Raw genomic sequence first — 53118 nt, forward strand, 5'->3', positions numbered from 1 at the left:
GGAACAGATTAGTTTACTTGGGCCTCTAGTTTTGAGCTCTGGTTTTACCTGTAGAATTTGCATGTGACGATAGCTAAAGTGTGTTTAGTGGTAGAAACAGTTTTTTTTTTGTTTTTTTTTTTTTCAGTTTTCATTTCTTTTTTTCAGTTTTTCGTTTCCGATGAAAAGTTATTTTTTTTATTAGTTGAGAACAAAAATAATTTTTTTCACAGAAATTTTTTTAAGAAATATATTAAAATTACAACTATTTTTCATAAAAATCAAAACATCATAATATTTTATATTTGTGATAATTTAATTATAAAATATTATCACTACAAGAAAATTAAAAAATGCTGATGGAATATTCCATTGGTGTTTAGGCAAACATTTTGTTAGTATTTTAATTGTCTACAAAAATCCATCGCTGAAAAGTATATCACTGGAGATTTGATCTCTGTTTGTATTCTCATCAGCAATGTCAAATACCGACAGAATATCCACGCCAAAAAATTAGATTTTGCTGTTAATTTTCTATTGGCAACTAGTTGCTGATATAATTGTCCATCGTCTATTCCATCGATAAATCCTAAACATTTTATAAATGTTGTCAAAAATTCCAAAATGAGTGCGAAGATTTTCATGAAATTGTTAGCGAAAATGCTGATGGAATTATCTTTTTGTTGGTGAATCTATAGATGCTTTCACAATATTTTTGGGTTAGTTATTATAATCCCTTAACCTGCAATTTTCACGTAAAGAAACAATAATAACAATAATAATTAATTAACAACAACCACATTTTAAAATAAACCACAACAAAAATGTATGTCCAAAACAAAATATACTTGTACAAAGCTCACATCACATTAAAATTCTTAAGATCTTGAACTAGAAGAAGCAAAAAAAGAAGGAAAAATTCCTGAACCAGAAGTCTCAAAAGGAAGAGGAAAAGGTATTCCCATGTATACACTCACCCGTGCCAAATACATGTGTAATAAAAGAAAAGAAAAGAGAGTTTTAATTATGAAACCAAAATATGGTGAACTTTGATAACATCACTATTTAATAAAAAAATAATCAAGGTATTATTTTTCATAATTCTACTATTGTCATCCTAACTGCTCCTACTCTTATTACCGCTTAAAGCATGTAATGCTCCAACTCGGTTAAAATCACAAAATCTCTAACCTAAACTACCTAGTTAAAATCACATTGGAATTTTCATTACCAATATAAACAATTCTAGAAGACTTAATTAAACACCAATGACAAAACCTTAATCTAACCTATTCCTCTCGTCCTCACATAGTCAATTTCAAAAGTCTTGCATTTTCAATATTTAGATGGATTCTTTTATGCATAAAAGAATTTGAATGCTTGTTGTTTTAAAATACTTTCCTTTTAAAATCCAAGTTTTATTCAACTAAAGCTTGTCAATTTATTAATGAAATAACTGCAAGATTATGTAGAAATAACAGCATCTATGTCCAGCCAATATCTACCATAAGAATCATTGGTACACAATATTCGTGAATGTAGCTGGTGGATTTATTATGTGGGTGTTGTCATGAGAAGTTCTTTAGGACAGCAAGGAAGCCCAGCAGCCCGCCACCAGTATAAAGCAATGATCAGGCCACCTTAATTTCTTACCTGTATAATCCGCGAGGCTTTGCACCGGCACAAAGAAGAACGAGATCGAGGCACGAAGGGAGAGCCTAAAGATTGTGTTAAAGAGAGAATTCTTAGTTGTAACACTGTGATGAACTTTGATTGTTCTTCAATGAATTCCCTTCTCTGTTAACAGAAAACAGGAAATGTCTACCACCAGATTGCAGCTGACGTAACTGTCTACAACTCAATTACGTGCAAATCATTGATCAAAAGTCAAAACACTGGACCAATTATTCAAAACTAGAGCTACTGATTCTAATGGCGACACTGACAGATTGGTTTCAGACTTCCAGCTCGTTTACGCATTATTTTGTGGTGGTGACCTAGTGGTGAGACAGAATGCAGGGGAAGTTTTGACATGGTTTTTAGATTAGTGCCGAGAGAGTAGTTAAAGAAACTAATCTCGATAGACTGGATTTCCCATCTCTCACTCTTCCCTCTCTTCCTTTTCTTCCTTACAAAGCCAGGTTATCCTGCAACTACAACTCTATTCTCCATCAAACATGCGACTCCATTCTTCATATAAGGACCTGCAACTACAACTCTATTCTCCATCAAACATGCGACTCCATTCTTCATATAAGGACCTGCAACTACAACTCTATTCTCCATCAAACATGCGACTCCATTCTTCATATAAGGACCTGCAACTACAACTCTATTCTCCATGCTCCACGAGGTAAATAAACGTGATTACGATACGATCTATAAATATTCTATCTTAGTCACCAGCAAGGACGGAGTCAAGAATTTTTTCTATCCTGAATTATGAAGCAAATACACATAAATTATTTTCCAAGATAAATCATACTCTGGTTTCAGGCCTTTTGTTTTCCAACACTTCACTAATGATACAAGGAAATTTTCGCATTATGAATCGAAGGATGAGCTAAGAAACCATATTCCATACCGATGGGAGTAAAGCAGGTGGCAAAAGATGTGGTAAATACGTGAAATATCATGAAATTCTTGTCTAGTAATGTGTTGATGTCCTTTATCCATGTTGTCAGCAATCGTCAATAAATTGTTACTTTATCAAACTATATTTATTTTGGAAAGCACCCAAGTCGGCATTCTAAATAATGGATGGGCATATTTTTTCACAGAATATCAATCTGTTTGCTGAGATTCGCTATACTATTTACACCTTTAGGTATTCGAAATCTTGGATTGGATTGAGTATTTACTTGCTGTACGAGATGGGGCCAAAGAGTAAGCAATGTTTAGTCCCCGTAGATTCAGCTGTGCTCCATTTCAACCCCTGTAGTTTAAACTTCATAGTGTTGCTAACTTTTAACTTAAACATCAAAATGTCCCCTGTTCCTACAATATTCCTACAAGAGACTTGTTTTGCAGGAAACAGTGTGCCTGAGGAGCAAGCCTCACATTCAAACCAGCCCAAAAGGCAGCCTAAAAAGTCCATTCATGTATGAGGTATTTCTCTACACCATCAACAAGCTATACAAAAAATGGAATTTTTTCTTGACCTTTTCTTTTAACACATTTTCTGAATAATTAGGCTATGTTGCAGAAGTATCCCTGCTCCATCGAATCTGTTGTATCTCGGACGTGATCAGGATTGAACGTGAAGACTGACTATAGTTTTTACCCACAGTTTCAAAACTGGTTCAGATTACATCTTTCTCTTCTGGGCGGAACGCAGTTTACGCTGCAATCTGCAGAAGAACTTTGTAGTCTTGGCATTTGGGACACAAGAAAATCGAACACCGGAGAATATTATTGGACCAGGCTGATCTGGACAGGATAGCAACTCCGAGCAACAGCAAAGACTCCGCCATTACCATCCTCAGCCTTGGGTAAGCACAGTGTCCGCTGTAAAAAAGATTTATCTGTGCTAAAAAATGAAGCAATTACAAGGAGAAATACGAAAGATTTGCAATGATTGTTCATAAGCAATAGCAAGGATGGAATCTTTTGGTTTGCTTCTACAAGGATAGGAACTGAAGGCAACGTGTAGAATGCAGAGTCTATCAATCAACTAAGTTAGAATCATCAATTGTAAATTTGAACCCAGAATGGCTTCATTTACGGATTAGCATCTTCAGTCACTTGTCAAGATTGTTAAATTGGATTGAGATGAAACACATGCTTTGCATATAAATGGAAGTCGCAATCCACAGCTTTTATTCCATTCAGTTAGTGTGCTGTTTAAGGGTCTATATGATTCAATTAGCGAGTGTGCTGCTTCAATATTTCAAGCAAGGAATCAGACCTTCATTTTCCATTACTACATTCATTTGCAGCACTCAAGGTTTCGATAAACTGACACCCAGTTTCCCGACACTGATTTCGAACGAGGAAATAGACTCCAATATATGAAAAATATAAATCCGAAACCATTCAGAAAACATTGCTTTCCACCAGTATGCTGGAAAGGAAGAATCGAATGTATGAAAAAGTCCTTGGTTATTTAGCAACAACGATTCAAAAAGTATTGTAACCAACAAGACTGAAGAAAAAAGAGGAAGAAGATACATCAATTCTCCAATTCAATTGCAGTTTACATAATAGTAAACTAAGCAATCTCTGTATACCATGAGTGCTAAGATCCTTGATACCAAGTAAAATTATAGTCATGGTGTGAGTAAGGAAAAGAAAAGTTTAAACATCGAATCCAAATCCATCCTGTTAACTCTCTAAAAGACCGAATGATCTTCGAAGATTACCTTGAAGGGTTTCTTCTTATCTGTGCACTTGATTTCTTGATAGACTCTATCCTTTGGAGCCTGATCTGCTCTCTGAATTTGGCTATGAACTCATCAGCCTTCTTGTCAACATCACGTCCTCCATCACTTGCACTGCTAGCAGCCGCTGCTTCTTTTTTTGGCCTTGCCGCTATGCCTGAAGCAAAAGAATTTCCTGCTATGTCCTCATCCTCATCCTCATCCCCCGCCTCCTCCTCAGTCCCTGATTCCTCGTCTGATTCCACGGCCAATTTCTCCACATATTCTTCTTCCTCTTCCTCTGGGAACTCCATGAAAGTTGACTGAGGCGTAAAAGTCACTCTTTCACGGTTCTGACTATCAGTCTTAAATGAGGATTGATCAAATCCCACTGTCTTTCTTCCTATTCTCTCCATTGCACTTGCTTCAACTTGCTTCAATCTTTTTTCTGCTTTGCTGTTGATTCTGTCATCAAATTCTTTCTCCTTCCTCGCCTCACCAAGCAAATCGTTGCTTCTAAATGTCTTAACTGAGTTTGGCATTGTTAAGTTGCCACCCCTGTTCAAATCTTTAGGTTCAGTTGTGAAACTTCGCTTCAGTTCTCTTTCAAGAAAAGCCTCATCATGAATAGCACTAAAACTTGGTTTCATTGATGATGATTTTCGATTCATTGACCGTGGCGGGGGTGGTGGTGGTGGTGGAGGAGGAGGAGGAGGAGACCTATAAATGCTCTTCTTCCTCACAAAATCCTCAACACTTTTGCCTTGCTCCTCTGATGAGAAAGACGGTGAAGTAGAAAACTTTTTTGGTGAAGAAAATGAAGATGAAGGAAACAGTTTCGGTGAAGAAGTTGCAGAACCGGTTCGTGCTGATCGAGGAACTTGGGAATTAAAAGACCTGTTGTATTCAAATTCCTCCGAGGAAGGAGGCAGATTATAAGAAGGAATATCTGCTTCTTCTTTCATTTCCATTCTTCCTGATCTTGATCTCCATGGAATTGGCGAAGGAAGCACAACATTCCCCTTCAGCTTCTCTTCCAATTCCAGACAATCCCACCCTCCAAACTCTCCACCCTTATGTTTACTCGAATTGCTTGAAAATGTTTTAGAACCTGTAGAATTAGACCTACTAATAGAAGCAGATCTACCATTAGATTCTTTACCAGTCTCATCAACATCTGCGGCTATGACTCGTGATTTTAAGCTCCTAACAGGCAACAAGAGTGGTTTTTCACCCATTCTTGAGCTGGTAGCTCTCTGTTCTTTATCAAGAACTGAGTTCTGCTCCGCTACAACTACCACAGGATCATTCCTATAGTATTGGCTACTCCACGTTTGGACCTTGGTCTCTCCGGACTTAGGTGAGCTATCAACATCATCATCGAAAAGGGATGAAACCTGAAGGAATCTAGACACGTATGATTGAGCATTGTCAAATTTTGACTGGTTGCTGCTGCTGTTATTTTCCTTTTCTGATTCATCGTTTCGCCTGCTAAACAGGCCATAAGAGACAGCTATACCAACAAAGACAAAGTGGAGAAACTCCCAACCTCTAGTGTTTAGAGTTTGGTTGATGAATTCAGGGGCTTGTGAAGGAAAAAGTGGGAGTATAACTAAAAAGACTGTGACTATGAGAGCTTTGTAGAGGAAATGAGTGTAGTACTTGGCTGGATTTGCTTGTTTTTGCTGTTGGTATTTGGTGCTGTATGTTGCATCTGCCATTGGAGAAGAGAAAGGAAGGAGCAAGAGAAGATCTTCTGGTGATTGTTTGCTGGTGTTAATTCAAAGAGAAGAAGAAGAATAAGAAGTAGAAGGGAAGACTTCGCGGTGAAGAAAAAGTGAAGAACAAAGGGAAGATCGAAAAAGAAGCAAGAGGTAGAGAGGGACAGTGGAGGAATGTTTTGGGGAGGAGTAAGCAAATTTCAAGCTTTTAGACTGGATTGCTTTTAATGCTTCTTTGCAAATGATATAGCAATTAGGCGATGACTGTTGCTTTATTCTCGATCTGAAACCTTATTTTTATTTTCAGGCTTTAGCATTTTGTTGACTCATCAGTGTGCCTCTCATGCTTTCTTTTTCCCATATTTATCCTCTGCTTTTCCGGGGAAAGTAGCTGATCCCGCCGGGATTGAGTTGAAATGGAGAATAACCTTAAGACTAATGTGGGCTGAACACCGAAGACTTGGAGGTCTCGAGTAGGGACTAGAAACAATCTCATTTTGGAAAGACGAAGGGAATATTTCGTGTGTGCGGACAGGTGTTCTACAGAGTTAGGCACATTAACGAAGTCAAAGTGGATCGATCATTGAAGAATGCCATCAGTTATAGTTTCTTTTGAAGTCATTGAATCTAAGTAATTCTATACAAGAAATCTCATCAATGATAACTTTTCCTTTTCTTTTTTGCACAGTGATGTTATATATATATATATATTTTCCTAGAATCACTCTAATTTGTTCCTAGAATCATTCTAAATTTACAACTTACACCAACACTCTCCTCTCAAGTAGAAGCATCCAAATCTTCAATGTGTAACTTATGTAGTGAGTTGTAGAAATTGTTACTTAATATGGTTTTTATAAGAATATTAGCCGGTTGGTTTTTGGACCTCACTAATGAAACCGAATAATTTTAGCTTCAAAATTTTCTTTAATGAAGTGTTTATCAATCTTTATGTGTTTAGCGTGATTATGCCAGATAGGATTGTGAGCAATAGCAATGGCTGCCTTGTTATCACAAAACATGTCCATCTTAGAGGTAGATGCAAAACCAATTTATGTTAGTAGTCTTATTAGCCATAAAAGTTCATGAAATCCTTTATCTATTCCTTGGAACTATGCTTCAGCACTCGATAATGCCACTAAGACCTTTTGCTTATTACTTTTCCACGTAACAAGATCCCCCTGATAAACATGAAGTAGCCTGAGGTGGATCTTTTATCTGTGGTATTCCCTGTTCAATTTATGTCTGGTTAACTCGAAGATGATAATTCCTTACAAACATAAATCTTTTTCTAAAAAGGATTTTAAGTATTGCAAAATCCAAATCATTGCCTTCATGTGGTTTACTAGGTTGGTGCATAAATTGACTTTCTACACTCATTGTATATGCAATCTCATGACGAGTATGTGAAAGGTAAATAAGTTTCCCAACTAATCTCTAGTATCTTTCTTTGTCTGTTGGTATTTGGCTTGGATACTCGTTGAGCTAGTGATTTTGAATGATTGAAGTGTGTGTTAGCTTGCAATCTAGCATTCCAACATCACATAGCAAGTTTAATATATATTTTTACTGAGATAGAAATATACTTTACGTTGATCTAGCAACCTCCGTTCCCAAGAAATATTTAAGTTTTCATAGATTTTTCACCTCAAATTTGGTTGCCAATTGTTTTTGGAACTTAGCAATTTCCCATGTAATGATTATGTTATCTACATATACAATTAAAGTTGTAACTTTATCCTTTTAATACTTAAAAAAATAGTGTATAATCTGAATTACTTTGGCAAAAGCCATACATTTTTTCATTGTTTGATTGAATCACCTAAACCATACTCGAGGTGATTATTACAAACCATATAGTACGAGCTACAACTTGCACACAACTTTAGTTTTTGAAGATGTTGTGTAGCCTAAAGAAGTGTTCATGTAGACTTTCTATTCAAGGTTATCAAGAAAAAAAACATTATTTACATTTAGTTGATGTAATGGCTAATCAGGGTTGGTAACAAGAGATAAAAGAAGTAACATGACTATATTTAATTTAGCCATTAGTAAAAAAGTTTTTCGGTAATCTTTATTATAGGTCTGGGTGTATCTTTTTGCAACTACCCTTACTTTGTATTGTTTATAGAACCATCGTTATATCTGATCCTTCAACTTTTGATTTTAAAAAAATTAATTTTTTTTAATTTTAATTTTAATTTTTAGTATTTGATTGATTGAAAATTGATTATTATGCTTTAATTTAAAAAAAAAACAACAAAAAAAACTCAAGACAAATTAAGTTCACATGATCATGGGTATAAGAAAAGGTAGATCTATCAACTAATTTGAAATTCTTGAAAGATTATTTCGTTTGATTTAAAAAAGTTTTTGGCAATAAAATGGGTTTTTTTTATGTTTTGACAAAAAAAAAAAACAATAACAAACAGATTTTGTATTTTTGTTTTTAAAAGTTCAAAAATAAAACAAAAATCGGAAATGATAAATATCAAATGATTCTAGATTATTGCATACATATAAAGATCTTCAAAATATTTTGGCAACCCCTACTTTTTAATTGAAGAGGTAAGGCATCTGTAAGATAGGTTTTTCTTTTTGGGTTCTTGGACATTATTTTAAGGGGCAGGAAGGAGCAGCTAATTATAGCAGAGAAAAGACCCAGAATATATTATTAGGGATTTGCAGAAACCTCATATGCCATCAATGGTATAGAATCTTCAGTAGGGATATCAAACGGAATGGGAATACGGGTAATGTAGGGGCAAATAGGTTGCGTGGATGTCGTTTCGATTCTTCTTTTGGGCTGCGTACGCTAGCTTTTTTTGTGGGGGGGCATAAAATTAATGCTTGGTAAAAAATGAAAAGAAAAGAAAAGCTGTCTGCAACTTTGGATGGAATACTTTTCTTATCACCCTCACCCTCGCCATCTTCAACCTGAAGATGATGTTAGATGCTCTTAAGACCCACGCAGTCATTCGAACATGCTCAATTTAATAACAACGCTCTTTCCATCGATGAAAAATGAAAAAGAACAGAAGAAACTAGTCATCTCTGCATCATCATCTGCCTTTAGCACATAGTTGAAATATTGCAACAGACGTCCAATATTCCATCATTTTATGCATTGACTTGAAATCTCGCTGTTTATATATATATATATATATAAACAAGGTATTTGCTATTTGACGATCGATGCAGCAGTTTTGACTCACCATGCATAATAATTTACTGCGTAATCTGTCTCAACTAGCACTGTACAGAGAAATAATCTTGATTATTTATCTTAGAAACGGGTAAATCTTTAATTTCCCAACCAAAACTAACTGGGAATCTCTCCAAATGAGAGAACAAACTCTAAAAGGCACATATCCATCTTAAGCTAACAGCAAGATCCTGTGTTTCTCCTCAAAACAAGAATAAACTGATCACCAGTAGCCCATTTTACCTCTGGCAAACGATCAAAAGCTGGTGCACGTTTGCTTTAATGGCCGAGTTCTGATCTGTAAGAGAATTATGCAAATGTTTGGAATGACGTGGGAATATATCAATGGCTGTGATCATAGCACAGGGTTCCCAGGATATTCTTATTTCTTCACCGAGGGTTTTTATAAAGCTAGCGAAATATTGCTGTCTTATCCATGCCATTGCCACGCAATTGTTCATGAGTCAGACCTCGAAATCTTTCTGGAAAAAACATGCTTTTGCTCATCACCCGACAGACATACATATGCATGTGAAGGTCTTTTTGATCATCTAATTAGTTTTATACGTTAATTAACGGGTGGCTTAAGGAGCATGGGACCAAAAGGGAGAGGAAGGACATGGATGGAGGGCCCCGCCTAGCTTCTTTTCTCAATTTTGTGGCCGAAAGTTATGTTCCTTGGAAAGATTTACAGATAACGGATCAGATTCCATGCTGTTGCTTATTTCACATTGGCGAATAATTAAGTATTTAATTATTTGCATGCACAAAAGAAGATTTCGAAGGAGTGGTTTGGCTCTTAATTTAGTTAAGAAACACATATATTCTTAGCTTTTTTATATAGGAGAATTAGGAATATGCGTCTTGTGATTAAATCTCTTCAACACTCTCGAACTAATTTACCAGAAAATGAGTTCGGTGTTGATTGTAACAGTGGATTTACGGTTTTGCACCTTTATCAAATCATCCAAGAAAATTAAGCTTAGGGGTAAAATGGTACTTTACATGTGATTCATTTATCATTTTTACTTTGCATAGGGGTTCGAAGGTCTTTTTCTTTTTCTTTTTCTTTTTCTAGAACAGTAATTCACCACTCTTAAAAGTAAAACATTAGAGAATTAGTATCTAGGGTTTTTTTTTTTTTTTTTTTAGATTTCAATGTTTTATCACAATAAATTTACTAAAATAACCATTGTTTCAAAACTAATTTAAGCTTTTTTAGGGGTATTTTTGTATTTTTCAAGTGGTTTTTTTTTTGTTATAATAAGATTGGTTGAGAGGTAAATTAGTCTTTTACAATAACTAAAACGAATTTTAAAAAAACTACCAGGTGCATTGGAGAGGTTTTCGCGACGCTTCAATGGTGCATACTCTGTCCTCTAGTAGATAAAGTTTTTCATTTGTCATGTTATTGGATTTCCACGACATCCTCTTTTCACAGGCAACATGTGTTAGGTTTTGAAGAAAGGATTGTCGCCGAAGCTGTTTTTTTTTTTTTTTTTTCCTCTTCTCGCTCCGATCACTTAAAATTCATATATGTCATTTAAAATTTTAGGGCAGTCCCTTTGGAAAGGTATATTAATTTGAGTATTGGTCCTTATTATTTTTTGATTTTGATTTTTTTATCCTTGATCTTTTTGTAAGTTTTTTATTTATTTTCAATTGCATCCTTCAATTTAATTTTTTAAATTTTCAAATTTGGTCATGATTTTTTTTTTGCCTATTTTATAAACCTTCAATTGTTTTCAATTTTATCATTTAATCAAGATTTTTAATTTGTTGATTTTTTTTTTAAAATTAATCCTCATTCTTTTGGTGGTTTCTTCTTTAATTATATATTTTATGAAATTATTTTTATTTTCAATTTATCCCTTCAATCCAAATTCATCCTTGAACAATTTCAATATAAACTAGCTGGTAAGTCTATGTGATTGTTACAGATCATACAAAACTGTATTATGTGAATATAGCTTGGTTATAAATATTATTTGAATATTATTTATCTACTTTTGCATATATAATAATATATGCTTATATACTATTTGTTTAGAATTATTAAATTAAAATACGACAATAACTAGATATTGGATAAATATTGCCATAACTAGACTTGAAAAACTAATTATGAGAAACCAAACTATGATCCTTTCTCTCTTTTTTCATCAATGATAAATGATATTTTTGAATTAGGATGTATTAATTGAGAGTAATTTTTTTTTTGAATGATCTTGAGAATGTATCTTTTTATATTGACAAACGTATTTAATTAAATTGATAAATCCATCTCAATATTAATTTTAAAATTTGAACTTAAGAAGTTAAACAAAGAAGCAAACTTTCTTGATTATCCTTTTGAGTTAAGAAATTAAAATATCAACTAATAAATTTTTAGATTAAAGGATTAAATTCAACTATAATTCAACCATAATTCAACTATTTTTAGAATTTGCACGTAATGCTTCAATAGAACCGAGGATCAAAGAATCATCATACTTCTTATAGATCGGAGGATCATACAAGTATCATGCTTGTTGCTATGAGTTGATTTGGACGATTACTTGAATTATTCAATTTTTTTCCCATTAACCTGATTTGTTTTTATCTGAATGTGCTTTACTAGTAATTCGTGTAACTTGAGTTTTTCACTCATTACCCCATTAATGTTTTTATACTAAAAAAATAATTAACTAAATAAACTTAGGTCAAAGAAAAATTATAAGTCCATTAATTTTAAAAATGAACAAGTAAGAATAGAAAAAAAAAAAATCAATTTACGTTAATTAGGATAGTTTGAATTATCTTTTAGAACCACCAGAATCGGGTGATTACTTGAATTACTATTTCTCGAAATGAGAGCTTATAATTGAAAGGAAACATTCATCACACCTTATCTTGTCTTGGTAAATTTTGTAATCTTAGAGATTAACGCTAGCGAAACCAGGTTCTGAAAATGGAGTTCTGCGAGACAGCCACTGGCTTTTGTTTGCAGAGTTCTTCCAGCAGGAATGCCTCCGTCTCCAAGATTGAAAACTTATATGGTCACCCTCCTAGGTTTCCTTTTTCTTTTATCCAATTCAATTGTCATGTCCACTTATTTGCATTTTGTTGGGAAAACTAGGAACAAATAACCAGGTCAATTCAGCGGAATACAATTCACAATTCACAAGTCCCCATCATTTTTTCTTTTTGTGCAATCAAAATCAGGATCAAACAATGAATAAATATAATGCAATAATCATACAAATCAATACCAAGATTTTTATGTGGAAAACCCGATATGCGGGAAAAAAACCACGGGACCGTAGTCTACCTAAAAACTTTCACTATCAACAAATAATGGGTTTATAATTGTTTTTCCTCAAATTTAACTAAAGACTACAATATACATATTATCAAGAACAATCTATTCTTGGAATACAACAAGAATACAGAGAGAAGTGTTTGAGAAAAACTCACAACACTCACAACCCTGTTTCCTGTCCAAACGACCAGTTTTCACATAACCAATCTTCGCTCCAACCGTCCAAAATGAAGAGTAACGTGTCTAGAAAACTGCTATCCAAATCTTCAATTCGATCCAACGGTTAACAGCTGAAAAACAAAGAATGAAGACAGACAATGCAGCTGCCTCAACTTCCTGTTGTTCTCTCGATTTTCTCTCCTCTTTTTTGTTCAAAAATACAACAAGTGCCATCTACAATATCATACACATTTTAAATCAAAGAGGCAGTCAACTGCCTATCTTTTTAATTAATATGGTGGTCCCACCATCACATTGTGCGGGACCACACACAACACATTTGAGGCTACAATGCACTAGTTCTTCCCTGGAAGGCGTTTGCTTTTTAACTCAATTAGTTAGGTTTTGAGTTTACTCTTTATAAGTTATTAGTTCGAGTCTCATAAACCTCAAGACCATTAGAGGCTTACATGATCGTTAACTTCAGTACACGTAAGCTGACCTGAACATCCATATTAATAATAATAATAATAAAAAAAAAAAGAGTATTAAGAAAACATCAGTGCTTCCAAATCCTTCTCGATTAATTCAATCACAAATTGAGATTTTTTTTTATCAAATTATCATTGTTTGGTATAGATTTCAGGATAAACAACCGCTAATAATAATTGCAGTTTTTTACTTTATAATGTTTAATTTGTCACCATATATTAAACGATACGACTCCCTAAATTTAGGAGTGTTAATTGTGAAAGTTTATCTTTTGCTTGTTATTCTCTAGTTTCGAACATTAATTATGTTGACATTATTAATATTTTTGGCAATTTTCACGACACATACGTTTGGTCTGGGCACATTTACTGTGTAAGGTAGATCCTAATTTATTTTTTTTTTTTTTTTTAATCTTATTAAATCAGATATTTGAGTTTCAATTTTGATTATTCCACTCTTGAATTGCATGACACCCCTTTCAGGTTTTTTTGTTTTTTTTTTTTCCTGGCAACCTCAAAGTTCCTGGCCAAAGAATGTGGCTGCGGTGGCCATTTCTCTCCTAGTTGCTTGGATGAAGACATCGAGGCTGTTATTGTGTATCAGGTGCTCATGAATGTTTGCACTCAATTTACATTAATCAATGCGTTCAGATTTGTAATGTAATGTAAAAAATAATGATTGTATCGATTTAATTAATACAAACCATGGCACCACTTGCAAATCATTGTCAGCTTTTAGTTGATCATAAACTATGATGAAAGTGACAAGAGCATTCTGGTAAATTGAGTAGCTGTGCTGGAAGCTCAAAGTTCTTCATTCAAATAAGATTCAATATTCAATTTGAATTTCTTTAGCCCCTAAATCGAAAGCATCATTTTTCAACATGATGGATCTGTTAAATTTGTGCGATACATCAAACAAAGCTAGACCTTATTCATTCTGTGGGTTTTAAAAATTCAACAAGATGGATCTGTAAGCTTGATTTTTGTGGCTTGGTCTACGGTGCATGTGATTATCCATTTAAGAATCGAGAATATCTTCTCAGAGTTGAGCATCTTTTTGGGATATGCAATTCTACAGGCTCCACTTTGCTAGTTTTTCATTGATGGATCCTTCTGAAATTCATCATAATCATCTCAACACCCAGGGCCCCCAGTTTTTGTGGTTTTGCATTAATGGAACCCTAAGAATCCTCACAATATAAGATGTAGGGAACGCTGACTGCCACTTCCTGTTGTCTTTTTGAGTGCTCACGATCGAAGTGATGGTTTCTATCTGACAACATCATGCCAGATTTTACTCGAGCCTTTTTACTCCCATGAATACGCAATCGAGTTGATAATGTGAGAGTTGTGTGTGTTTCTGTAGCTTGTTCTTGGAGATTTTTTGAGGATGTTTGAGTTAAAAGGCATGCTTCAATCTCCAAAAAGCCTTTCATTCCCAGTTCATGTTTTAAATCAATCTGTTCATTCAATTCTTTTGTAAATTACGAAAATTTTCATGTTCAAGTTGACTACGAGAGCGAAGAACATCAGTGGAAGATAATACAGGACAGTGTCCTTTGTCATTTTGCTTTCAGTAGTCATCCTCCTCCATTTGCAATGACTTGAATGGATTTTCATCCTGCACGCTAGTGCTGATGTGATAAGCGCTTCAATTATGCTCATAAGCTTCTGTCAGCTTTTGTTTGGTGCTAGTGCACGTTGAAAATCGCTTTCTTTCACCTTTCAATTCATATCTTGATCACATTATTGAGTTTTATTGGTGATATGAAAAATCTGATCACGTTTTGGCACTATCCTATGAGAGGATCATCTGTAAAAGCAATTCTCCCAGCAAGAAAGTATATATTTTAACCTGCGTTTCACAAGGATGTAAGAGAGGAGTTGTGAGTTAAAACAACGTTGCCGAAGAGATATTACTTCGTCCTGCATGTGTTGCTAATCTGGAAAGAAACCATGTTTGCAGCATTCACTGTACCTTTTTAAGTCTGAAATTCGTAGCATTATGATATAAAGGAAAAGTTTGAGTTTTGTTTTTGCAAAGTAGCATCTGTAGGAGAAAAAAAAAAAGAAGGGAAAGATCGCCGTTGAAAACTTATTTAGAAATATAGCACAATTTACATGTTATCTTCTATTCTCTTCAGAAAAAAATAGGTAAAAATTATAAAAGAGTTAAATTGATCAGATCTTAAATTTATTTTTTAAAAATCATTAATTCGAGTTCCATAAATTTTAGAGTCACTAGAGACTTACATGGTCGTTAACTTCAGAGGGCATGTGAGATTAGTCAAGGTACGCCAAGCTGGCCCGAAACACTCACGTTAATAAAAAAAAAAAAAAATTTTAAAAATTTAAAATTTTGAATTTAAAAAATAAATCAAACTCTATTTTTATACAATAATAAGTTTTGTATTCTTATATAAAGTCTACAAAACAAGATTAAGCGCTCTATTTTTATACAAACTCTAGTTTTTGGTAAAAAATTAAAGGAGTTTGACATAATATAAAATTAAATATGGTTTGAAAGAAGAAAAAATTACAGAAAAAAAAATCAAAATCACTTGCATCTATCTTTCTAATGAAAAAATATTTATTAATAATAAAAAAACATTCTTTTTTATAATTAAAGCCTGTAATCTCTTCACCTTCCAAAATTTTTTTTAACCCTGTAATTTATTTCTTAAATTAAATATTCAATTTTTAAAATAGCTTTAAATTTACTGAAAAAAAAAAAAATTCAAGTTTCGGTTGATGTCACCTTGCATTGTCAGACATGTAAAGATAGGCAAACAAAGATTACTTGGGCCACTTCAAAAGTGCTGTATGTTAAATAGAGCTACGCAATACATACAAAAGTATGGAGTCTTTTGCCGCCCAAATTCCTTTAAAGTTCTTGGCCTGGAACGGAGGGGCGGTGGCGTTGCCGACTGCAGGGCAAATTATTCTTGTTATATTACGAGGCTGAGCGTGGTTGTAGAAAAACAAGAGGACGCCAACAACTGGAAGCCATCAACTAGGGCTGGCTTAGCAACTAGAGTTGACTAGTCTTGAAAAGGACGTGAAAATCCAATCTGCAAGTACACGGTATTTATATAATAATAGAATTTCAATATGTTTTAGAGTTTCCACCTTCACAGTGTAGAGAGTCTAGGTTTAAACTTTAAAGCATAGTTTTCTATTCTTATACAAAGTCAATTGGAATGTATGTATGTTGATGCATGAATGACCAAAAGTGATTGTATTAGTGATAAAGAAAATGAATAAATTATATGTATGTTGTATAGGGCAAGATGGGCTAAATTGGTTGTTAAACAAATAAATATATTTGGTTAGTTAAACAAGACATTATTTTATGCTGATCTTTTAATAACATGGTCAAGTAATCTCCAATGAAAATGGTACTTTTAGCGTTGTCATTTTATCTTGATCAATGTCATCAAATGACTTTGTCTTGTGGGACTAGTTGGTAAATGCATCTACGATTGTAGAGGCTGGCGTTGGTGTTGCTAATTGTACAAATATTGGATTGTGTTGAGGTTCCTGACCATGTTCGCCCATTTTTTCTTTAGACTGATTGTTGTCGCGATCTAAACAAAGATGACAGGTCGGTTGGATGGATCTTCACTAAAGACATTTCTAAGTGCTTACTTGAGTAAGCTAGTGAGACGAGTCACTAACTTTTAAAGAATTCAATTCTTCCTAATAACAACCTTACATGAAAATAGTACAGGGATTTCTAAGGAATGACTTGATGCTCAATTTTATATATAAAAAAGATTATTTTGTTATTGAAAAATTGAAGTGAAAGAGACTAAAGTTGAAAGTCAGGTAAAACTTGAGGGTTTCTCTTTATTGGCACTATTTTTTCAGTATTTTTTGCTCATTTTTCCCTTAATTTTTTTGGCCAGGTTCTATTTAAGTTCTTTGGTTTTCACAATTCTATAATTTGGTACAAAACTTTATCTTAATGTTTTATTTCTTCAGTTTGCATAGGAGAGAGAGTTGTTGGGAAAATGTTAAAGAAAGAGAGAGTTATTGAAAGTCCACATTCCAACAACTAATAAACTGATTCTTAGTGTTGGTGAGCTTCATTTTATGATGGGAGTTTCACTAAGGTATTTTTTTTTTATTTTTTTATCTTTTATTTTATTGAAAAAAATAGATCAAGTTTGAGGTTGAAATTTGTTTTTAAATTAATTTTGTGTATTTGAACCGAAATATGGTTTTTTCAAGTGAATAGATAGGTTTTTGAAGAGTCTAAGGATTTGTTTAGCATAAAATAAGTTAAAAATTGATCTTTAGGTTAATAAAATCACAAATCGATTTTCAAGCATTTCTCTAATGGTCAGAATCTAGAAAAGCAGAAAATACATTGTTTGCTCTTTTATATATATATATATATATATATATATATATATATATATATATATATATAGGGGTTGATAACATATCATTTGCCATTGGATTAGTGAGAGAAAATTAAACAAGGCTAGATGTGTGAGCATATCTTAGCATTTTTTAATATTAATTTTTTTCATCCAATTAGCGATGAGATGCGGGTCAACTAACTAATTATTTTTCTATAATCATAATTTATTATCTTTTACAATTAATAAACTCAAAATCACCATTATCAATACAACTAAAAGATATGAGATTATTCCTTAGGTACTTCATTAATAAACTTGCTTGCTTGACCTGTTTTTATTTTTTTTAATTTAAATTTAAGTGTTTTTTAAAAAATAATTAATTTAAAATATTATAAATATGTTAATTCATTAATTTTTAAATTAATTAAGAATACATTTGAAATTTATTAAATACCATTCAATTTTTACTTTTTTTTAAGACTTTTTATAATATTAGAAAGTTTTTTTTTACAAACCATCATTAGTTTTTCTTATTTTAAATATTTTGTTGTTTTCTTGTATATTTTTATTGTGATATAATTAAATAAAAATTAAATGATGTTATTAAAATTAGCATGGTTTATGACTTAAATCGTGAGTTAGCATGAACTGACAAAATTAATTGAAGATGTCATCATTTTGATATATTTTTAAAAAATTACACCTTATATACATTAAATTCTAAATTTATAATCAAAATTTTACTTGCAAATAAAAAATTCGATTATTTCTTTTCTATTTTAAAAAATTTCAGTCAATTCATCACAAAACACAAGATAAATACCTAATATTTTGCGATAAAAAAATATAGTAGTCTTGAAATTGGCCACTAGTGGACCAACCTTAACATGCAAGGAAGGTGGAGTAAGCTTTTCAAGGTATCTCACGGAGCTCCAACCTTAATCATGGTTTAAGTTTATATCCACATGTCAAAACAGATCACAAGAGAAATTAAGTGTTTGTTTAAACTTAGGATGGGTATTGTTTTTTTAAAATATTTTTTTATAAAAATATTTTAAAATAATATATATATATTTATTTTTAAAATTTTATTTATATTAATATATTAAAATAATTTAAAAATATAAAAATTAATTTAAAACTAAATTTTTTAGATTAGACCTCAATACCAAAGATAACCTAAAACTAATCTCAAAACATAAGAAAATAAAAAATATTATCCGTCAAAGGATACCTATATAATACAGATAAATACACGACCGTCTTAAAAAGTGATGGCAATCTCCACGCCAGGGGCCCAACATGACACGTACCCAATTGTTTTTTCAAAACCCATATCCACCCCACACCACGTGTCATCCATTTATCAGATTTCAGAAATCCATGCTTAACACCCGCTCGTCAATGTAACCTCTCTCCGTAACCCCAATCTCTAAAATTCCTATACTAGTACTTTCTCTCTCTGTAAGTGAAAGTTGGTTGAGAAAAAAGAGGAAGGAGTAGAATCCAGGCAATCTAGTTTCCAAAAATTCTTTCACAAAATCAAATTGGTCACCATCTCTCATCGATCATGATCTCACCATCTCGATTTCGCCGCCCGATCAAAACCCCTTTTTCTTTTTGCTGACGATGGTGATTTCATCTAGCAATCCCAACTCAATTATTTCGAAGCCAATCGATTCTCCTAAGATCAGTCTCCATCCCTGTAATCTCCGTAAAAGCTTAGGGTTTTTATTTTAACTGGTGTGAAGATTTCAGTTTGGTCACCTATTGTGTAATTACCCATAGATTCACTCAGGTATATAGTATATAGAGATATTGTTAATTAGGGTTTATTAGGGATTTGGACGTGATTGTGATTGATTTGGTGTCATAATTTGGGGATATTATGATAATTGAGGAATTGAGAGTAGGCGAGGTGGAGAGAGGGGAGGAGGAGAAGGAATTGCGTTCTGTAGGTGCTAATAAGAAGGAGAGTGAAGGCGTTATTGCGTGGAATGCAAAACGGGTTTTTATTGGAGCTGGAGCTCGGGCTTTGTTTTACCCAACTTTGCTTTATAATGTTGTTAGGAATAAGGTCCAGGCTGAGTTTCGCTGGTGGGATAGAGTTCATGAGGTATAATTTTCGATGTTTTATGTTTGGATCAATGTTATTTTTTTTTCGCTGCTTATGGAGCTCTTTGATGGTTTTTTTTTTTTTTGTGTGTTTAACATGGCACGTGTTGATGACATGTATGAGGGTTTTTGCTTTATATGTGGAGATTGGTTTAGTTGGGGGTGTTTGCCCTTTCAAATTTGATTCCATTTTTCGGTTTTTTATAGTATAAGATTGTGTAGATTGGGTGGGTGGGTGGATTTTACATGCTTGCCATGTGTTTTGACGCTAATAAGTTTTGTTGTGTTTGTTCTTTTTACGGGGTTATTTCAGTTTTTGGTTGAGTTCTGATGTCTGTATGTGTAGATTAAGTGAAGGAAGTGTGTGTTTAGGATAGGAGATTGGACAGTTATTAAAGAGTTGTCTCAAAGCAAGTGACAATGTTGCTTGGGAGTTTAACTTCATTCCCTTATCTTTTGCCAACTTTATTTTTGCGCTCTTGTACTGTTTAGATTTCAAAACACATTTGTTTTCTCTGTGCTTGTAAACTTACTAGGACGCTGAACTTCTGATGATTGGAGTGAGGAGCCACTCCAATCTGGAACTTTTATCATTGGTTCTTTATGCTTGTAAAATTTAAACTTGGATTGAGGTTTATTAAGAATGCTTGTGTTTTTTTTATTAAATGTTGTTTGGTGAACCATGGTTGCAGTTTTCTCTCATGGATTATCTGTGCACGAGTTTTCAATTTTCCATTTGTCTACTCTGGATTGTTTTTACATGATGTGTTTGCAAATGTTAATATCATTAGTAGGTGTATTACGCCATAATCTTTGAGCTCAAGATTCTTGGAGTTGTCCGAAAATTTACTTGTGCCTTTGTGTAATGAATTTCATATCAAGTCGCCTTCTCAATTTCATCTCTTCTAATATGTTTATTTGCAGTTTATATTGTTAGGTGCTGTTCCATTCCCTTCTGATGTTCCATGTCTGAAGGGGCTCGGTGTTGGTGGAGTGATAACATTGAATGAACCATATGAGACGCTAGTGCCAACTTCTTTATACCATGTAAGTGCCTTTTTTCTATCCTCTCTATCCTTTGATAGGGGTGCATGTGTTAATAGTTTATATTTTTATGAGCTGGTCACCTCGGTAGATAGCTGATACATGTTATGTGAAGAGCTATTAACACATGCTTCCTGCTCACTTGCTGTCTACTAAATGAGCCTTCACTGCCTGCCTGGACAGTTGTCTGATTTCGTGGTTTTCCACCTAGAATTTCAGCTGCGTTGTTTGTCCAGTGATTGCATTTTTAGTTTAATTGTCTGTTTCTATAATTTGTCAATTCTCATCGTTTGGCATCCATTTATATGAAATTCCACACAATTGTTTAAGAGTTTCTACATTTTGACTTATAAATATATTGGTAGGCTTATGGCATTGATCATCTGGTGATCCCCACGAGAGACTACTGCTTTGCTCCGTCCTTAAATGATATATGCCAAGCTGTAGCCTTCATTCATGGTGAGATTCATTTGTGCTTTGTGACAACAAATATTTTTACATGCAGGTGAAGTTATTATTCTTGTGATTCTGACGCTGCTTATGTTTTGTTTTACTTTGAAGAAAATGTATCATCAGGACGAACTACATATGTTCATTGCAAAGCAGGTCGAGGACGCAGCACAACAATTGTTATATGCTACCTGGTCATCAACCCAATTCAAAACTCAAAAGTTTGTAGGTTTTCTTTTTCATTGCAGCTATTCTAAAGTTGTGTTTTAAAGTGCAGGTGCACCACATGCAGATGACCCCTAATGCTGCATATAATTATGTGAGGTCAATCCGACCAAGAGTGCTACTAGCATCTGCGCAATGGCAGGTATGCTTGGGCAGGACCTTGTTTTCGCTATGATTTAGCTCAAGAAGTTAAGAATGTCATGTGTAAATTGTAGTTTTCATGCTTAGATTTTACTCAACTTCATGAAACTGAGTACACAAGAATTTGATAGTTAGAATTTCTGGTCTTTTATGCGGCATTTTTGCTTTTCCTTCTGATTCATATAACCAAGGAAATTGAAAGGAAAAAATGATGATAATTTTAACTTGATATTTTCACCAAAGTCCATAAAATGCATGTTAGAACTTCCTAGACTTTTCTAACAAGGTTCATGCATATCCTTGATTAGTTACTAGCTCTTGTTAGCAAATGCAGGCTGTTCAGGAATATTATTATCTAAAGGTGGACACTAGCGATCACAACTTCAAATTGACTGATTTAGTTTTGAGAACTCCAAGGCCAGCACTTCTGCAGGGTATAGTGCCATTTGATGATGGCTCTGTAGTTGTTGTAACAGAAGCAGATCTTGATGGATATAATCCAAGTATTGAATCTGGGCCTGTGGGAAGTGAGATATGGGCTGATCTAAGTGTTGTCTGCCGTGTTCGAGTTGCTGGTCAGGCAGCTCTGGCAAGAATATCCTGCCTCTGGCTCCGCTGCCAGGCTCACCAAAAGATTGTTGGGGAGCAATTAAACAGGAAGAACAGCTGCTCAATCAGGGCGGATCACTTGGGAGCTATCAGTGTCGACATTCATGTGTATTGAATAGCTCTGGTAAAATTGCATGTTAGTTTGACAAGTTTTTTTTTTTTTTTTTAATCTCTGAAAGTAATAATGTTCAACTAGGCAGGAAAGAACTTCGGTTCCTGGCACCCCTTGTACATCGAGTTGTTCTGTCTCAAGTCAATGTAAGAAACATGAGCATTATGGTCAATATATGCATTTGGTATTATGGTAAGGATTGCTTTTTGTTTTTCGCTTAAAAATATATTAACATAATATTTTTTTTAATTTATTTTTAATATTAGCATATAAAAACGATTTAAAAATACTAAAATTATTTTTTTATTTTTTTTTGTTGAAAGTGTTGTTAAAACAAATACACCCTTAACGATGGTGCTGTCTGCAGAAGAACATGCTTTCATGCTTTATGATGTGGTTTGCTTGTTTTTAATGTTAATCCTGAACCAGCAAATTGTGAGCTTACTAGGAAAGTAGGAGTTGATGGACTGTCACAGCCAGGGCTAAGAGATGATGAGCAAATGAGATATTTCTCTAATTAGTCACATGTATTTTAGGTTGCTATGGAAAATTCAATATCAAGTAATCGCTTTAGAAATTTAAAGTTAAAATGTTGCCATTCTGAAGGTTATAATTTCCAAAATGCTGGTTAATGGATCAATAAATATAAATTGTTGATGAGAATGTCCGTAAGGTAATGTCTAGGTACTATCACTTGTTACAGAACAGAAAAGAATGGGAAATTGGGAAATAAAGGAGACAAGATAGAAAAGATAAGAGAATGAGAAATGAAGGAGACAGGATAGAAAAGAGACAAACAGGGAAATGAGAATGGGAAATTGGGAAATGAAGGAGACAAGATAGAAAAGATAGAGAATGAGAAATTAGGAAATGAACGAGACAGGCTACAAAAGAGACAAATAAAAATGTCTGGTAATAATGTATAAAATACACTTACTATTTATAGTAGAAGAGATATAATAAAATGTGAAAAAATTTATTTTATTTTTGAGATGCATATTTGTTTTCAAACTTAAATAATTATATATATATATATATATAAATGTTAAAATTAATAATATTATAATAATTTAAGTTATAAGACTATGAATGACTTCACTAGTTCACTTGAGATCTTAATTGATCTTGATTTAAAAAAAATAAAAAAATAAAAGAAGAGTAGACTTGATCTGGTAAAATACCTAGGTCAACCTAGGATCAAACACAATTCAAAAGATTGTTAGTGTTTTTGAAATAAAAAATAATAAAAAAAATTACTTTGATTATTTTTAATTTTTTTTATCAACTAGATTTACCCTCCCGAATTACAAAATAACTTTTCTTCTAATTAATTCTCGAGTTATATGATAATAACTATTTTTATTTTTATATATTTTAATTGAATAATTTTAAAAATTAAAAGTTCTTGACAATGATATTTTAAAAATATATAAATTCATTCCAAAATTATTTCGTTTATTTTTATGTTTCTATTTTGATCTTTCACCCTATCACATTTATGTCTCTATTGTCTTCATCTTTTCTGTCGTATAATATTAACCAAACACTGCGTAACAGACTTGTATAAAAGCTTTCTCACGTTGTGAATCTGTTGAGAAGGCATTGAGTGTTTGTACGAGACTTGAGACACAAGATAAAACACGAAATGCATGGATAGTGATGGAGTTTATATTTAAAACTAGATAGGTTGGTCGTCCTTCACCGTGTATATAGCCTCAGAGCGCGTTGAAATCGCCGGTGGAGCAATAGCGTGGTTGTTCTTGGTGAGAACTGGTTGGTGTCCGAACGTGAATTAAGAAGTGGAAAAACAAAAAGCAAAGTAGAGACCTGTAAGAAATAACTGGAGATGCAATATGCTTGATTAGAATGGAAATGGCATCCATGCAAAAGGTAGAGTGACAGACAATGAGCATCAAGACCGGCCAGTCAAGCTAAGCATCAAGGTTCTGGCCAAAGTGCAAGCAAATCGATGGTTCCGGCCAGGTGTTGCCTGCGAATGAGATCAAAATTGCAGACTTAGCAGTTATCTTCTTGTTCTTCATCCACTTCACGAGCAGATAATGTGCTAGCCATCATCATGCGATGAAAAGGCGATGAGTTAAGTTGCGACGAATCAGAAAAAGATTCGTGAGGGTTGTGCAATGTGAACATGTGCATCAAAACATAGCATGACAGAATGATTTGTTTGGAAAAAAGAGAAAATTCAGGACTGGAAATCATGGGATCAAACAGACGCAGCGGCGTTAAGCCTGCAGCGGGTTTTGGAATCTGGGTTGGAAGGCAAGATCAGGGAATAACGGGTTTGTTTTTTTAAGGTTTTTAACTAAACAAAATCAAAAATCAGTTCAATTTTCTTCATTTTCACCATTAAAGGCCAATAAAACACAAACTTGAGCCTCTTACAAGAATTTTAAATTCCAGTATAATTTTCAAAACAAGAATCATGAGCTGTTTTCACTACTTTTATCCTGAGGTCACCATCATTTCCAACCGCAATTCTTCCTTTATACCTGAGCATCCCATCAGCAAAACTACATTTAGAATAATTGTTATCTCCTACTTGCTTTCCAGTAATAACCTCTTGTAGTTAGGAATCATTTTTACAAGATTCCATGATGTTTTTATACCATGCTGGCACTACCACTGTCATGGTACTACAGCTATACCTTGGTCTTCCCTAACATCAGTATTGTCCAATCCATTATCCATCACCACCCTTCTTAATAAGGCATCAATAGTCTTATTCTCTTTTCCTTTTCTGTAAAGAATCGAGTACCGTAGTCTTAATAACTCTGTCAATCCTTTCCTTTTGCATGAGAGAATAAATCTTCTGATCTAACAAATATTTTAAACTTTCAGAATCAATTTTGATAAGAAACTGATCATGCTCCAAATAATGTCTTCATTTGTCTACTACCATTAAAATTGGTAGGTATTCCTTCTTATATAAGGACAGCCCTAAATGTTTAGAGCACAAAGCTTTAATTAGAAATTCCAATGATTTGATTTCCTTCTTGAATGAGTAATGCCTTTATTCTTGCAGCACAAGCATTAATCTCCCACGCAAAAGTTTCTTAAAATCAGGTCATTCCAAAATTGGTGCCTTACACAAAGCTATTTTAAGTTTTTCAAAAGCTATTTGTGCACGTACCATTGTAGAGCCTCCAGGCTGCTGGTGAGGAGGTCGTGCAAAGGAAAGAAGGGAGAATCAGAAACTAACATTAGTGGATTTGCACAGAACTACTGCGGGCTTCAATCGGCAACCGGGAGCGGGTTGGGGAAACAGGAAAGTAATCAATAAATTATTAATCGAACACGTTTCTTTAATCATGAATGACGTGTTAGAGCCAATTTAGCTAGCAAATGTTATAGCTGCACTTGTGTACAGATGTGTTTCCTGGACAACCTGGATTTCATGCACATGACTAGCCAGATGCAGGGCGACACAAAATAGTGGATCTAAGAACGCCATCGATACCAATAGTTACTGTGTAAAGTCGTCATTCATGTTTTCAACGCAACAATACAGGCCAAATCCTGGAGCTGTGTGGAATGGCGGGCATTAAGGGATTTGATCAGAATGTCTTTGGTATAGCAAGGCTAGAGCAAAAGAGGAGAATTATTTTACTATACGTGTCGATGATCCCTGTCAAGGGTCAAGCACAAATAACCGTTGGCTTCGATATTCCATATTCATAAATTAATCTGAATCATTCTCCTCTTCAAGACCAACTTGTTCCCTGAAAATGTCTTTTACTGAAGCTCCTTAAAGCCCGCAACTTGTTTCCTATGGTAGTTTTGTGTGATTGCGCCTGGAAGTCCATGCACCCTGGCATTGCTATACTTTTTTACTGAAGCTTCATCCACCAAGAAAGGCACAACATGCTTTTTCAAATCGCTCTTAGAAATTCCAAGATGTCCTCCTGACACATTAACGAAATGAACTCTTCCAGCCTCGTCTAAGGTCCTGAGACCAATCCAGTCCTCGGTGTAAAGCTTTGTCTGTATGGAGGAAAATGAAAAAAAGGTTACGATAGCTAAGATCCTGCTCAAATATAATTATAAGAATCTTATAATTCATAAAGTTAAATAAATCTTAAAATGAGATCCGGGCCATTTGTGATATTCACTTGTTTGTTTCAGTTGAACAGAGATTATGCAGAAATCTCTGTATATCAAGCTCAATAACTTATGCAGAAGTCTCAGTCACGAAATATATTTAGATTTGAAAATTTGTTACAAAACAGATTATACCTCTTTTGTTGGGACAATTGGCTTGAAAGCCCCATCTGGATAATATCCGAACCAAGATGTCTCCTTGGGTATCAAAACACTGTCATTTTCGAACTGTTGAAATTCAAAAAAAAAAAAAAAAAACAATTAGAATTCCACCAACTGTCAAAATCAAGAATAAAATTTCCAAAGGGACCAAGTAATGTTACATTAAGAAAAAAAGGAAATTCTTCTCACCATGATAAGCACCAAATTTTGCAAGCTAGAGAACCTTTCCTTGTAAGTTGTGTTCCTTCCCTCAGGAATTTCATTGTTAAGCTTCGGAAGAAACCTGCATTTCTCTAAGTAGCGTGGAATATCCTACCAATCAAGAAATATTTCTCATATCAAGATGTTGAGCTATCACCACCTTTTATAAGATTGATTCCATGAAAACACACTTCAAAAAAAAAAAAAATCATAAACCAACAATAAATTGGCCCAAGCAGGCTATAGATTTCCGTGTTACTGCACAATCATACAGGCTTCCTGAAGAAATTGATCACAGAGAGATCATGCAATCAAAAGAAACTTCATTTTGGTATCTATACATCAACAGAGCATGCTACTCACATTAGGAAATTTAAGATAGCCACTGGGAGCCAGGTGAGCCTGCAATTCCACATGTCAACTATAAATTGTCAAGCCTTCTCAGGGATATTTGAACGAGAAAGATATTTGACAGCATTAATGAAAGAGGGAAAAATAATTCCTTTTCTTTGCTCCTCCACAAGTTAAAGAAACCCTAGAGATAGATGCATACCTGGACATAGTCGCTATAGATCTCAGACTTCATTAGGGCATCTGCAAGTATGCAAAAAATGCCAGACTGCAAAAGTATAGTCATTTTAAACATATTAATCAGAACCCTTAGAAAGAAACTAAAAAGAAGTTTTTTTTTTTTTTTTTATAGGTGCTTTCCCACATTCAGAAGAACTAATATATAATAAACCATAATAATTCCTTCATAAATGTATGCACAAGCAGTTCTTGGACCTGTGTCAATTCCACACCTTAGTAGTTGAAGTCCATATTACTGCATTTTGACTCTATATCGTGCATTAAACCCCATGCCCTTCAGTGCCATTCATTTGTGTTTTACCCTATATGTTTAAATTTGATTCGTACCTTTGTATTTCAACCTCTTGTCTTTCTCCTTCTGCTCTATAATTTTATTCTTCAACCTATATCTCTATCTTCAGTCCAACACCTTTATAAGGATGAGGATCATTTGGTTAGAACCAAATGGACACATTTTAATTCTTTGATTTGTCTTCAACTTATAACCTCAAGACCAGCCTTATGGTTCAATTTAAAATTTTCAAAAATGCATTAACCAATCTACATTTTGCTATGGAAAACTATAGAGGATACTGTAACTTGGTCTGAGATGACAAAAATGATTTAGCTTAATGGCCTTCCTGTAAAGAGTACGATGATGAACTCATTCAAAAACAGGGTCACTACTTAAGATGAAACTCAAGAATCCATCAGCATTTACAATGAGAACCACAACCTCTATAATTATTTTGATACCATCTTTAATAGAAGGCATTCCCTTCATGCTTAACTACTAATATAAGCGTCACAAACAAGGATTTGTGTTTGGAAAGTACAGCAAGCCTCAAGTGTTAACTGATTTGATCAAAAGTTTTGGATCTCAATCAGTCCAGAAGGCAAAATAAATCCAAGACCAAACTTAAGATTTTTGGTTTGGTTTAAATTGGTACTCACTCAGATGGTACTGCTCTAGGAAAACTTTTTTTTTTTTGTTCCCTTTAGAAATTCCCCCAAAATCAACCAAACCAACCAACCGAACAATCAGGACTCCTTTGTGCCTTAAATTTTATTTATTATGCATTAAGTACATCCCTTTGTACATCAAATCCAACATTTGAATTTCAACTCCATGAATTTGTGCTTCGGTCCCATAAAATTCATATGCTGTAATTTGCAAAAAATAGCTATGCCATTTGTGAATTATTTTCAAAACAACAGCTAGAAAGCTGTGATTAATCTTCTGTTAGTATGAAACTTTTTATCTCCTATCTATGACAATGAATATCCACAAGTATTTAGGTCAGAAAGGCCCTTTCATTTTCAATAACACAGGTCTGATTACAGTGCAGTCTTCCTACCAATTACCAAATAGAAGGGAGACAACAAAACTTTTTAACATAGTAGCTTTGACATTGTCTCGTTGAGAAGCTTAACGATATTTTTAACCACAGATCTTTTACAACTTGTAAATCAAGTTTATATACAGCTAAGGTGGTGGGTAATTGCAGCTTGAAACAAGGCCATGCACAAAATATTTTTTCATCATAAGAGTTGATTGAAGATGTAACATGCAATTTGAAGCAAGGGTGTTTGCTGAACCTGCTTCCACTTTCTATCATTACAAATAGGTATAGATAATTTGAAGGGCTTTTCTGTATTTTCAGTGGTTTTAAAGCTGACTCTCAAAAGCATTTTTCCCATTAAACCCTGCTAAGGCATTTCTAAGAATATGAAGAGACATCTTGATGAAGTACAAATAAGGATAAACCAAGAAAGAGCTTACCCCACAAAGAGGAACAGAGGCAGTGCCAGCATGTGGTCCCCCTAAAGAAATGAAATTCTTAACCTGTTTGGAGATGGAGAAGTTATTTGTTATTTAAAAATGTATTTTTACAGAATACTTTCAGAATGTTGTGTAGAAGATTGATCTGTCAAATATTGATCAACCTAAAGCAGCACTGCTCAATGCAATAATAAAAAGAGCTGTGGAATACAGTAATACTATTTCCAAAAGGGAGAGCTAAAGAAGTTCATAAAGAGGTTGTGCTTACAGGAGGTCCACCATCACAAAACTCTACCACACCTCGACCAATTAAGTTGCCCTGTTAAACCAAAGGTGAAAGGGAACAAAAAAGGAATGAGCAACTTAGACATAAGTTGTCTAACCATCAAAACAGCTGACAAAACCATATTTTTTTATAACCTGTAACAAACTCTAAGTCATTAAACATAATAAATGCAGACCAGACAGGCATTCTTCTTGACTTTATTTACATATTTATTCATCAATTTTTTTCCCAGAAAATACCAGAACCATCTTTTATCCTCAAGAAAGTGTACAAGATTGGTACACCAATTAAAAAACCATTACAACAACAAATTGCAATATCCTGAAAAGTTTTGGACCTTATGGTAGATATGCTACATCAACACAGTTCCACAAGATTTCCAAATAAGTAGGCCAGTAGCTGAAATTAATCATCCATTTTACTCATTACAAGAACAACTTTAAATGCAAACCATTCTGGACAAGTAGAAAAACTTGTGATCTCTCACCATAAAGCTGAAACAAATTCTGGAGGGACAGATGGCATGAAGCTACTGGTTAAAACTGATGCTGTTTATACTGAACAGGTGGCAAAAACTTGTAAAGTTAGTTAATTAGAAGGTATTAGATGGTTTTGCTGGGAGAGTTAGTTGATGTTATAACATAATTGGACTATTGCCTACAAACATGAACCGCACTTGAATAGAATATTCAATTAAGTAAATACGACTCATTCTCTCTCTCTCTCTGGTTCTATCTTTGCCTTCTCTCTCTTGCCTGACTCTGTAATTTCTTCATTGCTTCCTTTTTTCATACCCTTTGCTCTTAAGAAAATTAGTATCACATCATAAACAGATGATGAAAGCAAGAATGGCTAGCAGGATGAGATGAGAAATATGAAGGCATTGAGTAGAGTGATTCAAACTACATGTGCTAACGGAATAAGAGGGGGGAAAGCTTCTTAGTACTTGGCTCCCTAGACCTCTGTCCTACCAAAAAAGATTGAAGTGCCATTATCATATTTTAAGTAGAGAATATCCTAGATTAACAGACTGGCAAGGAAAAATGTACGAAAAATTCCATTCGTACGAACTCCTGTTGAAATGAATGATTGATGCTGCATTCAGCATTTACAAACAATGAGACCAGCTTGATTCTTCCATTTAGTCAATAATCCAAAGGAAAGCCTTCTCTTAGCTGAACTCAATCTCTTTCAAGAGAAACACAGAATGACATGACCAGATCCCACAATGGGCTTTGCACAACCAACCATTTTTCTTAAGAGGCAACAGTATGCAATAACAAAGAATTGAACTAAAAATGATGAATAATTTCCAAGAGAGGGTTCAGATCACATGTACTGATGTGAAATTACTTGAATGAAGGGATGTCATTGATTTCTTTCTCCCATTTTTTTTAGGAAACCTCCATAGCAATAGTTGGATAATCAAGATGGGGAGACCTTATATATTTAATACACGTGTATGAACTCCTACAAACACATATGCACTCCACTTTCAATATCATGTTCTGACTTCTGATGAGGGGATAAAAATGCAGTTGATTTGCCTTTACAGCTTTGTAGGACTGTTCTTGATCAAATCTTATTACTGGTTTCCTACTGTATGAAACAGTAATCAGGTCATGTAGGTAAAAGGATTAATAAAAAGTAAGGATATGATTTAATAAAACAAGGCACCTTTGAACTGTGTAAAAAAATAAACATCAACGAAGAGAATATTCCAAACAAATATGTGCAACGTGGAAATAATGCACTGGCCATAAATTACCTGGGAGAGACCAACTATGTTGTAGCCCTTGCTCAATTCTTTCATTTGCTTGATCTTCAGGTATAGAAACAAATATGTTCGTGGTCAAACAAGCATAAATTGATATAAAAAAAAAAAGTAATCATAATTACCCACAGAGCTCTCCCACCTTGTCACAAACATTTTCTGTCTGCAAACACATTATATGTTTCAAATTGTAAGAGAGTGTGGAATGCTATGTCAAAAATGGCTTGGTAGTAATTCTACTAAATTTACCTGCTCCTCAAGAGGCATAAACCAGGAATCCCATGCTCCATCCCCAATTTCTCTAAACAAAGAAAAGCAATTGATGCAATGGAACCACATTTGGAAAAACATTTACCCATTAGTGCTCATGTTGTAACAATTATCAGGAGGGAAGGAGTAAAAAAGAGATTGAAATTCTCAAGTTTTGCCTTGAAAGACAATAAAAGTCAAGTTTTAGCACTTTAGTTCACTAGAGATTCAGTTTGGCTGATTGTAGCAAAAAAACTTTTCATAAAAATTTAACAGGTTCACATTCTCAGTAGCCACTTAATACAAATCAATGTTTAAATAGCGAGAAATGAATTAGATAAGTAGAAAAATAGATATATTAGGATGATTTAAATGACATGAAGATAGGAAAGTAGAAAAGCATACAAGCAATATCCTGGAGACCCAGAAATGCTTGTCAGTTCATCAGTGAAATGTTTTACTCCTCGATTCTTGCATTGATCTCCAATGCCTGCCATAAAAGGAAGAATAAAAAAAAAAACAATGAATCACAGAAGCGTAAAAATACAAATTCAAATAGAATGTCATTGAACTACAGTATCCACTATTATGATACATGGTTCGACAAAATTTACAAAGCTAGGCATGCTTTGTCAATAAGAAAGGTTAACTAACATAAGTAATATAAAAAGCGAAAGCCCAATAGTTTGGAAATGCTGAAACTTAAATTAAACAATCACCCAAAAGAAAAAAGAAAAAAAACCAGAATGAAACAAAAGCATTCATCTAATTTCAAATTCTGAATTAAAGACAAATAATTCACACACAACAGTTTGCGTGTCTAAAATCTGCAGAACATCCAAATATTGCTAAGTAATATGTATTTCATATTCTAGACAAGCTTTGCACCATATTTACCTCATGCATGGGGATGAAAACCTATGCAATACTTTATCTGCCATAATAAGAAAGTCCTATCACAAGAACTCAGTACATTATGCACTCCAAGTAACTGTTGTTTTCTTGCCAACTCCAGTTTACATAATCAGCCAGTCTGAATACATCTGCAACATATGCCTTCTGTCCTTGATTTATGAGTTGACTTCTATAATTTAAGAACAGTTGCAGGTAAATCAAACACTTTCATTCTCTATAGTTTTTATTTTAGTGTTACATTGAACGACACAATTTACCTGGTATGAAAACATACAAGTTACAATCTTTTTCCTAATACAATAACTTCTCTCGAATGTGGAATTAGATTTCATTTTATTCTCCTTCCAGTAAGCAGCATGTTCACATGTAAATCATGATTTTTAGTGTTATGCTTTATTTACTAAGTTCTCCTATAAAATAAAATAAAAGAGTCTGCGAGGGCAGATTAAGTTCTCCTATCATCTTCCTCCTAATCTGCAGCTTATGTTAATACCCACAAAAGTTCACTTTTTTTTCTTCAACTTCTTCATAAAACAGATTAAATCGAAATAGTGTTGGTGTCAAGGCATCTTATCTGGACAGAATTTTTTTAATGTCACTGCTCAATGCCAATTGCCAAATCCATTAATAACATTATAATATAATTATATTTCCATTCACTCATAAAAGATAAAAGGAAAAGGAAAACAGTATGATTCACTTTAGTAGTGAACTACACAGAAGCAGAACAATACTTTCTAATCTAATAATAGACACAATCAGACTCCAAAATATTCCATTATAAGCTTTTATCTGACTAAATTAACACACCCAGAAAGAGAAAAGAGCAAGATACAAGAACGGGTCACTAAAAAACTCAAAAAATAAACCAAAAAATTGCAAAAAAAAGAAGAAGAAATTGCTTAGGAGCAGAAGACAATTACCATGAAGAACAATAAAGGGCAAGGAATGTGCAACTGGTTTGATAACAAAAATCAAAACAATGAAGAGAAAGACAATACAAGGACAGTGAAAAGGCATGATGTAAATGGTGGGTTTTTTGTTTTGTTTTTTAGCTGCTCCAGGAACTTTTGAAACAAGTTGAAGTTCTGGGGGACGAAGAGTTTGAAGGGGAGGTTTAGGATAGGTAGAAGAAAGCTAAAAACATGGAGGCAATGAAGATCTCATGATTCTAACAACTCCCCTTGGCAGTGGCATTTATCAATTTGGACATTCTATCTGATCGTATACCAGTAACTTGACTCATGGGATCTTTGTTGTTGCTCTTGCTTCTTCAAGTCACCAAGTGGAATTATAATTATTATTTTAAAGAAAATTAAGCCAGAGAAAAAAAAAATTATAGTAATTGCCTAAATGGTAATATTAATTTCAATCATGTTTCATTTCAATTTTTTTTTTTTTTGGCTGTCATAATTGTTTCGTCCAAAGCAATTGATAAAAACAACCATTGCAGGTCTGTCCTCCATGCTGTGTTATGAATTGAGGAGCAATATGATATATCATATTACATAATTAATGATTTGAATTCTTTTATAAGCAAGTCACTAGTAATTTTTTTAAAAAATATAACCCGTGACTAATTGAATAAAATAAAATATTAAATAATCTAAATATTTGTTACTTATTATCTTATAATTTTTTTAAAAAAATAAATAGAGACTTGGGATTGAGTATTTTCAACTAAGTTATATATTGGACTTGGGAATTAGATTTTTATTTTTATATTTTAAAAGTGTTTTTTTAAAAAATTTAAAATTTTAAATTTATTTTTATTTTAAATTAATATTTTTTATGTTTTTAGATCATTATAATATGCTGATTTTAAAAATAATTTTTTAAAAATAAAAAAAATATATTATTTTGATATATTTCTAAATAAAAAATATTTTAAAAAATAATTTGAATTATATTTAAAAATAAATCTCAGCTTTTATTTAGGCTTGGGTTTGCCTTGATTTTGCCTAATCTATATAATCTTATATAGTTAAATCTTTATCCATTCGTCATTAATTAAAAAAAACCAAACAATACATATATTAAATGTGAGCATGCCTCTCACCCAAATATTATTTTAAAAGTGAGTTTAATGCTTGTCATCAACAACACATGACGCATATAACCTAGAATGATGACAGCTTTCATAGTGACTTGATATCACCATGGCTTTTATTCTAGAGTAGTTCAAAATTATAGATAATAAGTACATTAACCATTTTACTCTTATATGAGCATACCCACATGGATTCAAAATAATATAAATAACCTTAAAAATCCTGATATAAGATTATATTTTACTTCCTGCTTGACCTTAAATATTGCCCAACAACTAAACACACAAAAACAAAAAAACTTTATAAGCCCTCATGTCAAATCTAAAATGATTTAGATATTAGAAGGTCCTCAAATAAGAATTGTAAATAATACTCGCCAGTTGGATTTCTTGATATTCATATCTTATCTAGTAAAATATTTAGATATCTATAAATTATCCATAAGGTTTTGGATATTCAATTTGTATCTATTATCTACTATTATTTATTAATCAATAAAAAAATAAAATAGTTAAAAATATATATTTTGAAGCATATATATGTTTTATGTCAATATTTAGATATGTATATATCATATTGTATTTGTATTAAAAAAATCTAAATATTTTATAAATATACTTATATAATCTAAATATTTTCAATGGCACCATTCATGGAAAACACTATTTGGACAAATACCACCCTTTTTTCTAGTTGATAAGTTTAAGGTTTCTTTCTATGACTATGACTACTAATCAAGATACATCAAGGGTTGGAAGATTCATTGGCCTTCCAACTAACAATACTCCTCGATCTCCAAAGATTATATCAACAAGTGAAGCTTATAACCGAAGCTAGAAACAACCAAAAGCCCTACAAATTCCACTTGTTTCACCTTTTTCTCCTTCTAATATGTTCAAACAACTCCTTTTTTAGGGTGGAGGAAGAACAAAATGACATGGTAAAAAAAAAAATTGTCATTACTCTTATAACCTTTATGGAAGTCGTTCTCGTAACTATAAGAAGCACTTTCCAAGTAGACAATAGAAAAGCGATATGGAAAAGGATAAAAAAAATTAAATATATAACTAAACCATTAAAAGGATCCATAACCACCACTATTATTCCTCAAACTCCTCTAGTAATCCTCATAGAAAAAGTCATGGGTAGAAGTCAGCTCATAGTAGTTTAGACCATTAAGGTATAATTATATAATCCTCATCAATAAAGACCTTTTTACTAATAAGATATGTCTTGATACTTGTCTCCCTTAAAATTTTATCTCTGCCAAAATAAAATTATATAGGTATAATGGATTAACAATCTCTAGAGAACATGTGCAAAATATACATAATAACCTATAGTTAATCATTTAAGATACCAATGTAATGTGCAAGATTTTTCCTACAAATTCAGATGGCTCAAACATGGTGTTATAACTTAAACCTTGACTCTATATTTATCTTTGAGGATCTCTATATTAAGCTCATTTTCTGATTTAGCACTAGTATCCCAATAAAAATAATTTTTACAAATTGTTTTTTGTTATCTCTTAAAAAAAAGACAAGAGCATAAAAAATTACCTTACAAGGTTTAATAAAGACTAGTTATACATGACCCGCACGATGCCGCGGGTTAATTTTTTTTACATAAAAAAAACTAAGATCTAAAAATATTAGGTCTTTCTGTAAAGTTATATCCAAAAGTTTTTGGGTTTGACTGCAACGCCTGACCCAAAAATAATATTAATAATATTAATAATAACATTAAACTTGCATAACCTAAGTTTAAGTGAGTTTGACTGCAACACCAGACCTAATAGCTTGGATGTGAGTTTGGCTGCAAGGTCGTGTCATAAAAGTATGATAATTAAATAGATTAATAAAAAATAAAAAAACAAAGAAAAAAAAACCAACAGGAAAACAAAAAAATAATGAAGAAAAATTAAAAACAAATCTGAATTAACTGGGTTAACCCGTCAAACCTAGGTTCACGTCATGAAAGTTTGATAACTAAATAGAAAAAAAATTGACGGGTTAACTGGGTTAAACCGTCAAACCAGGTTAACCCGTCAAGCCTAGGATACGTATCATGAAAGTCTGATAATTAAATAGAAAGAAATTTAACATTAACAAACTAAACTAAAATGAAAAAAATTAATTAAAAAAAAGTAAAAAAAAAAATTATGGGTTAACTTGTCAAACTCGGGATTTGTGTCATGAAAATCTGTTAACTAAATAAAAAAAATTAACATTAAACAAACTAAATTTTTTTAAAAAAAAATTATTAAAAGAAAAAACACAATGAAAAAAGCAAAAAAAAAAAATTAAATAAAAACAACAAAAAAAACAAAAATAAATAAAAATGAAAAAAGAAAAAAAAAAACAGCTAGTATTTTAGTATATGTTATTATTATTATATATAATTATAAGTATTGGTAATGTCCTTTTTTATCGAACTTATAGAATGAGCCAATTATGTTTACCTTAGAATTTAGATAAGATATAACTTTCCCTTATGAAGATACCATAGTGATAACTAAAGTCCTTGCTAATCACCAAGTTCATAGAGACCTAATGGAAGTGGTAATACAATGAATATTCTCTTTAAAAATGTGATGAATTATATCTTGATAAATAACTCTAAGATAAAGTTGGTCAAAAACCATTGGTTGAGATATAAAGAAAGGTATGTTAGTGGAAGGTGTTCTAAAAATACCAATCATCATGGGTACCTATCATAAATGCAAAACTCTTTGGCAAACCTTTATAGTCATCAAAATACACTTAGTTTATAATGTTATAATTGGATGACCATTCCTTCATGAGATTAACTTTGTGATTATCACCATATATTTAGCCATGACATTCTACAAAAAAAAAAAAAAAAAGCATAATAAGAGAACTAATTGGCATAAAGATGTCTATATTTATTTGTCTTAGAAAGCAAAATGATATGTTTATAATGGATCAAAAGAGTTAATTAAAGAAAAATAAAGAAATATATATGAAGATTAAGAAAAAGTTACGAGAAGTCAACCTCTGGAAAAATGAACTAGCATAGTGATTGAATAGGGTTTATAATAAACTTTAGATTGAAAAAAAACTTTGCAAAGATCTTTACAATTTAAAGTGATAATCTTACATTCAAGCCCTTATATATGCCTAGTATTAACATTAATGTGACTACCAATAAACTGAACACAAAACCCTTATTCACCTTTTTTTTTAGAAAAGGAATTTTGAGAGGGAGAGACAAAGGATAATATCTAAGGAAATTAATAAGCTCTATTAAAAAAACTTCATTTGAGTGGTGATGTATCCTGACTAGTTGACTAATATATCAATGGTTAAAAAAGTAAATGAAAAATAGAGGATGTGTGTTGACTTTACAGACCTCAACAAGGCCTTCTTAAAATTATATCCTTAGGTCTTCATACACCTTAAAAAAAATAGAAAATGTGTCTTTTATGATAAACATGAAAATATTTTAATTTAAGGTTATGTTATTCGAGCTAAAAAAGTATTAGAGCCATTTATTTAAAAATGGCAAACCTAGTTTATAAAGATTAGTTGAGGATGGACATATGAAAGCCTATGTATATGACATACTTATAAAGAATATAAGCTTTAAACAACACCTCTAGGATTTTTAAAAGGTATTCACAATCCTCTACCAATATTAAATGAAACAAAACCCTATCAAATGTGCTTTCTTCATTAGAGGAGAAATATTATTGAGCTTCTTAGTCAATAATCGAGGGATAGAACCTAACCCAAAAAAGCTCAAAGTTATTATAAATATGACACCTCTACAGTTACTTAGACATGTTTAAAGGCCCATTAAAAGGGTTGCACCCTTAATAGTTTTATCTCTCATTTAGACTAACATTACTTATCATTCTTTAAGACCCTAAAAAACATCAGTAGCTTCTAGTAAATTTTAGAATTCTAAAAAGATTTCAAGGAGCTTAAGGTATATTTATCCTTCTTAAAGGTTTTATCACAACCTAAAAAAATAAAAACTTCTTTTTTCTACTTAGAAGTGGTTTATTAGTTGTTAAAACTATTTTTATTTATAGAGAAAGGGGTGTACAAACCTATAAATTACATGAGTAAGACACTGCATGATGTGAAAATAAAGTACTTAAAGGTGAAAATATGACCCTGGCCCTAGTAAATGCTACAACATAGTAAAAATCTTATTTTTAAACTCATCAAGTCATTATCCTAACAAACTAATCCATATGACAAATCCAGCTAATATTTTAGAGTGAATAGTAAAGTAGGTCATCAAGTAAGGAGAGTTTAGACTCTATTACCAACCCTGGTTAACAATAAAAGTTCAAGCTTTAGTAGACTTCATAGTTAAATACTCATTCAAAGAGTATCCCGAATGTAAGAAGGATACCATAATCAAATCTATACCTTTTATCATTATTTAGAAACTATTTATGGATGGGTCCTCCAATGGAAATGGATATGGAGCTAGAATTGTGCTAATTAGTCTCGAAAAACACATCATTGAGTATGGATTGTATTTTAAGTTTTATTTACCTAATAATATAGTGGAATATCAAACTCTCTAAGCCAACCTTAACCTAGAAAAATATTTAACCGTCAATTCTTTATAAATGCATAATGACTCATAATTGTTAGTAGGTCATTGCAGGGGTCATTTTAAAGATAAGGAGCCTTCTATAATTAATTAGTAGTAGAAGATACTAGGGGTATTAGTTGGTAAAAAAAAAAAAAAAAATCTTTAGTGCATGAATTCCATGTTCAAGTAAAAAAAATAAATTATTCCACTTTAAAGATCTCGTTCTAAGAAAGCTTTAAACAACAAAAAATGTAGAAGAAAATGGAAAGTTAACACTCTAATAAGATGAATCTTACAAAGTTATTAGTTTCATCAAGACCAACACGTGTTATTTACATGATAGAGAGGGGAAAATCTTACCCTATGCATGAAACTTTGATCATTTTAAACTATACAACCAATAAATTGCAATAACATTGTAAAAATTACAAAAAATAAATAAAATATTGGCTTTCATGAAATTATTTTGGTATATTCTCCTAACTAAATACCTTGTTCAAGTATAAAAATACGAGCCCTTCGACTATGAAAAAACATCTTGTCTAAATATAAAAGCAAAATCCTTTTATGTATAAGGGGGTCACCTTTACTAGGTATAAAAGCTAAAAGATATTTTAAATAAAAAGTATTTTAAACTTTCCCTAAAATTAAAGTTGATTGAAAACCATTTAGGTAGCTCATAACCACTAACTTAGATATCGGAAGGTTTCCAAAACCTTCTTCCAAGGGGAATGATTTTACAGATTTACGTACAGCTTCAACAACATCATTTGTCAGCATGATCTTCAGCCATCTCACCTATAATTACTTAGAAGCTTACTTATCTTTGAGGATTTCGAACCTTGTCAATGGGGATTCCATGATCCCTCGATTGTTTATCCCTATGATGAGAGACTGGTTTGTCAGATATGGTGGAAGTGCATAAAATTAGTGGAAATTGTTGGTGGCTTCAAAATTCAGTTGATGAAAGATCATTTAAAGTGAGTTTGGTCTTGAAGCCGTAAAGTTTGCCAGAGGAACAAGCTCAGGTAATTTTATATAACAAGAAGGACTTCTTAAGAGATCGAGTAACTACGAAAAGAAATGGAAGCAATCGAGCAACAACGTAAGCATTATATAACATACATCAATTCTGAAACAACAGATATAATGAAGCAGTGCTTCAGTGATGCTTTGGTAATGAAATGGAAGCCTGCAGCTGACAGTCTGCTTTAGATTTGATGCAAAATATATAATCCTTCTAGCTCTCACTAGCCAGAATACTCGTCTGATTTAAGACAATTTATTGTATACAGTTACAATCTTGGATTATGAGCCGGCAAGGAGGGATTCCAGTTCCATCAGGTTTTTCTTTTTCCTGCTTTCATTCCTTCATCATGGAAAAATGGTTACAGATCAAGGAGAAGAATATCTCAATTGTTATCGTAAGTAAGCAAGTTTTAAGAACCTATTCACTGTGATCATAGAAGTGGAATTTCCATGTCAACTTCAACAGAGAAGCCTGTAAAACAAAAATGATAATCTTGATGTGATAAGGGAAATAAGAGAGATTCTGGTGGCTATTTTGAAAGGACTTTGTGAATTGGATTTCATAATAATTTATCTTTTCCAAATCATAAATCTTACAAAACGAAACAACTAATGCAAGTGAAAAAAAAAAATAGAATTCTTATGCATCATATTTTAAGAGAGAAAAAATATTATCCTAGTCTATTCCTTCTGGTTTCCACTACAATATTCCACTGTAGACTATTTCTAACAAGATTTCAGGACTTGATAGTACAGAATCTGCTTGCCCTGTGATGACTTGTGTTTTCATTTTACAAGCATATCATGGTAAGCCTGTTCTACTAGAAGACATAACAACAGAGCTCTACCACTGTTAATAATATCCTTCTGAAATCTCAATCTTTAGAAGTTGTCTCGAGTATGTAGGGGAGCAAATCATTCAGTTGGATACTTCCTACAGTAGATTCTCATTTTCTGTCTGTTCATCAACCTTCTTCGAGTTACAGATTTTTATGCTTATCATCATTGTTGTCACCACAAAAATACATAGCAGAATGTTCAAGATCATAGACACAGCTTCACCAGACAATACATGCGCAATTGAAAAACCTGCAAAAGTAATTAAGATCTGGATGTTAAACTGATCTCCATATCAAATTATGTATATAAGTTGCTTCTGAATAGGGCAGCAGAGGACCTAAGTGAACAACAACAAACCTAAGGATTTTAATTCTCAATAATGAAAAAGAAATAAGTACACGCATAATTGTGAAAAATGTGTGTGGATACTTGTTAAAAATTCCTAAGTACGGGAAAGGTGGACCACTGCTATGATATTTTAGAAAATGAGTGCTCTCTCTGGTACCCAGAAGGAAACTTCATGAAATACCCAGAAGACTTTTCCTAATCTTGTTTACAATTCAAAGTCATTGTCAATTTGATCAACTTGTTCCAGGCATCAGATTAGTAACCTCTTAGCAGCACCATTCGGCAATGACTAGTAGCTAACAGTGATCCAAGGGCTAACAGAAGATTATGACTTTACCTTTATCCAGTGTTATGTTGGGACAGCCTGATTGAGATCCTGCTTTGGACTGGAACACACATGAGCCTACTTGTTCTTCAAAATCTTTGCGCCCAGGCAAACTCCAAGTTAATCCAAGGCCAAAACTGTTATCAGCAAGATAAGGACTGTATGAAAATGGAATGGGAATAGCTTTCAATGGTCTGCAAGAAACTGGAATGGGCAACGAAGATTCGACTGTGTAAACATGATGGCTGGAACCACTCAAGCATGAAACCTCATCGAAAGAAGGCGAAAGCCTGGTTGAGCAGTTGAGGTATATAAAGTTCTTCAAAAGATAGTAATACTGGAAAGGTGTACCGGAGAGGTTAAGATTAAGAAAGACTTCATGGACACAGCTTTTGGGGTCAAGAAGACTGAGTTTTCTGCTATCATAAGAGATGGATTTCACAACCAAGGGTCCATAAGTTGGGAAATGAATCATGGTGGTGTTATCTCTGCAAACAAGTTCGAAACCAGGATTACCACAGTGCTGCTGGGGTTGTCGGCCTAAAGCTCGGAATGGGAAACGGATATCAGGACCGCCGTGACTGCACTTAACCATTGGACAATTGGATTCAAAAGCATTTATGGTTAGAAACATGGAGGAGAAGAGGGTAAAGAACATAAAAGCATCCATTGTTTGTAATAACAAAGACACAACAGTTCGACTGGTTCTGATTTCTCCCCTATACAAGTCACATAGAAAGATCTTGCACATCAACCTTGTCTGATTGAAATGTTAGCCTATCAAGAAAATATGCACTCCTCACTATAAGTTAATTGCCTTCCAAATAACTTGTTTCCTGGTAAATTCTCGCAATGGAAGCTATACAAGATGGAAAGAAAGTATTATAAAGTTTGTTTCCAACTCGTAAGTGTTGGGAAAACTACCTGGAAACAACTTACTTTTAATTTTCCCACCCACGCAGCACTTTTCTAGAGGACTTTCCTGCCTACCAAAGAACTCTTCTGAGGTTATGGAAAGGTTAATTAAGAAGAAAATAAGAAAGTGTAGGAATATTTTAATTTAGAGTGAGACTGCGCACTGCGAGGTCTTAGTCATGGAAGCTGTAGCCGGCCCCAAGTAACATGATTGAATTGTTGGGTTTATTTACTTTCTACTTTTTGTGTTCCCCTGCTTTTGGTGCAGGAAAGCAAGCAACGGGCTGCAAGGGGAGTTGAAGAGGTTGCTTGGGACCCAGATAATAAATCTGGGCGTGGAAACAAGATAGAAGCTCCAGCGTTTGGTGATCTAAAATCGAGGCAGTGGCCTCTGTTTTACGGAGTCTTGATGGTGATGAATGCAGAATTTCAAAATCATTTACTGCAAATCACTTTCTGCTGCCTTCCACTTGTCTCTCTTCTATCCTCTCGAAGACTTCACTCGTAGGTCTTTCCGAAGAAGATGACTTTTCATTCTATTTCGCTAACATTTACGTGATTTTGACCTTTGGGCGCATGCTCTTCACAAATTTTTTTCTCCCAATTTGGAAGATTAATTCTGAACAGTGCATTTTGTTAACATTTACGTAATATTCGACTTCTTCGTAAGATTCTGAACATTATTAATTAATTGAAATTAAAATAAATGAATAAAATATCCTGACTTGCAATGCACCGTGAATTGTAATATTGCATTGCGTTATTTGGTTTTTTTTGTTTTTTTTCATTTGACTTCTTTTAAAAAAAAAATGATATTATTTAAGGTATGGAGAATATAACTCAATTTTGTTGATTCAAAATAATCTAGACTTTTGGGACCAAATTGAAACATAAACAAATTTTCAACCACTTTTTTATCCATACCAAGGACTAAAAGGGAAGATAAATTGGCATGTATAACACACGTGCAAACACGTGGGGAAAGTCATTACGCAATGGTAGCACATGTGCCTTCCTTCGAGATAAGAAGAGGGTCTTTATCGGTTTCATTTGAATCGTCTCAGTGGTGGCTTTCTTTTGAGGGATTCCCTGGTGGGTGTTGAGAAACTGAAATAAAACTTCCATTTATTAAATTACGGCAGGGATGGTTCTTTAAATAATTGACTAAATAATGGTTTCGGTGTGGAGCTGTCTTCACTGACATGAAATTCATGTTATGCAACCTCAATTAGGTTATATTAGATTAATTTTTATTTCTACTATAAAAAAGTAATAACAACATTTAAATATTTTTTATATTAAAAACTAATTAATTGGACTCATTATATCATGGGTAATGATATGGTATAACTTTGAACCAATCTAATCAACCAAACAATAACAAGAAAACTCTCCATTAGTTTAATGAATTAATTAAAAGATTAAGTTGAGAGAATTTTTTCTTTTTTATTTTCAATCTCTTAATTATATTTTTTTTATCAATCAATAAAGTTATTTTTTAATTGGTCCAATTAGCCCGATCATATAAAAAAAACTCTCATATAATTTAATTATAAACTAAGCTAGACAAAAAGTTCATCAAATTTTTTTAATAATTTTATTTTTTAATTTCATCTTTATTTTTTTTTATTTGATCAACTAAGTTGTTTTTGAACCAGCCAACTTAATTAGATCATATTAAATCAACTTTCACATAATTTAATTTTTAAATTTGAACTAGAAAAAATTAGATTGAAAAATCTTGATATTAACCTGCTACACTAGGTTTAATAACAACATCAAATGGTTTTTTATTGACTAAATACTTTTTATGTTTTTTAAAACTTGGACCCGCAATGTTGAGTTAGCATGTGAACTAGTATAAACTAAACAATTCTGATAATAATAATAATTTAAAAAAATCAATTTCGACCATACAAAGTAATTGAATGGGTCATCGAATCTCTCGTTAGATTTACATTCTATTATATCAGCCGAACATGACATTTTCACTTGCATCATATTTCATGTCAGTTCCAACTTAAAACTTGCCAGAGCAAAAACAAAAAAAAAAACCATTGGGTAATCCAACAGTCACAATTTATGAACTACCAATGCGAGCTTCTTTAGAAACTGATATCATATATCAGCAGCCCATTGGGGGTTGTTTACTATGATAGTGCATAAGTTGTATTGGTACAAGATGCTGAGGAATAGCCATACCTTCAGAATAATCACAGGCACTAGAGAAGTCTGAAGCAAGATCGTCACATGCCAGGACACATACACTAAAGTACTCAGATAATTCAGCCAAGACACATTCTCCGGTCTACCAAGATCATACACTAAAGTACAAACAATAGAAAGATCCAAGATAGAAAGAATAGGAATTGCAGGACAAACCCTATAGGAGTTCCTTTGCTAGCCTCACTGGTTTCTCCTTTAAAAATGCAACTTCACCATTTGGTGCAGTGAGCAGATGATGATTTGAACCCTCTTCTTCACTACCTGCTGTCGTAGATGACGCAACAGATTCCAACCCATCATCATCATCTGCATTCGCATTGGGACCAAGGTAAGAAACATGTATCCATCAAAGCACCAAACAACCACATGCAGACGTCCCCTCTGGACTCTGCATGCAGCACACACCGACATAGAAGAGCAATACCCCTTCTTAACATTCAGAGCACTCATTGATGGGAAATCTTAGAGCTCCATCAATTGAATGAAAATGGATTCCCAACCTAATACCTATATACACGCTGTTCTATACATTAAAGGCCGCCTATTCAGGTAGAATAATTAAGAGAGCCATGCACGGTAAAATTCCTAATATCCATGATTCATCAGTTAAGAAAAAAAGTCACAACTAGTGAGATGGCTAGAGCAATCTGCAGCCTGCTGGCAGTTAAACCACATATTTTCTTTGTTCAAGCATGGTGCACATTCTTATTATGATCCATTATCAGCAAAGAAATGCTCCTGGGGTCTTTCTGATTTATTTTACCAGGATGTTACTGGGGTGGCTCTACCTCTATGTCACATCTAACCGTTAGGTTTTTTCTTGGGTTTTGATCCCAGTTCTACCAGAAAAAGAAGTGATCAAGAATACACAGTCAATTCGCTTTGTTGAGGAATACAACTTTAAATAATGCCTTCATCAACTTGGACACCCAGTAAGATAAATTATCGTGCAGATCTTGAACTAACAAAGGGAAGAAACATGATTAATGGAAGAAAATTACCAGAATATGTTGGATGATCAGGAAGATGTCTAACTGCTGTGATCTGTATGCTTTCTGGCAGTAAGCAATTACAGAAAGAACCTGAAACATCAAATAAAAGCTCCTCGATCAGACAGGGAAATATTAGAACTGGACCCCAAAATCCAAAAACAAAGAGCTGAGAAACTTAGCAGCTAGGCTGCTGCCGACATTTGAAACCACCATATAACTCATATATTATTTACAAAAATACAAAGCAATGCTGGTTATTCACAGTTATTGATAACGCACAAACATTGGCCACAAATTCTGAATCCAGGTCTGACAGATATTCCAACAAAGAGTCGCATTTAAAATTGCACGCTTTTTTCATCTTTTTTTTTTTTTTTTTGAAAATAAGTTATCACTTTTGTGTGCAGAGTACTAGGCCTAGAAAATCTCCAGTGAACTAGAAAGTAGCTTCTCATATAACATGATATGCGACTAACCTAATCGAGCCATTCGATTTATCCATCCAGGAATAGGCTTTCCAGTTAATTGCTTACAGACTTCATCAGTAAAGTGGTTGCAATTCTTGGCAATCAAATGGTAGGTGTCTCCATGATATTCTGCAGAAAGATGTTCCATGAATGACCGGAATTCTGAACGAGACATGTTGGTGCTGCCCAATAACACAGACCGTCGAAAAATGAAGCCTGGACAACTTCTTGGCTCCACCTCAAACACCCCACTGGTTGGGTACTCATGGGCTCCAAAGCCATACTCCATACCATGCACTGATTAAAAGATCAGTTGCAACAGGTTAATGCACATAAACTTCCAAGATAGAGACGCTGAAGAAAATGACAGGTTGATTTATTATTCACACAGACCTGATTTTAGAGTAAAACAATCATTGAAATTGGAACATTGTGATGGTTAGAGAACATGGATTTAGTGTCAAATAAAATTCAGGTAGTGCTATTAAGGATTATCAATCACCACAGCTGTTATAGCGATATTTTTAGCCAGTTACAAATTAAAACAATTTGTTGTTGTTTTAGGGGTTTGAGAGCACAGCTGTTAGTACCTAGACTTCCGAAAATATCTTTCTCCTCAATAACAAAAATGATAGTGATCTTTCCTGTCTGACGACTTGCATATAAATAGCTACAAATAGCCACAGTCGATAGTTCAGATTAGATATCTGCCTAATGCTGATAATATAAGAAACACAAGAGAAGCAAGCACAAGACACCTATAAGGTTTAAAGGTGTCTTGCAGCTTGCATCTGGAAAAATGACCACGCTAATCAAATATGATGAGATGTGATAAGCTGAGATCTGATGGCACTGCCTTAAAAGCAACCATAACAGCGCATTATAAGGACATTATCATGCTTGTAGATGAAGTAGCAAACTCAAACTTGAGGGATCTTGCAATCATGATAATTCTAAGTTAACAGAGCTTGAGTGGTTTTCACATAGCCCTGCCTGGTAATCACTTGGTTCCCTACGTAACTGATGTCAGCTATTAGGCAATCTGTCCCAATCCTGCACCAAGTTAGCAACTAAGCACAGCACAACACCAATGATGTTGACAATAGTGACCTTGAATTATCACATCCAAAATAAGTCATTCAAGGAAAAGGAGAGTTTCCATTATCTTGCAAAAAGAAATTCATATCTTAGGATCTCACTAATGAACATCTAGAGGAAACTATCCTAATTCCAGGAGTAATTTCCTTTTAACTCCAGCTGGAAAAGCTTCAATCAGGAGTTACTTGTCATTGAATGGTTGAGGCATCTTACAATGGGAGAATTCCAGCTATTTCTCTGGACAACTCAAAATATGATTCTCAATTTCTTATCCCTTTTTCAATTCTCATGTTAACGTGTCGTTTACATCTCGAGTGTACTATGTTAATACAAACAATGTTAATTCCACACAAGAAGAAATAGATCATTTGATATTCTAGACAGCCCATAGAAAATAAAGACCACAGCATAGCACAAAACCTTTTACAAGCACATTTTACTCAAGTGATATGATTACATCTCTAGGTTCTAACAATCTGATTACTCCTAATAACAATCCATTGATACTGCTGTACTATGAACCCTCCAAATTGGAACACCAAGTTCCCTTGACCTTCAAACTTAGTTTGTAATTTGTTTTAAGAATACAGCATGAATACAAAAGGGAATGCAGAAAAAAGAAGGCTGTTGGGAACGAGTTTGACAAGAGGAGAATTGGGTCCATACATGCAGTGTACAGCTAAAGCTTCACTAATCTCACATATAGTTAGCTTCTATCCAATCCAGCCAGCAATCCTCTATCATGTGAATTCGAAAAGATGTTAAAACTCACCCACAAAAAGGCAAACATATCAGATAAGAAATATGTTTCAATATTGCAAATGTTTTATCTTATCTCCAGCAGCACTATATTAGGTAAATCATCCTAATACATGGAGAAATTCAGACCATAAAACATAATTTCAAGCCACCTTTAAGTAGCTTCTGATAAGCCTTCCTCAAGATGTCTCATGTATTACCATTTTCAAGGGTTTCTTTCAGGTAAATAAAGTACCAACTTCTCCTCAGGCAGTTATAGTTCTCCTAAAAAATCCTTAGACAATCAAATAAGTAAAAGAGCATCAAGTTACTGATATTGCAATTCATAATCCAAGCAGTACACATTTAACAGCTGCTGTGAGATAAGTTTGTTCCTGATAGGAGATGAAATGCACTAGATCTGAACATCCTAAGCTACAAACTTTGTTTTAAATGTTTAATGTTCAGTTAGAGGTGGTGTAGAATGAATAGTGTTTTGGCTTTTTTCTAACCAAATGTCTGCTTTTGTTACGTCAGCCTGCTTTCACAATAGAAATAAGAATTCCATTTCAGTGAAATGGTGACCTCCAATATTAACCACAAATATTTGAAATTGATGCTAATTTTGATGATATAAAATTTTATAGAATTGTTGCTCAAAGGCAAAATACCTCTTTCTTTCTGAATTGGTTAGAGAAAAATCTTTTTACGAGGGAAGGCTATATAAAACCACCTATGCACCTTTGATTTTGGCAAGCAATTTGCCCCATGAGTTTGCTCCATTATTTTCATTTTTGCATTTAAATGAAACTCCCTGAAATAATACCTACACACTTAATGAACATCCCATGATGCACTGAATTTCATGATTCTGGGTTCAATTATTTCTTTTGGCAGCAGTAGTTACCTTCTTCATGAAATCACATCACCAATGTTTCTAGCTTTTGTATTTAACACGCCAATTAACTTTATGGGATAAAAAAGAGTAACGGAGAAAAATGAGTGGGCAAACATTTTTAGTTCAAATATAAATAGTGGCAGGGGGATGCGTAAATACAGGGTAGTTGCTTATGCATAATGAAATTATGAAGCACATCACAAGTTGGTTTCCTTGCAACTTAATGCAACAACCATTTTCTTCAAAGCTGCAATAATCTCATCAGAGTTCATGAAAATATAAATGTTAAGAAAATTATTTGCTACAAGAGATTTGAGCATTTGGATAACATTTTTCTAAATTTTACAAGATCTAATATAGATGAATCAAACTTTCTTTTCTACATTACATTTAAAAGTTGAAGGAAAATTATCTAAGCAAGGGAAATCTTTCACAATCAGCATTTTCTTTCTCATGCACAATCCACGATGCACTATGGTTTCACTGTCTCGCACAATATGGATTTTCCAAGGCAATTATTTAAGGTGCTTGTGTGTTTCTATAGTCCTCTGGGAGTGAAATCAATCTTCTGTGAGAAAGGAAGCTGTGTTTATTTTTCTGTTTGTGAGAACAGCTCTTGGGCCTTGGAAAAGCTTCCAAGTGAGCCAGCGTATCATAAAATTCTGCTTCTTATCATCTCCATCTTCCTTCCTTCCTTCTGGTTCATTTGCCTCCCCCCCTCCCTCCTTACAGTTATCGTGGGAAAACTAGTTTTCAAATAAAAACTTAAGGATGTCTCAAGAGTGGCACCATCATAATTCCCTTACAGTGGAAAATGTTGCTTAGCAAAATCTTCTTAATAATCTTGTTTCTAAAAGTTAGCCTATTTCCACATATACATGGTATCAGCATCAAGTTCAGAAAGAGTAGTTCATCCTTCCTGCTCATAGTTTCTGCCAATTTGGAACTACCACTAGCAGTTTATGAACTTGTGGACCGTGGAAGGGAATAAACTAGCATAAATCTGCTCCTTGCTCCTTCTAGATTTAATTTAGTGAAGAAATGAGTTGTGTCACATGTGCAGGGTGATTATAAGAAATTTTGGATACTGAATTTATCCTACCAATGAGACGGGAATTATTCAATCTGCATCTGTAAAGATAGATACTTTACATTATTGTTAAGCAATAACTCTTTTGAATTAAATAAACAAGAGATTCCGTTGATTACTTTGAGAAGTAGATGCCATCTTAGCCACTGTGTTACTGCATATTGCATCTCTATGATCCATATCCAATTCATATTGGCCGGGGAAAAAAAAGGTTTGATGGTGATAAATGCGACAATGCATCATAGTGATGCATTTGTTCATGTCTCGAGATATCAATGACTCTTATGTGCAGGAATACTTCATTCTTCGGTGATCTGCCCTATTGCTTCTAGTCTTAATCCTTTAAAAATGCCAAACTCTTCTGACTCGTGATTCCCTCATCATGACCTTCAGTCTACCTTAAAAAGTCTCCAGAAATAGAATTTTTACCCTAAAATACCCTGTTACCAAAAGCAAAATAAAAAAATCCACGCAGGTTGAACAATGATTATCATTTGGAGTTTCTATTAATGCACAACTATCAAGCCAAAAGTCCACAACCTAGAATACTCTCACCAAGCAAAATTCAACTAGAAATGCCAAAATCATGCAGATTAAGCAGCAAGAAAGAAAACAAAATAAGTCTATCATCTATTACCTTTCAATTAATTACCTTCAATACCGGAATGGAAGATCCCGAGGCCAAACCAATAAAGGTAGTTATTTATAGGTGTAAGATCATAGATGTTAACATACAAATTCACGCGACTGCTCCCTCCATTACTCTGCTCCTTCTCCGAGCTTGAGCATGAGCTTGAACTCAAAGGAAACAACCGCATTGTTTGCAATCCACGATTCTTCAATTTACAGTCCAGATTTTCCCTATCACAAACTCACCATCCTCTAAAGCAATTCAACAGAGTCCTAAGAAAACAGAATAACACAAAAATTACAAGAAATTGAAGCGAGAGAAAAAAAGGTTAATCAAGCTGTTTGGTTGCTGTGAAAATTTAGAGTGCTTAGTTTTTAACTCTTTCTTGCATTTTCTCGGCAACCAACCAAACAGAGGATATAAAGAGAGAGTTATGTGCAAGTAATAGAAGCGATCAAACCCCAGCAAAAATTGAAACTACAAAAAAACTATTAGAAAATAATTCAATTGTAACAGAAGGAGGGGAAGAAAGAAAGAGACGGCAGTGTTCATATATATATATATAAAAGCGCAGGCAGGGAGAAACAGAGAGCTTACGAGAGATGATTATTTTGGAAAATGAGTCTCTCGGATCGGAAAGTGGGAGGGAGGGGGTTGAATCACTTTCCGCTGTTGTTGTTTTTCCAGGGAGGAAAGAAAAGGATTTGGCCTGAATGATTAGAGCTTCTATTTAATTAAAGTTAGTTAACTATTATTACTATTATTATTTAATTAATTAATTAATTATGATTAGCAGTGTCTCCTACCTTCATTTAAAAAAAGCCAAAAACATTCCTTAACTCTGTATATGATCACACAGGCCAAAAGGGATGCCTGATCAGTTTCACAGGGACCCAAACGACAGACCCAAGGACAGGTAAAAAAAGTTAAAAATAGGTCTTATCTTTCTACCTTCCAAACCAACAATTCAATACCGCCACTTAAATTGATCTCAAAATTCTTCTAGCTACATGCCAAACATGTTTGTCATTATTGACTTCACGGCATTAATTAATTCAATCATTAACAATTATTAACAAAAAAGGGGGGGTTTTTTTGTATATCTCGTAATATTATTTTTTTTAATTTTATATTTTTTTGTACTAAATTTGTTTTTTATTATGTTATTTTACTTTCATGAATTATAGATTAATCCGGTTGATTCAAGTTTTTTCTTAATTAATTTTTTTTAATTTATTCTTTAATATTAAGTTGAATGAGAATTAGGCTTTGTGATTTATTTTATTTATTTTCTATTAGATTATTCTGACCTCATGACCCAAAAATGGTGCTTAAATGGTTAGTCCGCACTAATTCAGGTTGTTTTTTGTTTTTTTTTTTTAATTTTATCATTCAACATTGAATCAGTTAGGAATTGAGCTCTATAATCTATTTTAATTTAATTTCTATGGGGATACATTGGTCTTATGATCAGGTTTACAGGTTTTGATATTTTAATCCTGGTTAAATCCGGTTGTTTTTTTTCTAAGAGGTTATCTAGGTTTCATAACCCGGTTCTCGGATCCTTCAACTTTGTATTTGTTTTTTTATTGGGTTGTTTTTATCTCATAACCTAGGTCACAAGTTTAGCAGGTTAACCCAGTCGACTTGATCTTTTTGTAATTGATTTTTTTTATTTCATCAATTAATATTGTGTTTAATTAAGAATTAGACTTTATTATTTATTTTGATTTTTTTATTAGGTTATTACAGTCTCATAACCTGAGAATAGTGCTTAACAGGTTAACCTGAGTTGAATTAGCTAATTTTTTTGTTTTATTTTTATAATTTCATTTTTTATAAATTTTATCGTTCAACAATTGCTCTGGTATGGTTGATTGGGAATTGAACTTTCTAATTTATTTTAATTTGCTCTTTAAGGATTATGTTAGTCGTATGAATAGAGTCGTGAATTTGACAGGTTAATCCGAGTAGAATCAAGTTTATTTTTGTTTTTTAATCTCATTAAACACTATGCAGAAACTGAACAGTGGACCTCTTGGGGAAGACATACAGCAACTAGCAGAGCAGTAAGCAATGTGTTAACCTCTGAGCCATTGAACGAGTAAAACAGCATAAAAAGGAAGGAACCATTGCAGGAAATGGAATGATTAGAGAATGAAAACTGTGAGCCCTATTATGCCTTGTTTGGCACGAGCATATCATTGTCAGGCATCACTCATGGCATTGCCTAACTTTGCCCCTTGGAGTGGGAAATGGTGGCTGGAATTTGGATTCTAATATTTTGTCCATTTCTCACCAAACCGACATTTAATCTCTACTGTTTGTTTCTTGTCAGGAAGAGCTGGTTCAAATGAACCGCGGAGATAGGGCTTCTTTCTTTCTTTCTTTCTTTCTTAAGTGAAAAAAATGTAATTAAGTTTTTTTTGGTTTTTTTTTTTCATTTCTTCCTTTAATATTTATTAAAAGTTAAACTTTTTATTCTTCTGATACTTTTAATTACTGAACATTAAACTAATACGAGTGTTGACATTTTTTTTTTGTCATATT

The 53118-nt window shown here is 33.3% G+C and overlaps 4 protein-coding genes and 1 pseudogene across 7 annotated transcripts; 1 reads left to right on the forward strand and 4 right to left on the reverse strand.

Moving 5' to 3' along the window:
* Positions 1-3040: 3040 nt before the first annotated feature.
* LOC118062892 (uncharacterized) lies at positions 3041-6463 on the reverse strand. Of its 4 annotated transcripts, none has more exons than XM_035076761.2 (2): positions 4341-6463; positions 3041-3486 (listed from the first exon to the last, which is right to left on the reverse strand). In XM_035076761.2, the coding sequence occupies exons 1-2, from the start codon at positions 6056-6058 to the stop codon at positions 3318-3320; spliced, it is 1887 nt and encodes a 628-aa protein (XP_034932652.1). In that variant the 5' UTR covers positions 6059-6463; the 3' UTR covers positions 3041-3317. The 4 variants fall into 4 exon arrangements, with proteins under 4 accessions (XP_034932652.1, XP_034932653.1, XP_034932654.1 ...); XM_035076762.2 differs by having other exon boundaries at positions 3041-3508; positions 4341-6462; XM_035076763.2 differs by having other exon boundaries at positions 3366-3503; positions 4341-6459.
* Positions 6464-18952: 12489 nt separating this feature from the next.
* Positions 18953-22479, forward strand: LOC118062894 (phosphatidylglycerophosphate phosphatase PTPMT1). Its single transcript, XM_035076767.2, has 6 exons — positions 18953-19703; positions 20627-20749; positions 21112-21205; positions 21308-21390; positions 21474-21563; positions 21897-22479. The coding sequence occupies exons 1-6, from the start codon at positions 19476-19478 to the stop codon at positions 22284-22286; spliced, it is 1008 nt and encodes a 335-aa protein (XP_034932658.1). The 5' UTR covers positions 18953-19475; the 3' UTR covers positions 22287-22479.
* A 3262-nt stretch (positions 22480-25741) lies between these two features.
* LOC118062895 (uncharacterized) lies at positions 25742-33634 on the reverse strand (annotated as a pseudogene).
* Positions 33635-40624: 6990 nt separating this feature from the next.
* Positions 40625-42940, reverse strand: LOC118062896 (RING-H2 finger protein ATL22). Its single transcript, XM_035076768.2, has 2 exons — positions 41526-42940; positions 40625-41089 (listed from the first exon to the last, which is right to left on the reverse strand). Exons 1-2 carry the CDS (start codon positions 42262-42264, stop codon positions 40935-40937), a joined length of 894 nt encoding a protein of 297 aa, XP_034932659.1. The 5' UTR covers positions 42265-42940; the 3' UTR covers positions 40625-40934.
* Positions 42941-44465: 1525 nt separating this feature from the next.
* On the reverse strand, positions 44466-51368 carry LOC118062898 (deSI-like protein At4g17486). The gene is made up of 5 exons (XM_035076773.2): positions 51166-51368; positions 50590-50840; positions 46123-46410; positions 45656-45736; positions 44466-44960 (listed from the first exon to the last, which is right to left on the reverse strand). Exons 2-5 carry the CDS (start codon positions 50753-50755, stop codon positions 44812-44814), a joined length of 684 nt encoding a protein of 227 aa, XP_034932664.1. The 5' UTR covers positions 50756-50840; positions 51166-51368; the 3' UTR covers positions 44466-44811.
* Positions 51369-53118: the final 1750 nt, after the last annotated feature.

This window comes from Populus alba, chromosome 3 (genome assembly GCF_005239225.2).
Source record: "Populus alba chromosome 3, ASM523922v2, whole genome shotgun sequence".
Taxonomy (NCBI): domain Eukaryota; kingdom Viridiplantae; phylum Streptophyta; class Magnoliopsida; order Malpighiales; family Salicaceae; genus Populus; species Populus alba.

Coding starts and splice junctions, on each gene's coding strand:
- LOC118062894 (XM_035076767.2), top strand. CDS start 19,476: ATGATAATTGAGGAATTGAGAGTAGGCGAGGTGGAGAGAGGGGAGGAG. Junction 19,704..20,626: donor GGTGGGATAGAGTTCATGAG/GTATAATTTTCG, acceptor GTTTATTTGCAG/TTTATATTGTTAGGTGCTGT. Junction 21,206..21,307: donor AGCTGTAGCCTTCATTCATG/GTGAGATTCATT, acceptor TTTACTTTGAAG/AAAATGTATCATCAGGACGA.
- LOC118062896 (XM_035076768.2), bottom strand. CDS start 42,264: ATGTGCAAGATCTTTCTATGTGACTTGTATAGGGGAGAAATCAGAACC. Junction 41,090..41,525: donor CAACATAACACTGGATAAAG/GTAAAGTCATAA, acceptor TTACTTTTGCAG/GTTTTTCAATTGCGCATGTA.
- LOC118062892 (XM_035076761.2), bottom strand. CDS start 6,058: ATGGCAGATGCAACATACAGCACCAAATACCAACAGCAAAAACAAGCA. Junction 3,487..4,340: donor ATAAGAAGAAACCCTTCAAG/GTAATCTTCGAA, acceptor TCTTTTTTACAG/CGGACACTGTGCTTACCCAA.
- LOC118062898 (XM_035076773.2), bottom strand. CDS start 50,755: ATGCGGTTGTTTCCTTTGAGTTCAAGCTCATGCTCAAGCTCGGAGAAG. Junction 45,737..46,122: donor AAATCGAATGGCTCGATTAG/GTTAGTCGCATA, acceptor TTGATGTTTCAG/GTTCTTTCTGTAATTGCTTA. Junction 44,961..45,655: donor TGATCATCCAACATATTCTG/GTAATTTTCTTC, acceptor ATGCGAATGCAG/ATGATGATGATGGGTTGGAA.